This window comes from Oncorhynchus nerka, linkage group LG14 (assembly GCF_034236695.1).
Source record: "Oncorhynchus nerka isolate Pitt River linkage group LG14, Oner_Uvic_2.0, whole genome shotgun sequence".
NCBI lineage: Eukaryota > Metazoa > Chordata > Actinopteri > Salmoniformes > Salmonidae > Oncorhynchus > Oncorhynchus nerka.
The window spans coordinates 101,308,971-101,381,059 of NC_088409.1; positions in this window are offsets into that span (position 1 = coordinate 101,308,971).

The window sequence follows — 72,089 nt, forward strand, 5'->3', positions numbered from 1 at the left end:
ACAGAATAGGTTTACCCTCTGAGACTGGGACAGAATAGGTTTACCCTCTGAGACTGGGGTAGAATAGGTTTACCCTCAGAATAGAATAGGTTTACCCTCTGAGACTGGGACAGAATAGGTTTACCCTCTGAGACTGGGACAGAATAGGTTTACCCTCTGAGATTGGGACAGAATAGGTTTAGCCTCTGAGACTGGGACAGAATAGGTTTACCCTCTGAGACTGGGACAGAATAGGTTTACCCTCTGAGACTGGGACAGAATAGGTTTACCCTCTGAGACTGGGGTAGAATATGTTTACCCTCTGAGACTGGGACAGAATAGGTTTACCCTCTGAGGTAGAATAGTTTTACCCTCTGAGACTGGGACAGAATAGGTTTAGCCTCTGAGACTGGGACATAATAGGTTTACCCTCTGAGACTGGGGTAGAATAGGTTTACCCTCTGACTGGGACAGAATAGGTTTACCCTCAGACTGGGACGGAATAGGTTTACCCTCTGAGACTGGGACAGAATATGTTTACCCTCTGAGACTGGGACAGAATAGGTTTACCCTCTGAGACTGGGACAGAATAGGTTTACCCTCTGAGACTGGGACAGAATAGGACCCTCAGAATAGGTTTACCCTCTGAGACTGGGACAGAATAGGTTTACCCTCTGAGACTGGGACAGAATATGTTTACCCTCTGAGACTGGGACAGAATAGGTTTACCCTCTGAGACTGGGACAGAATAGGTTTACCCTCTGAGACTGGGACAGAATAGGTTTACCCTCTGAGACTGGGACAGAATAGGTTTACCCTCTGAGACTGGGGTAGAATAGGTTTACCCTCTGAGACTGGGACAGAATGGGTTTACCCTCTGAGACTGGGACAGAATAGGTTTATCCCTGAGACTGGGAGAGATTTACCCTCTGAGACTGGGACAGAATAGGTTTACCCTCTGAGACTGGGACAGAATGGGTTTACCTTCTGAGGTAGAATAGGTTTACCCTCTGAGACTGGGACAGAATAGGTTTACCCTCTGAGACTGGGGTAGAATAGGTTTACCCTCTGACTGGGACAGAATAGGTTTACCCTCAGACTGGGACAGAATAGGTTTACCCTCTGAGACTGGGACAGAATAGGTTTACCCTCTGAGACTGGGACAGAATAGGTTTACCCTCTGAGACTGGGACAAAATAGGTTTACCCTCTGAGACTGGGACAGAATAGGTTTACCCTCTGAGACTGGGACAGAATAGGTTTACCCTCTGAGACTGGGACAGAATAGGTTTACCCTCTGAGACTGGGACAGAATAGGTTTACCCTCTGAGACTGGGACAGAATAGGTTTACCCTCTGAGACTGGGACAGAATAGGTTTACCTCTGAGACTGGGACAGAATAGGTTTACCCTCTGAGAGAATAGGTTTACCCTCTGAGACTGGGACAGAATAGGTTTACCCTCTGAGACTGGGACAGAATAGGTTTACCCTCTGAGACTGGGACAGAATAGGTTTACCCTCTGAGACTGGGACAGAATAGGTTTACCCTCTGAGACTGGGACAGAATAGGTTTACCCTCTGAGACTGGGACAGAATAGGTTTATCCTCTGAGACTGGGACAGAATAGGTTTATCCCCTGAGACTGGGACAGAATAGGTTTACCCTCTGAGACTGGGGTAGAATAGGTTTACCCTCTGAGACTGGGACAGAATAGGTTTACCCTCAGACTGGGGTAGAATAGGTTTACCCTCTGAGACTGGGACAGAATAGGTTTACCCTCAGACTGGGGTAGAATAGGTTTATCCTCTGAGACTGGGACAGAATAGGTTTATCCTCTGAGACTGGGACAGAATAGGGTTACCCTCTGAGACTGGGGTAGAATAGGTTTACCCTCTGAGACTGGGACAGAATAGGTTTACCCTCTGAGACTGGGACAGAATAAGTTTACCCTCTGAGACTGGGACAGAATAGGTTTACCCTCTGAGACTGGGACAGAATAGGTTTACCCTCTGAGACTGGGACAGAATAGGTTTATCCTCTGAGACTGGGACAGAATAGGTTTACCCTCTGAGACTGGGACAGAATAGGTTTACCCTCTGAGACTGGGACAGAATAGGTTTACCCTCTGAGACTGGGACAGAATAGGTTTACCCTCTGAGGTAGAATAGGTTTACCCTCTGAGACTGGGACAGAATAGGTTTACCCTCTGAGACTGGGACAGAATAGGTTTACCATCTGAGACTGGGACATAATAGGTTTACCCTCTGAGACTGGGACAGAATAGGTTTACCCTCTGAGACTGGGGTAGAATAGGTTTACCCTCTGAGACTGGGACAGAATAGGTTTACCTTCTGAGGTAGAATAGGTTTACCCTCTGAGACTGGGACAGAATAGGTTTAGCCTCTGAGACTGGGACAGAATAGGTTTACCCTCTGAGACTGGGGTAGAATAGGTTTACCCTCTGAGACTGGGACAGAATAGGTTTACCCTCTGAGACTGGGACAGAATAGGTTTACCCTCAGACTGGTGTAGAATAGGTTTACCCTCTGAGACTGGGACAGAATAGGTTTACCCTCTGAGACTGGGACAGAATAGGTTTATCCTCTGAGACTGGGACAGAATAGGTTTACCCTCTGAGACTGGGACAGAATAGGTTTACCTTCTGAGGTAGAATAGGTTTACCCTCTGAGACTGGGACAGAATAGGTTTACCCTCTGAGACTGGGACAGAATAGGTTTATCCTCTGAGACTGGGACAGAATAGGTTTACCCTCTGAGACTGGGACAAAATAGGTTTACCCTCTGAGGTAGAATAGGTTTACCCTCTGAGACTGGGACAGAATAGGTTTACCCACTGAGACTGGGACATAATAGGTTTACCCTCTGAGACTGGGACAGAATAGGTTTACCCTCTGAGACTGGGGTAGAATAGGTTTACCCTCTGAGACTGGGACAGAATAGGTTTATCCTCTGAGACTGGGACAGAATAGGTTTACCCTCTGAGACTGGGACAGAATAGGTTTACCTTCTGAGGTAGAATAGGTTTACCCTCTGAGACTGGGACAGAATAGGTTTACCCTCTGAGACTGGGGTAGAATAGGTTTACCCTCTGACTGGGACAGAATAGGTTTACCCTCAGACTGGGACATAATAGGTTTACCCTCCGAGACTGGGACAGAATAGGTTTACCCTCTGAGACTGCGACAGAATAGATTTACCCTCTGAGACTGGGACAGAATAGGTTTACCCTCTGAGACAGAATAGGTTTACCCTCTGAGACTGGGACAGAATAGGTTTACCCTCTGAGACTGGGACAGAATAGGTTTACCCTCTGAGACTGGGACAGAATAGGTTTACCCTCTGAGGTAGAATAGATTTACCCTCTGAGACTGGGACAGAATAGGTTTACCCTCTGAGACTGGGACAGAATAGGTTTACCCTCTGAGACTGGGACAGAATAGGTTTACCCTCTGAGACTGGGGTAGAATAGGTTTACCCTCTGAGACTGGGACAGAATAGGTTTACCTTCTGAGGTAGAATAGGTTTACCCTCTGAGACTGGGACAGAATAGGTTTAGCCTCTGAGACAGGGACAGAATAGGTTTACCCTCTGAGACTGGGGTAGAATAGGTTTACCCTCTGACTGGGACAGAATAGGTTTACCCTCAGACTGGGACAGAATAGGTTTACCCTCTGAGACTGGGACAGAATAGGTTTACCCTCTGAGACTGGGACAGAATAGGTTTACCCTCTGAGACTGGGACATAATAGGTTTACCCTCTGAGACTGGGACAGAATAGGTTTACCCTCTGAGACTGGGGTAGAATAGGTTTACCCTCTGAGACTGGGACAGAATAGGTTTACCTTCTGAGGTAGAATAGGTTTACCCTCTGAGACTGGGACAGAATAGGTTTACCCTCTGACTGGGACAGAATAGGTTTACCCTCAGACTGGGACATAATAGGTTTACCCTCCGAGACTGGGACAGAATAGGTTTACCCTCTGAGACTGCGACAGAATAGATTTACCCTCTGAGACTGGGACAGAATAGGTTTACCCTCTGAGACAGAATAGGTTTACCCTCTGAGACTGGGACAGAATAGGTTTACCCTCTGAGACTGGGACAGAATAGGTTTACCCTCTGAGACTGGGACAGAATAGGTTTACCCTCTGAGGTAGAATAGATTTACCCTCTGAGACTGGGACAGAATAGGTTTACCCTCTGAGACTGGGACAGAATAGGTTTACCATCTGAGACTGGGACATAATAGGTTTACCCTCTGAGACTGGGACAGAATAGGTTTACCCTCTGAGACTGGGACAGAATAGGTTTACCTTCTGAGGTAGAATAGGTTTACCCTCTGAGACTGGGACAGAATAGGTTTACCCTCTGACTGGGACAGAATAGGTTTACCCTCAGACTGGGACATAATAGGTTTACCCTCCGAGACTGGGACAGAATAGGTTTACCCTCTGAGACTGCGACAGAATAGATTTACCCTCTGAGACTGGGACAGAATAGGTTTACCCTCTGAGACAGAATAGGTTTACCCTCTGAGACTGGGACAGAATAGGTTTACCCTCTGAGACTGGGACAGAATAGGTTTACCCTCTGAGACTGGGACAGAATAGGTTTACCCTCTGAGGTAGAATAGATTTACCCTCTGAGACTGGGACAGAATAGGTTTACCCTCTGAGACTGGGACAGAATAGGTTTACCATCTGAGACTGGGACATAATAGGTTTACCCTCTGAGACTGGGACAGAATAGGTTTACCCTCTGAGACTGGGGTAGAATAGGTTTACCCTCTGAGACTGGGACAGAATAGGTTTACCTTCTGAGGTAGAATAGGTTTACCCTCTGAGACTGGGACAGAATAGCTTTAGCCTCTGAGACAGGGACAGAATAGGTTTACCCTCTGAGACTGGGGTAGAATAGGTTTACCCTCTGACTGGGACAGAATAGGTTTACCCTCAGACTGGGACAGAATAGGTTTACCCTCTGAGACTGGGACAGAATAGGTTTACCCTCTGAGACTGGGACAGAATAGGTTTACCCTCTGAGACTGGGACATAATAGGTTTACCCTCTCAGACTGGGACAGAATAGGTTTACCCTCTGAGACTGGGGTAGAATAGGTTTACCCTCTGAGACTGGGACAGAATAGGTTTACCTTCTGAGGTAGAATAGGTTTACCCTCTGAGACTGGGACAGAATAGGTTTAGCCTCTGAGACAGGGACAGAATAGGTTTACCCTCTGAGACTGGGGTAGAATAGGTTTACCCTCTGACTGGGACAGAATAGGTTTACCCTCAGACTGGTGTAGAATAGGTTTACCCTCTGAGACTGGGACAGAATAGGTTTACCCTCTGAGACTGGGACAGAATAGGTTTATCCTCTGAGACTGGGACAGAATAGGTTTACCCTCTGAGACTGGGACAGAATAGGTTTACCTTCTGAGGTAGAATAGGTTTACCCTCTGAGACTGGGACAGAATAGGTTTACCCTCTGAGACTGGGACAGAATAGGTTTATCCTCTGAGACTGGGACAGAATAGGTTTACCCTCTGAGACTGGGACAAAATAGGTTTACCCTCTGAGGTAGAATAGGTTTACCCTCTGAGACTGGGACAGAATAGGTTTACCCACTGAGACTGGGACATAATAGGTTTACCCTCTGAGACTGGGACAGAATAGGTTTACCCTCTGAGACTGGGGTAGAATAGGTTTACCCTCTGAGACTGGGACAGAATAGGTTTACCTTCTGAGGTAGAATAGGTTTACCCTCTGAGACTGGGACAGAATAGGTTTACCCTCTGAGACTGGGACAGAATAGGTTTACCCTCTGAGACTGGGACAGAATAGGTTTACCCTCTGAGACTGGGACAGAATAGGTTTACCCTCTGAGACTGGGACAGAATAGGTTTACCCTCTGAGACTGGGACAGAATAGGTTTACCCTCTGAGACTGGGACAGAATAGGTTTACCCTCTGAGACTGGGACAGAATAGGTTTACCTTCTGAGGTAGAATAGGTTTACCCTCTGAGACTGGGACAGAATAGGTTTAGCCTCTGAGACTGGGACAGAATAGGTTTACCCTCTGAGACTGGGACAGAATAGGTTTACCCTCTGAGACTGGGACAGAATAGGTTTACCCTCAGACTGGTGTAGAATAGGTTTACCCTCTGAGACTGGGACAGAATAGGTTTACCCTCTGAGACTGGGACAGAATAGGTTTATCCTCTGAGACTGGGACAGAATAGGTTTACCCTCTGAGACTGGGACAGAATAGGTTTACCCTCTGAGGTAGAATAGGTTTACCCTCTGAGACTGGGACAGAATAGGTTTACCCTCTGAGACTGGGACAGAATAGGTTTACCCTCTGAGACTGGGACAGAATAGGTTTACCCTCTGAGACTGGGACAGAATAGGTTTACCCTCTGAGGTAGAATAGGTTTACCCTCTGAGACTGGGACAGAATAGGTTTACCCTCTGAGACTGGGACAGAATAGGTTTACCCTCTGAGACTGGGACAGAATAGGTTTACCCTCTGAGACTGGGGTAGAATAGGTTTACCCTCTGAGACTGGGACAGAATAGGTTTACCCTCAGACTGGGTAGAATAGGTTTACCCTCTGAGACTGGGACAGAATAGGTTTACCCTCTGAGACTGGGACAGAATAGGTTTACCCTCTGAGACTGGGGGACAGAATAGGTTTACCCTCTGAGACTGGGACAGAATAGGTTTACCCTCTGAGACTGGGACAGAATAGGTTTACCCTCTGAGGTAGAATATGTTTACCCTCTGAGACTGGGACAGGATAGGTTTACCCTCTGAGACTGGGACAGAATAGGTTTACCCTCTGAGGTAGAATAGGTTTACCCTCTGAGACTGGGACAGAATAGGTTTACCCTCTGAGACTGGGACAGAATAGGTTTACCCTCTGAGACTGGGACAGAATAGGTTTACCCTCTGAGACTGGGACAGAATAGGTTTACCCTCTGAGACTGGGACAGAATAGGTTTACCCTCTGAGACTGGGACAGAATAGGTTTACCCTCAGACTGGGACAGAATAGGTTTACCCTCTGAGACTGGGACAGAATAGGTTTACCCTCTGAGACTGGGACAGAATAGGTTTACCCTCAGACTGGGGTAGAATAGGTTTACCCTCTGAGACTGGGACAGAATAGGTTTACCCTCTGAGACTGGGACAGAATAGGTTTACCCTCTGAGACTGGGACAGAATAGGTTTACCCTCTGAGACTGGGACAGAATAGGTTTACCCTCTGAGACTGGGACAGAATGGGTTTACCTTCTGAGGTAGAATAGGTTTACCCTCTGAGACTGGGACAGAATAGGTTTACCCTCTGAGACTGGGGTAGAATAGGTTTACCCTCTGACTGGGACAGAATAGGTTTACCCTCAGACTGGGACAGAATAGGTTTACCCTCTGAGACTGGGACAGAATAGGTTTACCCTCTGAGACTGGGACAGAATAGGTTTACCCTCTGAGACTGGGGTAGAATAGGTTTACCCTCAGACTGGGAGAGAATAGGTTTACCCTCTGAGACTGGGACAGAATAGGTTTACCCTCTGAGACTGGGACAGAATAGGTTTACCCTCTGAGACTGGGACAGAATAGGTTTACCCTCTGAGACTGGGACAGAATAGGTTTACCCTCTGAGACTGGGACAGAATAGGTTTACCCTCTGAGACTGGGACAGAATAGGTTTACCCTCTGAGACTGGGGTAGAATAGGTTTACCCTCTGAGACTGGGACAGAATAGGTTTACCCTCTTAGTTTTACCCTCTGAGACTGGGACAGAATAGGTTTAGCCTCTGAGACTGGGACATAATAGGTTTACCCTCTGAGACTGGGGTAGAATAGGTTTACCCTCTGACTGGGACAGAATAGGTTTACCCTCAGACTGGGACAGAATAGGTTTACCCTCTGAGACTGGGACAGAATAGGTTTACCCTCTGAGACTGGGACAGAATAGGTTTACCCTCTGAGACTGGGACAGAATAGGTTTACCCTCTGAGACTGGGGTAGAATAGGTTTACCCTCTGAGACTGGGACAGAATAGGTTTACCCTCTGAGACAGAATAGTTTTACCCTCTGAGACTGGGACAGAATAGGTTTAGCCTCTGAGACTGGGACATAATAGGTTTACCCTCTGAGACTGGGACAGAATATGTTTACCCTCTGAGACTGGGACAAAATAGGTTTACCCTCTGAGACTGGGACAGAATAGGTTTACCCTCTGAGACTGGGACAGAATAGGTTTACCCTCTGAGACTGGGACAGAATAGGTTTACCCTCTGAGACTGGGTAGAATAGGTTTACCCTCTGAGACTGGGACAGAATGGGTTTACCTTCAGAATAGGTTTACCCTCTGAGACTGGGACAGAATAGGTTTACCCTCTGAGACTGGGACAGAATAGGTTTACCCTCTGAGACTGGGACAGAATAGGTTTACCCTCTGAGACTGGGACAGAATAGGTTTACCCTCTGAGACTGGGACAGAATAGGTTTACCCTCTGAGACTGGGACAGAATAGGTTTACCCTCTGAGACTGGGACAGAATAGGTTTACCCTCTGAGACTGGGACAGAATAGGTTTACCCTCTGAGACTGGGACAGAATAGGTTTACCCTCTGAGACTGGGACAGAATAGGTTTACCCTCTGAGACTGGGACAGAATAGGTTTACCCTCTGAGACTGGGACAGAATAGGTTTACCCTCTGAGACTGGGACAGAATAGGTTTACCCTCTGAGACTGGGACAGAATAGGTTTACCCTCTGAGACTGGGACAGAATAGGTTTACCCTCTGAGACTGGGGTAGAATAGGTTTACCCTCTGAGACTGGGACAGAATAGGTTTACCTTCTGGGACAGAATAGGTTTACCCTCTGAGACTGGGACAGAATAGGTTTACCCTCTGAGACTGGGACAGAATAGGTTTACCCTCTGAGACTGGGACAGAATAGGTTTACCTCTGAGACTGGGACAGAATAGGTTTACCCTCTGAGACTGGGACAGAATAGGTTTACCCTCTGAGACTGGGACAGAATAGGTTTACCCTCTGAGACTGGGACAGAATAGGTTTACCCTCTGAGACTGGGACAGAATAGGTTTACCCTCTGAGACTGGGACAGAATAGGTTTACCCTCTGAGACTGGGACAGAATAGGTTTACCCTCTGAGACTGGGGTAGAATAGGTTTACCCTCTGAGACTGGGACAGAATAGGTTTACCCTCTGAGGTAGAATAGGTTTACCCTCTGAGACTGGGACAGAATAGGTTTACCCTCTGAGACTGGGACAGAATAGGTTTACCCTCTGAGACTGGGACAGAATAGGTTAACCCTCTGACTGGGACAGAATAGGTTTACCCTCTGAGACTGGGACAGAATAGGTTTACCCTCTGAGACTGGGACAGAATAGGTTTACCCTCTGAGACTGGGACAGAATAGGTTTACCCTCAGACTGGGACAGAATAGGTTTACCCTCTGAGACTGGGACAGAATAGGTTTACCCTCTGAGACTGGGACAGAATAGGTTTACCCTCTGAGACTGGGACAGAATAGGTTTACCCTCTGAGACTGGGACAGAATAGGTTTACCCTCTGAGACTGGGACAGAATAGGTTTACCCTCTGAGACTGGGACAGAATAGGTTTACCCTCTGAGACTGGGACAGAATAGGTTTACCCTCTGAGACTGGGACAGAATAGGTTTACCCTCTGAAGACCCTCTGAGACTGGGACAGAATAGGTTTACCCTCTGAGACTGGGGTAGAATAGGTTTACCCTCTGACTGGGACAGAATAGGTTTACCCTCAGACTGGGACAGAATAGGTTTACCCTCTGAGACTGGGACAGAATAGGTTTACCCTCTGAGACTGGGACAGAATAGGTTTACCCTCTGAGACTGGGGTAGAATAGGTTTACCCTCAGACTGGGACAGAATAGGTTTACCCTCTGAGACTGGGACAGAATAGGTTTACCCTCTGAGACTGGGACAGAATAGGTTTACCCTCTGAGACTGGGACAGAATAGGTTTAGCCTCTGAGACTGGGACAGAATAGGTTTACCCTCTGAGACTGGGACAGAATAGGTTTACCCTCTGAGACTGGGACAGAATAGGTTTACCCTCTGAGACTGGGACAGAATAGGTTTACCCTCTGAGACTGGGACAGAATAGGTTTACCCTCTGAGGTAGAATAGGTTTACCCTCTGAGACTGGGACAGAATAGGTTTACCCTCTGAGACTGGGACAGAATAGGTTTACCCTCTGAGACTGGGGTAGAATAGGTTTACCCTCTGAGACTGGGACAGAATAGGTTTACCCTCAGACTGGGACAGAATAGGTTTACCCTCTGAGACTGGGACAGAATAGGTTTACCCTCTGAGACTGGGACAAAATAGGTTTACCCTCTGAGACTGGGACAGAATAGGTTTACCCTCTGAGACTGGGACAGAATAGGTTTACCCTCAGACTGGGACAGAATAGGTTTACCCTCTGAGACTGGGACAGAATAGGTTTACCCTCTGAGACTGGGACAGAATAGATTTACCCTCTGAGACTGGGACAGAATAGGTTTACCCTCTGAGACTGGGACAGAATAGGTTTACCCTCTGAGACTGGGACAGAATAGGTTTACCCTCTGAGACTGGGACAGAATAGGTTTACCCTCAGACTGGGGTAGAATAGGTTTACCCTCTGAGACTGGGACAGAATAGGTTTACCCTCTGAGACTGGGACAGAATAGGTTTATCCTCTGAGACTGGGACAGAATAGATTTACCCTCTGAGACTGGGACAGAATAGGTTTACCCTCTGAGACTGGGACAGAATGGGTTTACCTTCTGAGGTAGAATAGGTTTACCCTCTGAGACTGGGACAGAATAGGTTTACCCTCTGAGACTGGGGTAGAATAGGTTTACCCTCTGACTGGGACAGAATAGGTTTACCCTCAGACTGGGACAGAATAGGTTTACCCTCTGAGACTGGGACAGAATAGGTTTACCCTCTGAGACTGGGACAGAATAGGTTTACCCTCTGAGACTGGGGGGGTAAAGAATAGGTTTACCCTCAGACTGGGAGAGAACTGAGACAGCAGGACACAGAATCAGGTTTACCCTCTTGGGACCCTCTGAGACTGGGACAAAATAGGTTTACCCTCTGAGACTGGGACAGAATAGGTTTACCCTCTGAGACTGGGACAGAATAGGTTTACCCTCTAGAGATAGTTTTACCCTCTGAGACTGGGACAGAATAGGTTTAGCCTCTGAGACTGGGACATAATAGGTTTACCCTCTGAGACTGGGGTAGAATAGGTTTACCCTCTGAGACTGGGACAGAATAGGTTTACCCTCTGAGACTGGGACAGAATAGGTTTACCCTCTGAGACTGGGACAGAATAGGTTTACCCTCTGAGGTAGAATAGTTTTACCCTCTGAGACTGGGACAGAATAGGTTTAGCCTCTGAGACTGGGACATAATAGGTTTACCCTCTGAGACTGGGGTAGAATAGGTTTACCCTCTGACTGGGACAGAATAGGTTTACCCTCAGACTGGGACGGAATAGGTTTACCCTCTGAGACTGGGACAGAATATGTTTACCCTCTGAGACTGGGACAAAATAGGTTTACCCTCTGAGACTGGGACAGAATAGGTTTACCCTCTGAGACTGGGACAGAATAGGTTTACCCTCAGACTGGGAGAGAATAGGTTTACCCTCTGAGGCTGGGACAGAATAGGTTTACCCTCTGAGACTGGGACAGAATAGGTTTACCCTCTGAGACTGGGACAAAATAGGTTTACCCTCTGAGACTGGGACAGAATAGGTTTACCCTCTGAGACTGGGACAGAATAGGTTTACCCTCTGAGACTGGGACAGAATAGGTTTACCCTCAGACTGGGGTAGAATAGGTTTACCCTCTGAGACTGGGACAGAATAGGTTTACCCTCTGAGACTGGGACAGAATAGGTTTATCCTCTGAGACTGGGACAGAATAGATTTACCCTCTGAGACTGGGACAGAATAGGTTTACCCTCTGAGACTGGGACAGAATGGGTTTATTTCTGAGACAGTAGAATAGGTTTACCCTCTGAGACTGGGACAGAATAGGTTTACCCTCTGAGACTGGGACAGAATAGGTTTACCCTCTGAGACTGGGACAGAATAGTTTACCCTCAGACTGGGACAGAATAGGTTTACCCTCTGAGACTGGGACAGAATAGGTTTACCCTCTGAGACTGGGACAGAATAGGTTTTACCCTCTGAGACTGGCTTGACAGAATAGGTTTACCCTCTGAGACTGGGACAGAAGAGGTTTACCCTCTGAGACTGGGACAGAATAGGTTTACCCTCTGAGACTGGGACAGAATAGGTTTACCCTCTGAGACTGGGACAAAATAGGTTTACCCTCTGAGACTGGGACAGAATAGGTTTACCCTCTGAGACTGGGACAGAATAGGTTTACCCTCTGAGACTGGGACAGAATAGGTTTACCCTCAGACTGGGGTAGAATAGGTTTACCCTCTGAGACTGGGACAGAATAGGTTTACCCTCTGAGACTGGGACAGAATAGGTTTATCCTCTGAGACTGGGACAGAAAGATTTACCCTCTGAGACTGGGACAATAGGTTTACCCTCTGAGACTGGGACAGAATAGGTTTACCCTCTGAGACTGGGACAGAATAGGTTTACCCTCTGAGACTGGGACAGAAGGTTTAGGTTTACCCTCTGAGACTGGGACAGAATAGGTTTACCCTCTGAGACTGGGACAGAATAGGTTTACCCTCTGAGACTGGGACAGAATAGGTTTACCCTCTGAGACTGGGGTAGAATAGGTTTACCCTCTGAGACTGGGACAGAATAGGTTTACCCTTGAGACTGGGTAGAATAGGTTTACCCTCTGAGACTGGGACAGAATAGGTTTAGCCTCTGAGACTGGGGACAGAATAGGTTTACCCTCTGAGACTGGGACAGAATAGGTTTACCCTCTGAGACTGGGACAGAATAGGTTTACCCTCTGAGACTGGGACAGAATAGGTTTACCCTCTGAGACTGGGACAGAATAGGTTTACCCTCTGAGACTGGGACAGAATAGGTTTACCCTCTGAGACTGGGTTTTGCAGGTTTACCCTCTGAGACTGGGACAGAATAGGTTTACCCTCTGAGACTGGGACAAATAGGTTTTACCCTCTGAGACTGGGACAGAATAGGTTTACCCTCTGAGACTGGGACAGAATAGGTTTACCCTCTGAGACTAGAATAGGTTTACCCTCTGAGACTGGGACAGAATAGGTTTACCCTCTGAGACTGGGGTAAGAATAGGTTTACCCTGGGGTAGAATAGGTTTACCTCTGAGACTGGGACAGAATAGGTTTACCCTCAGACTGGGACAGAATAGGTTTACCCTCTGAGACTGGGACAGAATAGGTTTACCCTCTGAGACTGGGACAGAATAGGTTTACCCTCTGAGACTGGGACAGAATAGGTTTACCCTCAGACTGGGACAGAATAGGTTTACCCTCTGAGACTGGGACAGAATAGGTTTACCCTCTGAGACTGGGACAGAATAGGTTTACCCTCTGACAGACTGGGACACAATAGGTTTACCCTCTGAGACTGGGGTAGAGGTATTACCTTCTGAGTAGGTTTACCCTCTGAGACTGGGACAGAATATTTTTACCCTCAGACTGGGGTAGAATAGGTTTACCCTCTGAGACTGGGACAGAATCCAGGTTTACCCTCTGAGACTGGGACAGAATAGGTTTACCCTCTGAGACTGGGACAGAATAGTTTACCCTCTGAGACTGGGACAGAATAGGTTTACCCTCTGAGACTGGGACAGAATAGGTTTACCTTCTGAGACTGGGAGGTTTACCCTCTGAGACTGGGACAGAATAGGTTTACCCTCTGAGACTGGGGTAGAATAGGTTTACCCTCTGACTGGGACAGAATAGGTTTACCCTCAGACTGGGACAGAATAGGTTTACCCTCTGAGACTGGGACAGAATAGGTTTACCCTCTGAGACTGGGACAGAATAGGTTTACCCTCTGAGACTGGACAGAATAGGTTTACCCTCTGAGACTGGAGAATAGGTTTACCCTCTGAGACTGGGACAGAATAGGTTTACCCTCTGAGACTGGGACAGAATAGGTTTACCCTCTGAGACTGGGACAAAATAGGTTTACCCTCTGAGACTGGGACAGAATAGGTTTACCCTCTGAGACTGGGACAGAATAGGTTTACCCTCTGAGCTGGGACAGAATAGGTTTTCTGAGACCAGAATAGTTTACCCTCTGAGACTGGGGTAGAATAGGTTTACCCTCTGAGACTGGGACAGAATAGGTTTACCCTGAGACTGGGACAGTAATAGGTTTACCCTCTGAGACTGGGACAGAATAGGTTTACCCTCAGACTGGGTACAAATAGGTTTACCCTCTGAGACTGGGACAGAATGAGGTTTATCCTCTGAGACTGGGACAGAATAGGTTTACCCTCTGAGACTTTAGAATAGGTTTCCTCTGAGACTGGGACAGAATAGGTTTACCCTCTGAGACTGGGACAGAATAAGTTTACCCTCTGAGACTGGGACAGAATAGGTTTACCCTCTGAGACTGGGACAGAATAGGTTTACCCTCTGAGACTGGGACAGAATAGTTTATCCTCTGAGACTGGGACAGAATAGGTTTACCCTCTGAGACTGGGACAGAATAGGTTTACCCTCTGAGACTGGGACAGAATAGGTTTACCCTCTGAGACTGGGACAGAATAGGTTTACCCTCTGAATAGAAAGGTTTATCCTCTGAGACTGGGACAGAATAGGTTTACCCTCTGAGACTGGGACAGAATAGGTTTACCATCTGAGACTGGGACATAATGGTTTACCCTCTGAGACTGGGACAGAATAGGTTTACCCTCTGTGGGGTAGAATAGGTTTACCCTCTGAGACTGGGACAGAATAGGTTTACCTTCTGAGGTAGAAAAGGTTTACCCTCTGAGACTGGGACAGAATAGGTTTAGCCTCTGAGACTGGGACAGAATAGGTTTACCCTCTGAGACTGGGGTAGAATAGGTTTACCCTCTGAGACTGGGACAGAATAGGTTTACCCTCTGAGACTGGGACAGAATAGGTTTACCCTCAGACTGGTGATAGAATAGGTTTACCCTCTGAGACTGGGACAGAATAGGTTTACCCTCTGAGACTGGGACAGAATAGGTTTATCCTCTGAGACTGGGACAGAATAGGTTTACCCTCTGAGACTGGGACAGAATAGGTTTACCTTCTGAGGTAGAATAGGTTTACCCTCTGAGACTGGGACAGAATAGGTTTACCCTCTGAGACTGGGAAGAATAGGTTTATCCTCTGAGACTGGGACAGAATAGGTTTACCCTCTGAGACTGGGACAAAATAGGTTTACCCTCTGAGACTGGGAGAATAGGTTTACCCTCTGAGACTGGGACAGAATAGGTTTACCCTCTGAGACTGGGACAGAATAGGTTTACCCTCTGAGACTGGGACAGAATAGGTTTACCCTCTGAGACTGGGGACAGAATAGGTTTACCCTCTGAGAGACTGGGACAGAATAGGTTTACCCTCTGAGACTGGGACAGAATAGGTTTACCCTCTGAGACTGGGACAGAATAGGTTTACCTTCTGAGGTAGAATAGGTTTACCCTCTGAGACTGGGACAGAATAGGTTTACCCTCTGAGACTGGGACAGAATAGGTTTACCCTCTGAGACTGGGACAGAATAGGTTTACCCTCTGAGACTGGGACAGAATAGGTTTACCCTCTGAGACTGGGACAGAATAGGTTTACCCTCTGAGACTGGGACAGAATAGATTTACCCTCTGAGACTGGGACAGAATAGGTTTACCCCTGAGACTGGGACAGAATAGGTTTACCCTCTGAGACTGGGACAGAATAGGTTTACCCTCTGAGACTGGGACAGAATAGGTTTACCCTCTGAGACTGGGACAGAATAGGTTTACCCTCTGAGACTGGGACAGAATAGGTTTACCCTCTGAGACTGGGACAGAATAGGTTTACCCTCTGAGTTGGGACAGAATAGGTTTACCCTCTGAGACTGGGACAGAATAGGTTTACCCTCTGAGACTGGGACAGAATAGGTTTACCCTCTGAGACTGGGACAGAATAGGTTTACCCTTCTGGGACAGAATAGGTTTACCCTCTGAGACTGGGACAGAATAGGTTTACCCTCTGAGACTGGGGACAGAATAGGTTTACCCTCTGAGACTGGGACAGAATAGGTTTACCCTCTGAGACTGGGACAGAATAGGTTTACCCTGAGACTGGGACAGAATAGGTTTACCCTCTGAGACTGGGACAGAATAGGTTTACCCTCTGAGACTGGGACAGAATAGGTTTACCCTCTGAGACTGGGACAGAATAGGTTTACCCTCTGAGACTGGGACAGAATAGGTTTACCCTCTGAGACTGGGGTAGAATAGGTTTACCCTCTGAGACTGGGACAGAATAGGTTTACCTTCTGAGGTAGAATAGGTTTACCCTCTGAGACTGGGACAGAATAGGTTTACCCTCTGAGACTGGGACAGAATAGGTTTACCCTCTGAGACTGGGACAGAATAGGTTTACCCTCTGAGACTGGGACAGAATAGGTTTACCCTCTGAGACTGGGACAGAATAGGTTTACCCTCTGAGACTGGGACAGAATAGGTTTACCCTCTGAGACTGGGACAGAATAGGTTTACCCTCTGAGACTGGGACAGAATAGGTTTACCCTCTGAGACTGGGACAGAATAGGTTTACCCTCTGAGACTGGGACAGAATAGGTTTACCCTCTGAGACTGGGACAGAATAGGTTTACCCTCTGAGACTGGGACAGAATAGGTTTACCCTCTGAGACTGGGACAGAATAGGTTTACCCTCTGAGACTGGGACAGAATAGGTTTACCCTCTGAGACTGGGACAGAATAGGTTTACCCTCTGAGACTGGGACAGAATAGGTTTACCCTCTGAGACTGGGACAGAATAGGTTTACCCTCTGAGACTGGGACAGAATAGGTTTACCCTCAGACTGGGACAGAATAGGTTTACCCTCTGAGACTGGGACAGAATAGGTTTACCCTCTGAGACTGGGACAGAATAGGTTTACCCTCTGAGACTGGGACAGAATAGGTTTACCCTCTGAGACTGGGACAGAATAGGTTTACCCTCTGAGACTGGGACAGAATAGGTTTACCCTCTGAGACTGGGACAGAATAGGTTTACCCTCTGAGACTGGGACAGAATAGGTTTACCCTCTGAGACTGGGACAGAATAGGTTTACCCTCTGAGACTGGGACAGAATAGGTTTACCCTCTGAGACTGGGACAGAATAGGTTTACCCTCTGAGACTGGGACAGAATAGGTTTACCCTCTGAGACTGGGACAGAATAGGTTTACCCTCTGAGACTGGGACAGAATAGGTTTACCCTCAGACTGGGGTAGAATAGGTTTACCCTCTGAGACTGGGACATAATAGGTTTACCCTCTGAGACTGGGGTAGAATAGGTTTACCCTCTGAGACTGGGACAGAATAGGTTTAGCCTCTGAGACTGGGACAGAATAGGTTTACCCTCTGAGACTGGGGTAGAATAGGTTTACCCTCTGAGACTGGGACAGAATAGGTTTACCCTCAGACTGGGACAGAATAGGTTTACCCTCAGACTGGTGTAGAATAGGTTTACCCTCTGAGACTGGGACAGAATAGGTTTACCCTCTGAGACTGGGACAGAATAGGTTTACCCTCTGAGACTGGGACAGAATAGGTTTACCCTCTGAGACTGGGACAGAATAGGTTTACCCTCTGAGACTGGGACAGAATAGGTTTACCCTCTGGGTAGAATAGGTTTACCCTCTGAGACTGGGACCCTCTGAGACTGGGACAGAATAGGTTTACCCTCTGAGACTGGGACAGAATAGGTTTACCCTCTGAGACTGGGACAGAATAGGTTTACCCTCAGACTGGGGTAGAATAGGTTTACCCTCTGAGACTGGGACAGAATAGGTTTACCCTCTGAGACTGGGACAGAATAGGTTTACCCTCTGAGACTGGGACAGAATAGGTTTACCCTCTGAGACTGGGACAGAATAGGTTTACCCTCTGAGACTGGGTAGAATAGGTTTACCCTCTGAGACTGGGACAGAATAGGTTTACCCTCTGAGACTGGGACAGAATAGGTTTACCCTCTGAGACTGGGACAGAATAGGTTTACCCTCTGAGACTGGGACAGAATAGGTTTACCCTCTGAGACTGGGACAGAATAGGTTTACCCTCTGAGACTGGGACAGAATAGGTTTACCCTCTGAGACTGGGACAGAATAGGTTTACCCTCTGAGACTGGGACAGAATAGGTTTACCCTCTGAGACTGGAACAGAGTAGGTTTACCCTCTGAGACTGGGACAGAATAGGTTTACCCTCTGAGGTAGAATAGGTTTACCCTCTGAGACTGGGACAGAATAGGTTTACCCTCTGAGACTGGGACAGAATAGGTTTACCCTCTGAGACTGGGACAGAATAGGTTTACCCTCTGAGACTGGGACAGAATAGGTTTACCCTCTGAGACTGGGGTAGAATAGGTTTACCCTCTGAGACTGGGACAGAATAGGTTTACCCTCTGAGACTGGGACAGAATAGGTTTACCCTCTGAGACTGGGACAGAATAGGTTTACCCTCTGAGACTGGGACAGAATAGGTTTACCCTCTGAGACTGGGGTAGAATAGGTTTACCCTCTGAGACTGGGACAGAATAGGTTTACCCTCTGAGACTGGGACAGAATAGGTTTACCCTCTGAGACTGGGACAGAATAGATTTACCCTCTGAGACTGGGAAAGAATAGGTTTACCCTCTGAGACAGAATAGGTTTACCCTCTGAGACTGGGACAGAATAGGTTTACCATCTGAGACTGGGACATAATATGTTTACCCTCTGAGACTGGGACAGAATAGGTTTACCCTCTGAGACTGGGGTAGAATAGGTTTACCCTCTGAGACTGGGACATAATAGGTTAACCCTCTGAGACTGGGGTAGAATAGGTTTACCCTCTGAGACTGGGACAGAATAGGTTTACCCTCTGAGACTGGGACAGAATAGGTTTACCCTCTGAGACTGGGGTAGAATAGGTTTACCCTCTGAGACTGGGACAGAATAGGTTTACCCTCTGAGACTGGGACAGAATAGGTTTACCCTCTGAGACTGGGACAGAATAGGTTTACCCTCTGAGACTGGGACAGAATAGGTTTACCCTCTGAGACTGGGACAGAATAGGTTTACCCTCTGAGACTGGGACAGAATAGGTTTACCCTCTGAGACTGGGACAGAATAGGTTTACCCTCTGAGACTGGGACAGAATAGGTTTACCCTCTGAGACTGGGACAGAATAGGTTTACCCTCTGAGGTAGAATAGGTTTACCCTCTGAGACTGGGACAGAATAGGTTTACCCTCTGAGACTGGGACAGAATAGGTTTACCATCTGAGACTGGGAGAATAGGTTTACCCTCTGAGACTGGGACAGAATAGGTTTACCCTCTGAGACTGGGGTAGAATAGGTTTACCCTCTGAGACTGGGACAGAATAGGTTTACCTTCTGAGGTAGAATAGGTTTACCCTCTGAGACTGGGACAGAATAGGTTTAGCCTCTGAGACTGGGACAGAATAGGTTTACCCTCTGAGACTGGGACAGAATAGGTTTACCCTCTGAGACTGGGACAGAATAGGTTTACCCTCAGACTGGGACAGAATAGGTTTACCCTCTGAGACTGGGACAGAATAGGTTTACCCTCTGAGACTGGGACAGAATAGGTTTACCCTCTGAGACTGGGACAGAATAGGTTTACCCTCTGAGACTGGGACAGAATAGGTTTACCCTCTGAGACTGGGACAGAATAGGTTTACCCTCTGAGACTGGGACTGGGGTAGAATAGGTTTACCCTCTGAGACTGGGACAGAATAGGTTTAGCCTCTGAGACTGGGACAGAATAGGTTTACCCTCTGAGACTGGGGTAGAATAGGTTTACCCTCTGACTGGGACAGAATAGGTTTACCCTCTGAGACTGGGACAGAATAGGTTTACCCTCTGAGACTGGGACAGAATAGGTTTACCCTCTGAGACTGGGACAGAATAGGTTTACCCTCTGAGACTGGGACAGAATAGGTTTACCCTCTGAGACTGGGACAGAATAGGTTTACCCTCTGAGACTGGGGTAGAATAGGTTTACCCTCTGAGACTGGGACAGAATAGGTTTACCCTCTGAGACTGGGACAGAATAGGTTTACCCTCTGAGACTGGGACAGAATAGCTTTACCCTCTGAGACTGGGACAGAATAGGTTTACCCTCTGAGACTGGGACAGAATAGGTTTATCCTCTGAGACTGGGACAGAATAGGTTTACCCTCTGAGACTGGGACAGAATAGGTTTACCCTCTGAGACTGGGACAGAATAGGTTTACCCTCTGAGACTGGGACAGAATAGGTTTACCCTCTGAGACTGGGACAGAATAGGTTTACCCTCTGAGACTGGGACAGAATAGGTTTACCCTCTGAGACTGGGACAGAATAGGTTTACCCTCTGAGACTGGGACAGAATAGGTTTACCCTCTGAGACTGGGACAGAATAGGTTTACCCTCTGAGACTGGGACAGAATAGGTTTACCCTCTGAGACTGGGACAGAATAGGTTTACCCTCTGAGGTAGAATAGGTTTACCCTCTGAGACTGGGACAGAATAGGTTTACCCTCTGAGACTGGGACAGAATAGGTTTACCCTCTGAGACTGGGACAGAATAGGTTTACCCTCTGAGACTGGGACAGAATAGGTTTACCCTCTGAGACTGGGTAGAATAGGTTTACCCTCTGAGACTGGGACAGAATAGGTTTACCCTCTGAGACTGGGACAGAATAGGTTTACCCTCTGAGACTGGGACAGAATAGGTTTACCCTCTGAGACTGGGACAGAATAGGTTTACCCTCTGAGACTGGGACAGAATAGGTTTACCCTCTGAGACTGGGGTAGAATAGGTTTACCCTCTGAGACTGGGACAGAATAGGTTTACCCTCTGAGACTGGGACAGAATAGGTTTACCCTCTGAGACTGGGACAGAATAGGTTTACCCTCTGAGACTGGGACAGAATAGGTTTACCCTCTGAGACTGGGACAGTTTACCCTCTGAGACTGGGACAGAATAGGTTTACCCTCTGAGACTGGGACAGAATAGGTTTACCCTCTGAGACTGGGACAGAATAGGTTTACCCTCTGAGACTGGGACAGAATAGGTTTACCCTCTGAGACTGGGACAGAATAGGTTTACCCTCTGAGACTGGGACAGAATAGGTTTACCCTCTGAGACTGGGACATAATAGGTTTACCCTCTGAGACTGGGACAGAATAGGTTTACCCTCTGAGACTGGGACAGAATAGGTTTACCCTCTGAGACTGGGGTAGAATAGGTTTACCTTCTGAGGTAGAATAGGTTTACCCTCTGAGACTGGGACAGAATAGGTTTATCCTCTGAGACTGGGACAGAATAGGTTTACCCTCTGAGACTGGGACAGAATAGGTTTACCCTCTGAGACTGGGACAGAATAGGTTTACCCTCTGAGACTGGGACAGAATAGGTTTACCCTCTGAGACTGGGACAGAATAGGTTTACCCTCTGAGACTGGGACAGAATAGGTTTACCCTCTGAGACTGGGACAGAATAGGTTTACCCTCTGAGACTGGGACAGAATAGGTTTACCCTCTGAGACTGGGACAGAATAGGTTTACCCTCTGAGACTGGGACAGAATAGGTTTACCCTCTGAGACTGGGACAGAATAGGTTTACCCTCTGAGACTGTAGAATAGGTTTACCCTCTGAGACTGGGACAGAATAGGTTTACCCTCTGAGACTGGGACAGAATAGGTTTACCCTCTGAGACTGGGACAGAATAGGTTTACCCTCTGAGACTGGGACAGAATAGGTTTACCCTCTGAGACTGGGACAGAATAGGTTTACCCTCTGAGACTGGGACAGAATAGGTTTACCCTCTGAGACTGGGACAGAATAGGTTTACCCTCTGAGAGACAGAATAGGTTTACCCTCTGAGACTGGGACAGAATAGGTTTACCCTCTGAGACTGGGACAGAATAGGTTTACCCTCTGAGACTGGGACAGAATAGGTTTACCCTCTGAGAGGTAGAATAGGTTTACCCTCTGAGACTGGGACAGAATAGGTTTACCTTCTGAGGTAGAATAGGTTTACCCTCTGAGACTGGGACAGAATAGGTTTAGCCTCTGAGACTGTGACAGAATAGGTTTACCCTCTGAGACTGGGACAGAATAGATTTACCCTCTGAGACTGGGACAAAATAGGTTTACCCTCTGAGACTGGGACAGAATAGGTTTACCCTCTGAGACTGGGACAGAATAGATTTACCCTCTGAGACTGGGACAGTATAGTTTTACCCTCTGAGACTGGGACAGAATAGGTTTACCCTCAGACTGGGACAGAATAGGTTTACCCTCTGAGACGGGGACAAAATAGGTTTACCCTCTGAGACTGGGACAGAATAGGTTTACCCTCTGAGACTGGGACAGAATAGGTTTACCTGAGGGAGGAAGAGCGAGATGGAGGAAGGACGAGATGAGGGAGGAAGAGTGAGATGGAGGAAGGGCGAGATGAGGGAGAAAGAGCGAGATGGAGGAAGAGTGAGATGGAGGAAGGGCGAGATGAGGGAGAAAGAGCGAGATGGAGGAAGAGCGAGATGAGGGAGGAAGAGTGAGATGGAGGAAGGGCGAGATGAGGGAGAAAGAGCGAGATAAGGGAGGAAGAGTGAGATGGAGGAAGGGCGAGATGAGGGAGGAAGAGCGAGATGGAGAAAGAGTGAGATGGAGGAAGGGCGAGATGAGGGAGGAAGAGCGAGATGGAGAAAGAGTGAGATGGAGGAAGGGCGAGATGAAGGAGGAAGAGTGAGATGGAGGAAGGGCGAGATGAGGGAGGAAGAGCGAGATAAGGGAGGAAGAGTGAGATGGAGGAAGAGTGAGATGGAGGAAGGGCGAGATGAGGGAGGAAGAGTAAGATGGAGGAAGACTAAGATGGAGGAAGAGCGAGATGAGGGAGGAAGAGCGAGATGGAGGAAGGGCGAGATGAGGGAGGAAGAGCGAGATAAGGGAGGAAGAGTGAGATGGAGGAAGAGTGAGATGGAGGAAGGGCGAGATGAAGGAGGAAGAGTGAGATGGAGGAAGGGCGAGATGAGGGAGGAAGAGCGAGATAAGGGAGGAAGAGTGAGATGGAGGAAGAGTGAGATGGAGGAAGGGCGAGATGAGGGAGGAAGAGTAAGATGGAGGAAGACTAAGATGGAGGAAGAGCGAGATGAGGGAGGAAGAGCGAGATGGAGGAAGGGCGAGATGAGGGAGGAAGAGCGAGATGGAGGAAGAGCGATATGGAGGAAGGTAGAGATTAGGGAGGAAGAGTGAGATGGAGGAAGAGCGAGATAAGGGAGGAAGAGTGAGATGGAGGAAGAGTGAGATGGAGGAAGGGCGAGATGAGGGAGAAAGAGCGAGAGGAGGGAGGAAGAGTGAGATGGAGGAAGAGTGAGTTGGAGGAAGGGCGATATGGAGGGTGGTGGACTGGGGAGGGGAGGGTGGTGGACTGGGGAGGGGAGGGTGGTGGGCTGGGGAGGGGAGGGTGGTGGACTGGGGAGGGGAGGGTGGTGGGCTGGGGAGGGAGGGTGGTGGACTGGGGAGGGGAGGGTGGTGGGCTGGGGAGGGAGGGTGGTGGGCTGGGGAGTGGAGGGTGGTGGACTGGGGAGGGGAGGGTGGTGGGCTGGGGAGGGGAGGGTGGTGGGCTGGGGAGGGGAGGGTGGTGGACTGGGGAGGGGAGGGTGGTGGGCTGGGGAGGGGAGGGTGGTGGGCTGGGGAGGGGGCAGCTATGGTGGACTGGGGAGGGGGCAGCTATGGTGGACTGGGGAGGGAGCAGCTATGGTGGACTGGGGAGGGGAGCAGCTATGGTGGACTGGGGAGGGGGCAGCTATGGTGGACTGGGGAGGGGGCAGCTATGGTGGACTGGGGAGGGGAGCAGCTATGGTGGACTGGGGAGGGGAGCAGCTATGGTGGACTGGGGAGGGGGCAGCTATGGTGGACTGGGGAGGGGGCAGCTATGGTGGACTGGGGAGGGGAGCAGCTATGGTGGACTGGGGAGGGGGGCAGCTATGGTGGACTGGGGAGGGGGCAGCTGTGGTGGACTGGGGAGGGGGCAGCTATGGTGGACTGGGGAGGGGGCAGCTATGGTGGACTGGGGAGGGGGCAGCTATGGTGGACTGGGGAGGGAGGGTGGTGGGCTGGGGAGGGGAGGGTGGTGGACTGGGGAGGGAGGGTGGTGGGCTGGGGAGGGGAGGGTGGTGGGCTGGGGAGGGGAGGGTGGTGGACTGGGGAGGGGAGGGTGGTGGGCTGGGGAGGGGAGGGTGGTGGGCTGGGGAGGGAGGGTGGTGGACTGGGGAGGGGAGGGTGGTGGGCTGGGGAGGGGAGGGTGGTGGGCTGGGGAGGGGGCAGCTATGGTGGACTGGGGAGGGGGCAGCTATGGTGGACTGGGGAGGGGAGCAGCTATGGTGGACTGGGGAGGGGAGCAGCTATGGTGGACTGGGGAGGGGGCAGCTATGGTGGACTGGGGAGGGGCAGCTATGGTGGACTGGGGAGGGGAGCAGCTATGGTGGACTGGGGAGGGGAGCAGCTATGGTGGACTGGGGAGGGGGCAGCTATGGTGGACTGGGGAGGGGGCAGCTATGGTGGACTGGGGAGGGAGCAGCTATGGTGGACTGGGGAGGGGGCAGCTATGGTGGACTGGGGAGGGGGCAGCTGTGGTGGACTGGGGAGGGGGCAGCTATGGTGGACTGGGGAGGGGGCAGCTATGGTGGACTGGGGAGGGGGCAGCTATGGTGGACTGGGGAGGGAGCAGCTATGGTGGACTGGGGAGGGGAGGGTGGTGGGCTGGGGGGTGTGGTGGACTGGGGAGGGGAGGGTGGTGGGCTGTATGGGGTGTGTGGTGGACTGGGGAGGGAGGGTGGTGGGCTGGGGGGGTGTGTGGTGGGCTGGGGAGGGGAGGGTGTGGTGGGCTGGGGAGGGAGGGGTGTGGTGGGCTGGGGGAGGTGTGTGGTGGGCTGGGGGGAGGTGTGTGGTGGGCTGGGGAGGGGAGGCTGGTGGGCTGGGGGGGTGTGTGGTGGGCTGGGGAGGGGAGGGTGTGTGGTGGGCTGGGGAGGGAGGCTGGTGGGCTGGGGGTGTGTGGTGGGCTGGGGAGGGAGGGTGTGTGGTGGGCTGGGGTGTGTGGTGGGCTGGGGAGGGGAGGGGTGTGGTGGGCTGGGGAGGGTGTGTGGTGGACTGGGGAGGGGAGGGTGTGGTGGGCTGGGGAGGGGGGGTGTGTGGTGGGCTGGGGGTGTGTGGTGGACTGGGGGGTGTGGTGGACTGGGGGGTGTGGTGGACTGAGGAGGGGAGGGTGTGTGGTGGGCTGGGAACGGTGTGTGGTGGACTGGGGAGGGAGGGTGTGGTGGGCTGGAGAGGGTGTGTGGTGGACTGAGGAGGGAGGGTGTGTGGTGGACTGGGGAGGGTGTGTGGTGGACTGAGGAGGGAGGGTGTGTGGTGGGCTGGAGAGGGTGTGTGGGTGGACTGGGGAGGGTGTGTGGTGGGCTGGGGAGGGGAGGGTGTGTGGTGGGCTGGAGAGGGTGTGTGGTGGACTGGGGAGGGAGGGGTGTGGTGGACTGGGGAGGAGGGTGTGTGGTGGGCTGGAGAGGGTGTGTGGTGGACTGAGGAGGGAGGTGTGTGGTGGACTGGGAGGGGGGGGTGGACTGGGGAGGGGAGGGTGTGTGGTGGGCTGGGAACGGTGTGTGTTGGGCTGGGGGAGGGGAGGGGTGTGGTGGGCTGGAGGGTGTGTGGTGGACTGGGGAGGGAGGGTGTGTGGTGGACTGGGGAGGGGAGGTGTGTGGTGGACTGTGGAGGGAGGGTGTGTGGTGGACTGGGGGGTGTGGTGGACTGGGGAGGGTGTGTGGTGGACTGGGGGGTGTGGTGGACTAGGGGAGGGGAGGGTGTGTGGTGGGCTGGGGAGGAGGGTGTGGTGGAACTGGAGGAGGGTGTGTGGTGGGCTGGGGGGAGGGTGTGTGGTGGGCTGGGGAGGGGAGGGTGTGTGGTGGACTGGGGAGGGTGTGTGGTGGGATGAGGAGGGTGTGGTGGGATGAGGAGGGTGTGTGGGAGGGTGTGGGAGGGGTGGGATGAGGAGGGTGTGTGGGAGGGTGTGTGGGAGGGTGTGTGGTGGGCTGGGGAGGGTGTGGGAGGGTGTGTGGGAGGGTGTGGTGGGCTGGGGAGGGTGTGTGGGAGGGTGTGTGGGAGGGTGTGGTGGGATGAGGAGGGTGTGGGAGGGTGTGTGGGAGGGTGTGTGGTGGGCTGGGAGGGTGTGTGGGAGGGTGTGGTGGGATGAGGAGGGGTGTGGGAGGTGTGTGGGAGGGTGTGTGGTGGGATGAGGAGGGGTGGGAGGGGTGTGGGAGGGTGTGGTGGGCTGGGGAGGGTGTGGGAGGGTGTGTGGTGGGATGAGGAGGGTGTGTGGGAGGGTGTGTGGTGGGATGGGGTGGGTGTGGCTCGAGTGTTTGTTTGTCTCTTACCAGTTTGATTAAGCTCGTTAGTCGTTAGTCGTTAGTCGTTAGTCGTTAGTCGTTAGTCGTTAGTTGTTAGTCGTTTGTTGTTAGTTGTTATTGCAGAGACACCCTTCCCCACTTCCATGTTTTGTTAAATAACTAACTAGCTAAGCAATGGGAGCATAACAAAACAACACTCAGTACGTGTCCAAAATCGAACTCTACATAGTGTCCCAAATCGAACCCTACATAGTGTCCCAAATCGAACCCTACATAGTGTCCCAAATCGAACCCTACATAGTGTCCCAAATCGAACCCTACAAAGTGTCCCAAATCGAACCCTACACAGTGTCCCAAATCGAACCCTATCCCTACATAGTGCTCTACTTCTGACCAGAGCCCTGTGGACCAGGTACAAAGCAGTGACCTACATCGGGAATTGGGGCGCAAGAGCCTAACTACCTCTCAGCAATGAGTCATTGAGATTAGATAGACAGGCTAACTACCTCTCAGCCATGAGTCATTGAGATTAGATAGACAGGCTAACTACCTCTCAGCCATGAGTCATTGAGATTAGATAGACAGGCTAACTACCTCTCAGCCATGAGTCATTGAGATTAGATAGACAGGCTAACTACCTCTCAGCCATGAGTCATTGAGATTAGATAGACAGGCTAACTACCTCTCAGCCATGAGTCATTGAGATTAGATAGACAGGCTAACTACCTCTCAGCCATGAGTCATTGAGATTAGATAGACAGGCTAACTACCTCTCAGCAATTTTCTATTTGAGTCTAAAGTATGTTCCTATCAACTACTAAACTAAAGTCATTTTTTTACCTTTATTTTACTAGGCAAGTCAGTTAAGAACAAATTCTTATTTTCAATGACGGCCTACGAACAATGAGTTAACTGCCTGTTCAGGGACAGATTTGTACCTTGTCAGCTCGGGGGTTTGAAATTGCAACCTTTTGGTGACTAGTCCAAGGCTCTAAACACTAGGCTACCCTGCCGCCCCATTACAGCAATGGCTAGTTAATCTGGTGCACCCAACCAGTACTAACTAAATCAGTGGTAGCAGTTGAGCCTGGTGACCAGGTTAATGGTTAGTATATTGTAGGGCAGGCTATACTACTAAAATTATATCCCAAAGGGCACCCTATTTCTTTCATAGTGCACTACTGTTGACCAGGACCAATAGGGTCGGAAGGAGAGAGGGGATGAGGTGGAGAGAGGGGATGAGGTGGAGAGAGGTGACAGGGAGGAGAGAGGGGACAGGGAGGAGAGAGGGGACAGGGAGGAGAGAGGTGATGGGGAGGAGAGAGGTGAGAGGGGAGGAGAGAGGTGAAGGGGAGGGAGAGGTGACAGGGAGGGGATGATGGGGAGGAGAGGTGACAGGGAGGAGAGAGTGACAGGGAGAGAGAGAGGAGGAGATGAGGGGAGGAGAGAGGTGATGGGGAGAGAGAGAGGTGATGAGGGAGGAGAGAGGTGACAGGGGAGGAGAGAGGTGATGGGGAGGAGAGAGGTGACGGGGAGGAGAGAGGTGACAGGGAGGAGAGAGGTGATGGGGAGAGAGGTGACAGGGAGGAGAGAGGGATGGGGAGGGAGAGAGGTGACAGGGAGGAGAGAGGTGGGGAGAGAGGGACAGGGAGGAGAGAGGTGACAGGGAGGAGGGGAGAGGTGGAGAGAGTGTGGGGGACAGAGGAGGAGAGAGGTGACAGGGAGGAGAGAGGTGACAGGGAGGAGAGAGGTGATGGGGAGGAGAGAGGTGACAGGGAGGAGAGAGGTGACATGGGGGGAGGAGAGAGGTGATGGGGAGAGAGAGGTGACAGGGAGGAGAGATGGGGAGGAGAGAGGTGACAGGGAGGAGAGAGGTGACAGGTGGGAGAGAGGGACAGGGAGGAGAGAGGGATGAGGTGGAGAGAGGTGATGGGGAGAGAGGTGACAGGGAGGAGAGAGGTGATGGGGAGGAGAGAGGGAGGAGAGGTGATGGGGAGGAGAGAGGTGACAAGGGAGGAGAGGGATGGGGAGAGAGGTGACAGGGAGGGAGAGAGGTGAGGGAGGAGAGAGGTGACAGGGAGGAGAGAGGTGATGGGGAGGAGAGAGGGAGAGGTGGATGGGAGGAGAGAGGTGACAGGGAGGAGAGGGGACAGGGAGGAGAGAGGTGATGGGGAGGAGAGAGGTGACAGGGAGGGAGGAGGAGAGAGGGGATGGGGGTGGAGAGAGGTGATGGGGAGGAGAGAGGGGGAGGTGAGGAGGAGAGAGGTGATGGGGGAGAGAGAGATGGGGATGAGGTGGAGAGAGGTGATGAGGGAGGAGAGAGGTGACAGGGAGGAGAGAGGTGATGGGGAGGAGAGAGGTGACAGGGAGGAGAGAGGTGGAGAGATGGGGGGAGAGAGGTGACAGGGAGGAGAGAGGGAGGAGGAGAGAGGTGACAGGGAGGAGAGAGGTGACAGGGAGGAGAGAGATGACAGGGAGGAGAGAGGTGATGAGGTGGAGAGAGGGGATGAGGTGGAGAGAGGTGATGGGGAGGAGAGAGGTGACAGGGAGGAGAGAGGGGATGAGGTGGAGAGAGGGGGATGAGGTGGAGAGAGGTGACAGGGAGGAGAGAGGTGACAGGGAGGAGAGAGGTGATGGGGAGGAGAGAGGTGACAGGGAGGAGAGAGGTGATGGGGAGGAGAGAGGTGATGGGGAGGAGAGAGGTGACAGGGAGGAGAGAGGTGACAGGGAGGAGAGAGGTGACAGGGAGGAGAGAGGTGACAGGGAGGAGAGAGGTGATGGGGAGGAGAGAGGGAGGGAGGAGAGAGACAGGGAGGAGAGGGGAGGGAGAGAGAGGTGACAGGGAGGAGAGAGGGGATGGGGAGGAGAGAGGTGACAGGGAGGAGAGAGGTGACAGGGAGGAGAGAGGTGAGGAGAGGAGAGAGGTGACAGGGAGGAGAGAGGTGATGGGGAGGAGAGAGGTGACAGGGAGGAGAGAGGTGACAGGGAGGAGAGAGGTGATGGGGAGGAGAGAGGTGACAGGGAGGAGAGAGGTGACAGGGAGGAGAGAGGTGACAGGGAGGAGAGAGGTGACAGGGAGGAGAGAGGTGATGGGGAGGAGAGAGGTGACAGGGAGGAGAGAGGTGACAGGGAGGAGAGAGAGGTGATGGGGAGGAGAGAGGTGACAGGGAGGAGAGAGGGGATGAGGAGGAGAGAGGTGACAGGGAGGAGAGAGGTGACAGGGAGGAGAGAGGTGACAGGGAGGAGAGAGGTGACAGGGAGGAGAGAGGTGATGGGGAGGAGAGAGGTGACAGGGAGGAGAGAGGTGACAGGGAGGAGAGAGGTGATGGGGAGGAGAGAGGTGACAGGGAGGAGAGAGGGGATGAGGAGGAGAGAGGTGACATGGAGGAGAGAGGTGACAGGGAGGAGAGAGGTGACATGGGGGAGGAGAGAGGTGACAGGGAGGAGAGAGGGGATGAGGTGGAGAGAGGGGATGAGGTGGAGAGAGGTGATGGGGAGGAGAGAGGGGATGAGGTGGAGAGAGGTGACGGGGAGGAGAGAGGTGACAGGGAGGAGAGAGGTGATGGGGAGGAGAGAGGTGACAGGGAGGAGAGAGGTGATGGGGAGGAGAGAGGTGACAAGGAGGAGAGAGGTGACAGGGAGGAGGAGTGACAGGGAGGAGACAGGTGACAGGGAGGAGAGGGAGGAGAGAGGTGACAGGAGGAGAGAGGTGACAGGGAGGAGAGAGGTGACAGGGAGGGGAGGAGAGAGGTGACAGGGAGGAGAGAGGTGACAGGGAGGAGAGAGGTGATGGGGAGGAGAGAGGTGACAGGGAGGAGAGAGGGGATGAGGAGGAGAGAGGTGACAGGGAGGAGAGAGGTGACAGGGAGGAGAGAGGTGACAGGGAGGAGAGAGGTGACATGGAGGAGAGAGATGACAGGGAGGAGAGAGGTGACAGGGAGGAGAGAGGTGAGGAGAGAGGGAGGAGAGAGAGGTGACAGGGAGGGGGGGAGAGAGGTGACATGGGGAGGAGAGAGGTGACAGGGAGGAGAGAGGGGATGGGGAGGAGAGAGGGTGACAGAGGGGAGGAGAGAGGTGACAGGGGAGGCGAGAGGTGATGGGGAGGAGAGAGGTGACAGGGAGGAGAGAGGGGATGAGGAGGAGAGAGGTGACATGGAGGAGAGAGGTGACAGGGAGGAGAGAGGTGACAGGGAGGAGAGAGGTGACAGGGAGGAGAGAGGGGATGAGGTGGAGAGAGGGGATGAGGTGGAGAGAGGTGATGGGGAGGAGAGAGGGGATGAGGTGGAGAGAGAGGTGGGGGAGTGAGAGAGAGGTGACAGGGGAGGATGGGGAGAGAGGTGACAGGGAGGAGAGGTGATGGGGAGGAGAGAGGTGACAGGGAGGAGAGAGGTGATGGGGAGGAGAGAGGTGGAGGAGGAGAGAGAGGTGATGGGGAGGAGAGAGAGAGGAGAGTGACAGGGAGGAGAGAGGTGACAGGGAGGAGAGAGGGATGGGGAGGAGAGAGGGGATGAGAGAGGGAGAGAGAGAGAGGACAGGTGAGAGAGAGGTGGGGGAGGAGAGAGGTGACAGGGGGGAGAGAGGGTGATGGGGAGGAGAGAGGGATGGGGAGGAGAGAGGTGACAGGGAGGGAGAGAGGTGACAGGGAGGAGAGAGGTGACAGGGAGGAGAGAGGTGGGAGGAGAGAGGGGACAGGGAGAGAGGTGACAGGGAGGAGAGAGGAGATGACAGGGAGGAGAGAGGATGAGAGGGAGGGGAGAGAGGTGTGACAGGGGGAGAGAGGTGACAGGGAGGAGAGAGGTGGAGGAGAGAGGAGAGAGGTGACAGGGAGAGAGAGAGGGGGGATGAGGTGGGAGAGAGGGAGGGAGGGAGAGAGGTGATGGAGGAGGAGGACAGGGAGGAGAGAGGTGATGGGGAGGAGAGAGGTGACAGGGAGGGAGGAGAGGGATGGGGAGGAGAGAGGTGACAAGGGGAGGGGAGAGAGGACAGGGAGGGATGGGGAGAGAGGGTGAGAGAGGTGACAGGGAGAGAGTGACAGGGAGGAGAGAGGTGATGGGGAGGAGAGAGGTGACAGGGAGGAGAGAGGTGACAGGGAGGAGAGAGGTGATGGGGAGGAGAGAGGTGACAGGGAGGAGAGAGGTGACAGGGAGGAGAGAGGTGACAGGGAGGAGAGAGGTGACAGGGAGGAGAGAGGTGACAGGGAGGAGAGAGGACATGGGGAGAGAGAGAGGGATGAGGAGAGAGAGAGGTGACAGGGAGGAGAGAGGTGACAGGGAGAGAGAGGATGGCAGGGGAGGAGAGAGGTGACATGGAGGAGAGAGGTGATGGGGAGGAGAGAGGTGACAGGGAGGGAGAGGAGAGAGGTGATGGGGAGGAGAGAGGTGACAGGGAGGAGAGAGGGGATGAGGAGGAGAGAGGGAGGAGAGAGGTGACAGGGAGGAGAGAGAGGTGATGGGGAGGAGAGAGGTGACAGGGAGGAGAGAGGGAGGTGATGGGAGAGAGAGGTGATGGGGAGGAGAGAGGGGATGGGGAGGAGGGAGGAGAGAGGTGACAGGGAGGAGAGAGATGTGGGGAGGGATGAGGGAGGGAGAGAGAGGTGATGGGGAGGAGAGAGGTGACAAGGGAGGAGAGAGGTGACAGGGAGGAGAGAGGTGAGGGAGGGAGGTGATGGGGAGGAGAGAGGTGACAGGGAGGAGGAGAGAGAGATGACAGGGAGGAGAGAGGTGAGGTGATGGGGAGGAGAGAGGTGACAGGGAGGAGAGAGGTGACAGGGAGGAGAGAGATGGGGAGGTGAGAGAGGTGGGGAGGAGAGAGGTGACAGGGAGGAGAGAGGTGATGGGGAGGAGAGAGGTGACAGGGAGGAGAGAGGTGACAGGGAGGAGAGAGGTGACAGGGAGGAGAGAGGTGACAGGGAGGAGAGAGGTGACAGGGAGTGACAGGGAGAGAGAGGTGATGGGGAGGAGAGAGGTGACAGGGAGGAGAGAGGGAGGAGAGAGAGGTGACAGGAGGAGTGAGGAGAGGAGAGAGGTGACAGGGAGGAGAGAGGTGACAGGGGGAGGAGAGAGGTGATGGGGAGGAGAGAGGTGACAGGGAGGAGAGAGGAGGGGATGAGGGAGGAGAGAGGGACGGGGAGGAGAGAGGTGAGGGAGGAGAGAGGTGACAGGGAGGAGAGAGGTGACAGGGAGGAGAGAGGGGATGGGGGGGAGAGAGGTGGGAGGAGAGAGGTGGGAGGAGAGAGGTGACAGGGAGGAGAGAGGTGATGGGGAGGGAGAGAGGTGACAGGGAGGAGAGAGGTGACAGGGGAGGAGAGAGGTGACAGGGAGGAGAGAGGTGACAGGGAGGAGAGAGGTGATGGGGAGGAGAGGAGGACAGGGGAGGAGAGAGGTGACAGGGAGGAGAGAGGTGATGGGGAGGAGAGAGGTGACAGGGAGGAGAGAGGGATGAGGAGGAGAGAGGTGACAGGGAGGAGAGAGGTGAGATGAGGGGAGAGAGAGTGACAGGGAGGAGAGAGGTGACATGGAGGAGAGAGAGGTGATGGGGAGGAGAGAGGTGACAGGTGGAGGAGATGAGAGAGGTGACAGGGGGAGGGACAGGGAGGAGAGAGGTGATGGGGAGGAGAGAGGTGACAGGGAGGGAGGATGGGGAGAGGGGATGAGGGAGGAGGAGAGAGGTGACATGGAGGAGAGAGAGGTGACAGGGAGGAGAGAGGGATGACATGGAGGAGAGAGGTGACAGGGAGGAGGTGGGAGAGGGGATGAGGTGGAGAGAGGTGATGGGGAGGAGAGAGGTGACATGGGGAGGAGAGAGGGGATGGAAGAGGAGGAGAGAGGTGACAGGGAGGAGGGGAGGAGAGAGAGTGACAGGGAGGGAGGTGAGAGAGGGATGGGGGAGGAGAGAGGTGACAGGGAGGAGAGAGGTGACAGGGAGGAGAGAGGTGACAGGGAGGAGAGAGGTGACAGGGAGGAGAGAGGTGATGGGGAGGAGAGAGAGGTGACAGGGAGGAGAGAGGTGACAGGGAGGAGAGGGGAGGAGGAGAGGTGATGGGGAGGAGAGAGGTGACAGGGAGGGAGGTGATGGAGAGGAGAGAGGGAGAGAGGGGGAGGAGAGAGGTGACAGGGAGGAGAGAGGTGACAGGGGGAGAGAGGTGATGACAGGGAGGAGAGAGGTGACATGGAGAGAGGTGGAGAGGGAGGAGGTGGAGAGGTGACAGGGAGGAGAGAGGACAGGGATGAGGAGAGAGGTGAGGGGAGGAGAGAGGTGACAGGGAGGAGAGAGATGAGGAGAGATGAGGGGAGGAGGGGAGGTGACAGGGAGGAGGGGGAGGGGGGAGAGGATGACAGGGAGGGGAGAGGAGAGAGGTGATGACAGGGAGGAGAGGGGAGGAGAGAGGGATGGAGAGAGGGGATGAGGGAGGAGGTGATGGAGGAGATGGGGAGGAGAGAGGATGACAGGGAGGAGGAGGGGAGTGACAGGGGAGAGAGGGATGAGGGAGAGAGAGGTGATGGGGAGGGGAGAGAGGTGACAGGGAGGAGAGAGGTGAGGGAGAGAGAGGTGATGGGGAGGAGAGAGGTGACAGGTGAGGAGAGAGAGGTGACAGGGGAGAGAGAGAGGGAGGAGGAGAGGTGACAGGGAGGAGAGAGGTGATGGGGAGGAGAGAGGTGACAGGGAGGAGAGAGGGGTGACAGGGAGGAGAGAGGTGATGGGGGAGGGAGGAGGTGACAGAGAGAGGTGACAGGGGAGGAGGAGGAGAGAGGTGATGGGGAGGAGAGGGAGGAGAGAGGTGATGGGGAGGAGAGAGGTGACAGGGAGAGGGGAGAGAGGTGACAGGGAGAGAGGTGATGGGGAGGAGAGAGGTGACAGGTGATGGGGAGGAGAGAGGTGATGGGGGAGAGAGAGGTGACAGGGAGGAGAGAGGTGATGGGGAGGAGAGTGACAAGGGAGAGATGAGGACAGGAGAGAGAGGTGATGGGGAGGAGAGAGAGGTGGGGAGGAGAGAGGTGACAGGGAGGAGAGAGGTGACAGGGGAGGAGAGAGGGATGAGGAGGGAGAGAGGTGATGGGGAGAGGTGACAGGGAGGGAGTGAGGAGAGAGGTGACAGGAGGAGAGAGATGGAGGAGAGAGGTGACAGGGAGGAGAGAGGTGATGGGGAGGGAGAGGTGACAGAGGGGAGGAGAGAGGGATGGGAGGAGAGAGGTGACAGGGAGGAGGATGAGGTGGAGACAGGGAGGGAGAGAGGTGATGGGGAGGAGAGAGGTGACAGGGGGAGGAGAGAGGAGGATGAGGGAAGAGAATGACAGGGGATGAGGGAGGGAGAGAGGTGACAGGGAGGAGAGAGGTGATGGGGAGAGAGAGGTGATGGGAGAGAGGTGACAGAGGTGACAGGGAGAGGAGAGAGGTGACAGGGGAGAGAGGGATGGGGAGGAGAGAGGTGAGAGAGGATGTTTGAGGTGGGGAGAGAGGGATGAGGGGATGAGGTGGAGAGAGGTGATGAGGAGGGAGAGGTGACAGGGGAGGAGAGAGGTGACAGGGAGAGGGGATGGGGTGGAGAGGAGAGAGAGGTGACAGGGAGGGAGAGGGAGAGGAGGGATGAGGTGATGGGGAGAGAGGTGACAGGGAGAGAGAGGGGATGAGGAGGAGAGAGGTGACAAGGAGGAGAGAGAGTGACAGGGAGGAGAGAGGGGATCATGGAGGAGAGAGGTGACAGGGAGGAGTGAGATGAGGGAGAGAGGGGAAGTCCAGGTGGAGAGAATGGGGAGAGGATAAGGGGATGAGGTGGGAGAGAGGAGAGAGGTGACAGGGAGGAGGGGATGAGGGGAGAGAGATGACGGGGAGGAGAGAGGTGACAGGGAGGAGAGAGGGGATGAGGAGAGAGGGATGAGGGGAGAGTGAGAGGGGATGAGGTGGAGAGAGGTGGGGGAGAGAGAGGGGATGAGAAGAGGTGACGGGGATGGAGAGAGTGACAGGGGAGGAGAGGGGATGATGAGGAGAGATGATGAGAGAGAGGTGACAGGAGGAGAGAGGGGGATGAGGGGAGAGGTGATGAGGGGATGAGAAGGGAGAGGGGAGAGGTGAGAGGGGAGGAGAGAGGGGATGAGAAGAGAGGGAGAGAAGGAAGGGGATGAGGAGGGAGAGAGGGATGGAAGGAGAGAAGGGATGAGGAGGAAGAGGGGACAGGAGAGGGGATTGGGAGGGAGAGAAGAGAAGAGAGAGAGGGAATCCATCCCCACCTCCCCATCCCCATCCCCCATCCTCTCTCTCCCCATCCCCATCCCCCATCCTCCCTCCCTCCTCATCCCCTCTCCTCCCTCATCCCCCTCTCCTCCCCATCCCCCATCCCCTCCTCCCCATCCCCCATCCACTCTCCTCCCTCCTCCCCCATCCCCTCTCCTCCCCATCCCATCTCCTCCGCATCCCCATCCCTCCATCCTCCCTCATCCCCTCTCCTCCCATCCATGTCCTCTCCTCCCCTTCCCCATGTTCTCTCCTCCCCATCCCCCATCCCCTCTCCTCCCCATCCCCCATCCCCTCTCCTCCCCTTCCCCCATCCCCTCTCCCCTTCCCCCATCCACTCTCCTCCCCATCCCCCCCATCCCCTCTCCTCCCCATCCCCATCCATTTCTCCTCCCTTCCCCCATCCCCTCTCCTCCCCATCCCCATCCCATCCCCCTCCTCCCCATCCCCATCCCCCTCTCCTCCCCTTCCCCATCCCCTCCCCTCCCCATCCCCCATCCCATCCCCTCTTCTCCCCATCCCCATCCTCTCTCCTCCCCATCCCCCCATCCCCCATCTCCCTCCTCATCCCTCTCCTCCCATCCCCCATCCCCTCTCTCCTCCTCATCCCCCCTCCTCCCCATCCCCCATCCCATCCCCTCTCCTCCCCATCCCCCATCCCCTCTCCTCCCCATCCCCCATCCCCTCTCCCTCCCCATCCCCATCCCCTCTCTCCTCCTCATCCCCTCTCCTCCCCATCCCCATCCCTCTCTCCTCCTCATCCCTCTCCTCCCATCCCCCATCCCCTCTCTCCTCCTCATCCCTCTCTCCCCATCCCCCATCCCTCTCTCCTCCTCATCCCCTCTCCTCCCCATCCCCCATCCCCCTCTCTCCTCCCCATCCCCTCTCCTCCCCATCCCCCATCCCATCCCCCTCTCCCCATCCCCCATCCCCTCTCCTCCCCATCCCCATCCCATCCCCTCTCATCCCATCCCCATCCCCTCCTCCCCATCCCCATCCCCTCTCCTCCCCATCCCATCCCCTCTCTCCTCCTCAACCCCTTTCCTCCCCATCCCCCATCCCTCTCCTCCTCATCCCCTCTCCTCCCCATCCCCTCTCCTCCCCTTCCCCTCTCCTCCCCTTCCCCCATCCACTCTCCTCCCCATCCCCATCCCCTCTCCTCCCCATCCCTCTCCTCCCCTTCCCCATCCCTCTCCTCCCTTCCCCATCCACTCTCCTCCCCATCCCCTCTCCTCCCCATCCCCATCCCCTCTCCTCCCCATCCCTCTCCTCCCCATCCCCATCCCCTCTCCTCCCCATCCCCCATCCCCTCTCCTCCCCATCCCATTCCTCTCCTCCCCATCCCCCATCCTCTCGCCTCCCCATCCACTCTCCTCCCCATCCCCATCCTCTCTCCTCCCCATCCTCTCTCCTCCTCATCCCTCTCCTCCCCATCCCATTCCCTCTCCTCCCCATCCCCCATCCTCTCTCCTCCCCATCCCATCCTCTCTCCTCCCCATCCCCCATCCTCTCTCCTCCCCATCCCTCTCTCCTCCTCATCCCCTCCTCCCATCCCCTCTCTCCTCCTCATCCCCTCTCCTCCCCATCCCCCATCCCCTCTCCTCCCCATCCCCATCCCCTCTCTCCTCCTCATCCCTCTCCTCCCCATCCCCTCTCTCCTCCTCATCCCCTCTCCTCCCCATCCCCATCCCTCTCCTCCCCATCCCCTCTCCTCCCCATCCCCATCTCCTCTCCTCCCCATCCCCATCCCCTCTCTCCTCCCCATCCCCATCCCCTCTCCTCCTCCTCCCTCTCCTCCCCATCCCCATCCCCTCTCCTCCCCATCCCTCTCCTCCCCATCCCCATCCTCTCTCCTCCCCATCCCCCATCCTCTCTCCTCCCCATCCCCTCTCCTCCCCATCCCCCATCTCCTCTCCTCCCCATCCCCTCTCCTCCCCATCCCCCATCCCCTCTCTCCTCCTCATCCCCTCTCCTCCCCATCCCCCATCTCCTCTCCTCCCCATCCCCTCTCCTCCCCATCCCCCATCCCCTCTCTCCTCCTCATCCTCTCTCCTCCCCATCCCCCATCCTCTCTCCTCCCCATCCCCTCTCCTCCCCATCCCCCATCTCCTCTCCTCCTCATCCCTCTCCTCCCCATCCCCCATCCCCTCTCTCCTCCTCATCCCCTCTCCTCCCCATCCCCCATCTCCTCTCCTCCCCATCCCCTCTCCCCCATCCCCCATCTCCTCCTCCCCATCCCCTCTCCTCCCCATCCCCATCCCTCTCTCTCTCCCCATCCCTCTCCTCCCCATCCCCATCCCCTCTCCTCCCCATCCCCCATCCCTCCTCCCCATCCCCCATCTCCTCTCCTCCCCATCCCCATCTCCTCTCTCCACCCCATCCCCTCATCCTCCCCATCCCCATCTCCTCTCCCCATCCCCATCCCCTCCTCTCCCCATCCCCTATCCTCCCCATCCCCCATCCACTCTCCTCCCCATCCCTCTCCTCCCCATCCCTCTCCTCCCCATCCCCCATCCCTCTCCTCCCCATCCCCCATCTCCTCTCCTCCCCATCCCTCTCCTCCCCATCCCCATCCTCTCTCCTCCCCATCCCCATCCCCTCTCTCCTCCTCATCCCCTCTCCTCCCCATCCCCTCTCCTCCTCATCCCTCTCCTCCCCATCCCCATCCCTCTCCTCCCCATCCCTCTCCTCCCCATCCCCATCTCCCTCCTCCCCATCCCCATCCCCTCTCCTCCCCATCCCCTCTCCTCCCCATCCCCCATCCCCTCTCCCCATCCCCCATCTCCCTCTCCTCCCCATCCCCTCTCCTCCCCATCCCCATCCTCTCCTCCCCATCCCCATCCCCATCCCCTCTCCTCCTCATCCCTCCTCCCTCCCCATCCCCTCTCTCCTCCTCATCCCTCCTCCCATCCCCATCCCCATCCCCTCTCCTCCCCATCCCCTCTCCTCCCCATCCCCCATCCCCATCTCTCCTCCCCATCCCCCATCTCCTCTCCTCCCCATCCCCATCCCCTCTCCTCCCCATCCCATCCCCTCTCTCCTCCCCATCCCCCATCCCCTCTCCCCTCCCTCATCCCCATCCCCTCTCCTCCCCATCCCCATCCCCTCTCTCTCCCCATCCCCCCCTCTCCCTCCCCATCCCCATCTCCTCCCCATCCCCCATCTCCTCTCCTCCCCATCCCCTCTCCTCCCCATCCCCATCCCCTCCCCTCCCCATCCCCATCCCCTCTCCTCCCCATCCCCATCCCCTCTCCTCCCCTTCCCCATCCCCTCTCCTCCTCATCCCCCTCCTCCCCATCCCCCATCTCCTCTCCTCCTCCCCATCCCCTCTCCTCCCCATCCCCATCCCTCTCTCCTCCCCATCCCTCTCCATCCCCATCCCCATCCCCCTCCCCATCCTCATCCCCTCTCCTCCCCATCCCCCCCCCTCTCTCCTCCTCATCCCTCTCCTCCCCATCCCCCATCCCCTCTCTCCTCCTCATCCCCTCTCCTCCCCATCCCCCATCCCCTCTCTCCTCCTCATCCCCTCTCCTCCCCATCCCCACCCCTCTCTCCTCCTCATCCCCTCTCCTCCCCATCCCCCATCCCCTCTCTCCTCCTCATCCCCTCTCCTCCCCATCCCCCATCCCTCTCTCCTCCTCATCCCCTCTCCTCCCCATCCACTCTCTCCTCCTCATCCCTCCTCTCCATCCCCCATCCCCTCTCTCCTCCTCATCCCCTCTCCTCCCCATCCCCCATCCCTCTCTCCTCCTCATCCCCTCTCCTCCCCATCCCCATCCCTCTCTCCTCCTCCTCATCCTCTCCTCCCCATCCACTCTCTCCTCCTCATCCCCTCTCCTCCCCATCCCCATCCCCTCTCTCCTCCTCATCCCCTCCTCCCCATCCCCATCCCTCTCTCCTCCTCATCCCCTCTCCTCCCCATCCCCCATCCCCTCCTCCTCATCCCTCTCCTCCCCATCCCCATCCCTCTCTCCTCCTCATCCCCTCTCCTCCCCATCCCCATCCCCTCTCTCCTCCTCATCCCTCTCCTCCCCATCCCCATCCCCTCTCTCCTCCTCATCCCTCTCCTCCCCATCCCCATCTCTCCTCCTCATCCCCTCTCTCCCCATCCCCATCCCCTCTCCTCCTCATCCCCTCTCCTCCCCATCCCTCTCTCCTCCTCATCCCCTCTCCTCCCCATCCCCATCCCCTCTCCTCCTCATCCCCTCTCCTCCCCATCCCCCATCCCCTCCTCCTCATCCCCTCCTCATCCCTCTCTCCCCATCATCCCCATCCCCATCCCTCTCTCCTCCTCATCCCCTCTCCTCCCCATCCCCATCTCTCTCTCCTCCTCATCCCCATCCTCTCCTCCCCATCCCCATCATCCCTCTCTCCTCCTCATCCCCTCTCCTCCCCATCCCCCATCCCCTCTCTCTCCTCCTCATCCCCTCTCCTCCCCATCCCCATCCCCTCTCTCTCCTCCCCATCCCCCTCTCCTCCCCATCCCCTCTCTCCTCCTCATCCCCTCTCCTCCCCATCCCCATCCCTCTCTCCTCCTCATCCCTCTCCTCCCCATCCCCCATCCCCTCTCTCCTCCTCATCCCCTCTCCTCCCATCCCATCTCTCCTCCTCATCCCCTCTCCTCCCATCCCCCTCTCCTCCCCATCCCCCTCTCCTCCCCATCCCCTCTCCTCCTCCCATCCCTCTCCTCCCCATCCCCTCTCCCTCCCCATCCCTCCCCATCCCTCTCTCCTCCTCATCCCCTCTCCTCCCCATCCACTCTCTCCTCCTCATCCCCATCTCCTCCCCATCCCTCTCTCCTCCTCATCCTCTCTCCTCTCCATCCCCCATCCCCTCTCTCCTCCTCATCCTCTCTCCCTCTCCATCCCCCATCCCCTCCTCCTCCTCATCCTCTCCTCTCCATCCCCCATCCCCATCTCTCCTCCTCATCCTCTCCTCTCCATCCCCCATCCCTCTCTCCTCCTCATCCTCTCTCCTCTCCATCCTCTCTCCTCTCTCATCCCTCCCCATCCCTCTCTCTCCTCCCCATCCTCTCTCCTCCCATCCCCTCTCTCCATCCCTCATCCCCTCTCCTCCTCATCCTCTCCTCTCCATCCCCCATCCCCTCTCTCCTCCTCATCCCCTCTCCTCTCCATCCCCCATCCTCCTCATCCCTCTCTCATCTCCTCATCCATCCCCATCCCCTCTCTCCCCTCATCCCCTCTCCATCCCCATCTCTCTCTCCTCATCCCCTCTCCTCCCCATCCTCTCCTCCTCATCCCTCTCCTCCATCCCCTCTCTCCTCCTCATCCCTCCCCCATCCTCTCTCCTCCTCATCCTCTCCATCCCCCATCCCCTCCATCCTCCCATCCCTCCCATCCCCATCCCCTCTCTCCTCCTCTCCTCTCCATCCCCCATCCCTCTCTCCTCCTCATCCCCTCTCCTCCCCATCCACTCTCTCTCCTCCTCATCCCCTCTCCTCCCCATCCCCTCTCCTCCTCATCCCCTCTCCTCCCCATCCCCTCTCTCCTCCTCATCCCCTCTCCTCTCCCCATCCCCTCTCTCCTCCTCATCCCCTCTCCTCCCCATCCCCTCTCTCCTCCTCATCCCCTCTCCTCCCCATCCACTCTCTCCTCCTCATCCCCTCTCCCCATCCACTCTCTCCTCCTCATCCCCTCTCCTCCCCATCCCCATCCTCTCTCCTCCTCATCCCCCATCCCTCTCTCCTCCTCATCCCCTCTCCTCCCCATCCCCCATCCCCTCTCTCCTCCTCATCCCTCTCCTCCCCATCCCCTCTCTCCTCCTCATCCCCTCTCCTCCCATCCCCCATCCCCTCTCTCCTCCTCATCCCCTCTCCTCCCCATCCCCCATCCCTCTCCTCCTCATCCCCTCTCCTCCCCATCCCCATCCCCTCCTCCTCCTCATCCCCTCTCCTCCCCATCCCCTCTCTCCTCCTCATCCCCTCTCCTCCCCATCCACTCTCTCCTCCTCATCCCCTCTCCTCCCCATCCCCATCCCTCTCTCCTCCTCATCCCCTCTCCTCCCCATCCCTCTCTCCTCCTCATCCCTCTCCTCCCCATCCCCCTCTCTCCTCCTCATCCCCTCTCCTCCCCATCCCCTCTCTCCTCCTCATCCCCTCTCCTCCCCATCCCCTCCTCCTCCTCATCCCCTCTCCTCCCATCCACTCTCTCCTCCTCATCCCCTCTCCTCCCCATCCACTCTCTCCTCCTCATCCTCTCTCCTCTCCATCCCCCATCCCCTCTCTCCTCCTCATCCTCTCTCCTCTCCATCCCCCATCCCCCTCTCCTCCTCATCCCTCTCCTCTCCATCCCCCATCCCCTCTCTCCTCCTCATCCTCTCTCCTCTCCATCCCCTCTCTCCTCCTCATCCTCTCTCCTCCTCATCCTCTCTCCTCTCCATCCCCATCCCCTCTCTCCTCCTCATCCTCTCTCCTCTCCATCCCCTCTCTCCTCCTCATCCTCTCTCCTCCTCATCCTCTCTCCTCTCCATCCCCCATCCCCTCTCTCCTCCTCATCCTCTCCTCTCCATCCCCCATCCCCTCTCTCCTCCTCATCCCCTCTCCATCCCCCATCCCTCTCTCCTCCTCATCCCCTCTCCTCCCCATCCACTCTCTCCTCCTCATCCCCTCTCCTCCCCATCCCCTCTCCTCCTCATCCCCTCTCCTCTCCATCCCCTCTCTCCTCCTCATCCCCTCTCCTCCCCATCCACTCTCTCCTCCTCATCCTCTCTCCTCTCCATCCCCCCTTCTTTCTTCTCTTCTCCAAGTGTTTTAACTAGCTGTTGGAATCCCATCATTAGATGATTTTAGACTCCACTACAGACTCTCTGGATGGAATGTGTGTTGCCTAGCAACTAATGGTTGTTTCCGTGGTGACAACAATACCCCCAGCCCATTGTTTCTGTAATGGAGTAGTCGGCTCAACACACTGTGTGGTCCACAAACACCATGGTCTCACACACACACACACACACACACACACACACACACACACACACACACACACACACACACACACACACACACACACACACACACACACACACACACACACACACACACACACACACACACACACACACACACACAAAGTATCCTAACCACAGTCATATGTGAAAGGATCCTGGTATGGATAAGATAGATATGCAGATAGATATGCAGATAGATATGCAGGTATGCTTACAAGCATAATATGTATCTGTAATATCTACAATTGTACATCATACATATATAATTCATCCATCTACTCTCCTATCACTCAGTTACTGTTTATCTACTATATATACAACAGTTACTGTTTATCTACTATATATACTACAGATACTGTTTATCTACTATATATATTACATATACTACATATATACTACACACTACAGATACAGACACTACAGATACAGACACTACAGATACAGACACTACAGATACAGATATAGACACTACAGATACAGACACTACAGATACAGATACAGATACAGATACTACAGATACAGATACAGACACTACAGATACAGATACTACAGATACAGATACAGATACAGACACTACAGATACAGACACTACAGATACAGATACAGATACAGACACTACAGATACAGATACTACAGATACAGATACAGATACTACAGATACAGATACTACAGATACAGACACTACAGATACAGACACTACAGATACAGATACAGATACAGATACTACAGATACAGATACAGACACTACAGATACAGATACTACAGATACAGATACAGATACAGACACTACAGATACAGACACTACAGATACAGATACAGATACAGACACTACAGATACAGATACTACAGATACAGATACAGATACTACAGATACAGACACTACAGATACAGATACTACAGATACAGACACTACAGATACAGACACTACAGATACAGACACTACAGATACAGACACTACAGATACAGACACTACAGATACAGACACTACAGATACAGATACTACAGATACAGATACAGATACTACAGATACAGATACTACAGATACAGACACTACAGATACAGACACTACAGATACAGACACTACAGATACAGATACAGATACAGACACTACAGATACAGATACTACAGATACAGACACTACAGATACAGACACTACAGATACAGACACTACAGATACAGATACAGATACAGACACTACAGATACAGATACAGACACTACAGATATAGATACAGACACTACAGATACAGACACTACAGATACAGATACAGACACTACAGATACAGACACTACAGATACAGACACTACAGATACAGACAATACAGATACAGATACAGACACTACAGATACAGATACAGATACAGATACAGATACTACAGATACAGATACTACAGATACAGACACTACAGATACAGACACTACAGATACAGATACAGATACTACAGATACAGACACTACAGATACAGACACTACAGATACAGACATACAGATACAGATACAGATACTACAGATACAGACACTACAGATACAGACACTACAGATACAGACACTACAGATACAGATACAGATACTACAGATACAGATACTACAGATACAGATACTACAGATACAGATACAGATACTACAGATACAGACACTACAGATACAGATACAGATACTACAGATACAGATACAGACACTACAGATACAGATACAGATACTACAGATACAGATACAGACACTACAGATACAGATACTACAGATACAGATACTACAGATACAGACACTACAGATACAGATACAGATACTACAGATACAGACACTACAGATACAGACACTACAGATACAGATACAGATACTACAGATACATACACTACAGATACAGATACAGATACTACAGATACAGACACTACAGATACAGACACTACAGATACAGACACTACAGATACAGACACTACAGATACAGACACTACAGATACAGACACTACAGATACAGACACTACAGATACAGATACAGATACTACAGATACAGATACTACAGATACAGACACTACAGATACAGACACTACAGATACAGACACTACAGATACAGATACAGATACAGACACTACAGATACAGATACTACAGATACAGACACTACAGATACAGAAACTACAGATACAGATACAGATACAGACACTACAGATACAGATACAGACACTACAGATATAGATACAGACACTACAGATACAGACACTACAGATACAGATACAGACACTACAGATACAGACACTACAGATACAGACACTACAGATACAGACACTACAGATACAGATACAGACACTACAGATACAGATACAGATACATATACAGACACTACAGATACAGATACAGACACTACAGATACAGACACTACAGATACAGATACAGACACTACAGATACAGATACAGATACAGATACAGACACTACAGATACAGACACTACAGATACAGATACTACAGATACAGATACAGACACTACAGATACAGACACTACAGATACAGACACTACAGATACTACAGATACAGACACTACAGATACAGATACAGACACTACAGATACAGATACAGACACTACAGATACAGACACTACAGATACAGATACAGACACTACAGATACAGACACTACAGATACAGACACTACAGATACAGATACAGATACAGACACTACAGATACAGACACTACAGATACAGATACAGATACAGACACTACAGATACAGATACTACAGATACAGACACTACAGATACAGATACAGATACAGACACTACAGATACAGATACTACAGATACAGACACTACAGATACAGACACTACAGATACAGACACTACAGATACAGATACAGATACTACAGATACAGATACTACAGATACAGACACTACAGATACAGACACTACAGATACAGACACTACAGATACAGATACAGATACAGACACTACAGATACAGATACAGATACAGACACTACAGATACAGACACTACAGATACAGACACTACAGATACAGACACTACAGATACAGATACAGACACTACAGATACAGATACAGACACTACAGATACAGATACAGACACTACAGATACAGACACTACAGATACAGATACAGACACTACAGATACAGACACTACAGATACAGACACTACAGATACAGACACTACAGATACAGACACTACAGATACAGACACTACAGATACAGATACAGACACTACAGATACAGATACAGATACAGACACTACAGATACAGATACAGACACTACAGATACAGACACTACAGATACAGATACAGACACTACAGATACAGATACAGATACAGATACAGACACTACAGATACAGACACTACAGATACAGATACTACAGATACAGATACAGACACTACAGATACAGACACTACAGATACAGATACAGATACTACAGATACAGACACTACAGATACAGATACAGACACTACAGATACAGATACAGACACTACAGATACAGACACTACAGATACAGATACAGACACTACAGATACAGACACTACAGATACAGACACTACAGATACAGATACAGATACAGACACTACAGATACAGACACTACAGATACAGATACAGATACAGACACTACAGATACAGATACTACAGATACAGATACAGATACTACAGATACAGATACTACAGATACAGACACTACAGATACAGACACTACAGATACAGATACAGACACTACAGATACAGACACTACAGACATACAGATACAGACACTACAGATACAGACAGACAGATACAGACACTACAGATACAGACACTACAGATACAGATACAGATACAGACACTACAGATACAGATACAGACACTACAGATATAGATACAGACACTACAGATACAGACACTACAGATACAGATACAGACACTACAGATACAGACACTACAGATACAGACACTACAGATACAGACACTACAGATACAGACACTACAGATACAGATACAGACACTACAGATACAGACACTACAGATACAGATACAGACACTACAGATACAGATACAGATACAGACACTACAGATACAGACACTACAGATACAGATACTACAGATACAGATACAGACACTACAGATACAGACACTACAGATACAGACACTACAGATACTACAGATACAGACACTACAGATACAGATACAGACACTACAGATACAGACACTACAGATACAGATACAGACACTACAGATACAGACACTACAGATACAGACACTACAGATACAGATACAGATACAGACACTACAGATACAGACACTACAGATACAGATACAGATACAGACACTACAGATACAGATACTACAGATACAGATACAGATACTACAGATACAGATACTACAGATACAGACACTACAGATACAAACACTACAGATACAGATACAGATACAGACACTACAGATACAGATACTACAGATACAGATACAGATACTACAGATACAGATACTACAGATACAGACACTACAGATACAGACACTACAGATACAGACACTACAGATACAGATACTACAGATACAGACACTACAGATACAGATACAGATACTACAGATACAGACACTACAGATACAGATACTACAGATACAGACACTACAGATACAGACACTACAGATACAGATACTACAGATACAGACACTACAGATACAGACACTACAGATACAGATACAGATACAGACACTACAGATACAGATACTACAGATACAGATACTACAGATACAGATACAGACTACAGATACAGACACTACAGACACTACAGATACAGACACTACAGATACAGACACTACAGATACAGACACTACAGATACAGATACAGATACAGACACTACAGATACAGATACAGACACTACAGATATAGATACAGACACTACAGATACAGACACTACAGATACAGATACAGACACTACAGATACAGACACTACAGATACAGACACTACAGATACAGACACTACAGATACAGACACTACAGATACAGATACAGACACTACAGATACAGATACAGATACAGATACAGACACTACAGATACAGATACAGACACTACAGATACAGACACTACAGATACAGATACAGACACTACAGATACAGATACAGACAGATACAGACACTACAGATACAGACACTACAGATACAGATACTACAGATACAGATACAGACACTACAGATACAGACACTACAGATACAGACATACAGACAGATACAGACACTACAGATACAGATACAGACACTACAGATACAGATACAGACACTACAGATACAGACACTACAGATACAGATACAGACACTACAGATACAGACACTACAGATACAGACACTACAGATACAGATACAGACACTACAGATACAGACACTACAGATACAGACACTACAGATACAGATACAGATACAGACACTACAGATACAGACACTACAGATACAGATACTACAGATACAGATACAGACACTACAGATACAGACACTACAGATACAGACACTACAGATACAGACACTACAGATACAGACACTACAGATACAGACACTACAGATACAGATACTACAGATACAGATACAGACACTACAGATACAGACACTACAGATACAGACACTACAGATACAGACACTACAGATACAGACACTACAGATACAGATACAGACACTACAGATACAGACACTACAGATACAGACACTACAGATACAGATACTACAGATACAGACACTACAGATACAGACACTACAGATACAGATACAGACACTACAGATACAGATACAGATACAGATACAGACACTACAGATACAGACACTACAGATACAGACACTACAGATACAGATACAGACATACAGATACAGATACAGATACAGACACTACAGAGATACAGACACTACAGATACAGATACAGACACTACAGATACAGACACTACAGATACAGATACAGACACAGATACAGATACAGATACAGACATACTACAGATACAGACACTACAGATACAGATACAGACACTACAGATACAGATACAGACACTACAGATACAGATACAGACACTACAGATACAGACACTACAGATACAGACACTACAGATACAGACACTACAGATACAGACACTACAGATACAGACACTACAGATACAGATACAGACACTACAGATACAGATACAGATACAGATACAGATACAGACACTACAGATACAGATACTACAGATACAGATGCAACAGATACTACAGATACAGATACAGACACTACAGATACAGACACTACAGATACAGATACAGACACTACAGATACAGATACAGATACAGACACTACAGATACAGACATACAGATACAGACACAGATACAGATACAGACACTACAGATACAGATACAGACACAGATACAGATACAGACACTACAGATACAGACACTACAGATACAGACACTACAGATACAGACATACAGATACAGATACAGATACAGATACAGACACTACAGATACAGACATACAGATACAGACACTACAGATACAGATACAGACACTACAGATACAGATACAGACACTACAGATACAGACACTACAGATACAGACTACAGATACAGACACTACAGATACAGACACTACAGATACAGATACAGATACTACAGATACAGACACTACAGATACAGATATATATACTACAGATACAGATACAGACACTACAGATACAGATACAGACTACAGATACAGATACAGACACTACAGATACAGACACTACAGATACAGATACAGACACTACAGATACAGACACTACAGATACAGACACTACAGATACAGATACAGATACAGATACAGATACAGATACAGACACTACAGATACAGATACAGACACTACAGATACAGATACAGATACAGATACAGATACAGACACTACAGATACAGATACAGACTACAGATACAGATACAGACACTACAGATACAGACACTACAGATACAGATACAGATACAGACACTACAGATACAGACACTACAGATACAGACACTACAGATACAGACACTACAGATACAGACACTACAGATACAGATACAGACACTACAGATACAGACATACAGATACAGATACAGACTACAGATACAGACACTACAGATACAGATACAGACACTACAGATACAGATACAGACACTACAGATACAGACACTACAGATACAGATACAGACACATACAGACAGATACAGATACAGACACTACAGATACAGATACAGATACTACAGATACAGACACTACAGATACAGATACAGACACTACAGATACAGATACAGACACTACAGATACAGATATACAGACACTACAGATACAGACACTACAGATACAGATACAGACACTACAGATACAGATACAGATACAGATACAGATACAGATACAGACACTACAGATACAGACACTACAGATACAGATACAGATACAGATACAGACACTACAGATACAGACACTACAGATACAGATACTACAGATACAGATACACTACAGATACAGACACTACAGATACAGACACTACAGATACAGATACAGACACTACAGATACAGACACTACAGATACAGACACTACAGATACAGACACTACAGATACAGACATACAGATACAGATACAGATACAGACAGATACAGATACAGATACAGACACTACAGATACAGACACTACAGATACAGATACTACAGATACAGATACAGACACTACAGATACAGACACTACAGATACAGACACTACAGATACAGATACAGACACTACAGATACAGACACTACAGACACTACAGATACAGACACTACAGATACAGACACTACAGATACAGACACTACAGATACAGACACTACAGATACAGACACTACAGATACAGATACAGACACTACAGATACAGATACAGACACTACAGATACAGACAGACAGATACAGATACAGACACTACAGACAGATACAGACACTACAGATACAGACACTACAGATACATACAGACATACAGATACAGACACTACAGATACAGACACTACAGATACAGACACTACAGATACAGACTACAGATACAGACTACAGATACAGACACTACAGATACAGACACTACAGATACAGATACAGACTACAGATACAGACACTACAGATACAGACACTACAGATACAGATACAGATACAGACACTACAGACACTACAGATACAGACACTACAGATACAGACACTACAGATACAGACACTACAGACACTACAGATACAGACACTACAGATACAGATACAGACACTACAGATACAGATACAGACACTACAGATACAGATACAGACACTACAGATACAGATACAGACACTACAGACAATACAGATACAGACACTACAGATACAGACACTACAGATACAGACACTACAGATACAGATACAGACACTACAGATACAGATACAGATACAGACACTACAGATACAGACACTACAGATACAGATACAGATACTACAGATACAGACACTACAGATACAGACAGATACAGATACAGACACTACAGATACAGACACTACAGATACAGACACTACAGATACAGACATACAGATACAGACACTACAGATACAGATACAGACACTACAGATACAGACACTACAGATACAGATACAGACACTACAGATACAGATACAGACACTACAGATACAGACACTACAGATACAGACACTACAGATACAGACATACAGATACAGATACTACAGATACAGATACAGACACTACAGACACTACAGATACAGATACAGATACAGATACAGACACTACAGATACAGATACAGACATACAGATACAGACACAGACTACAGATACAGACACTACAGATACAGACACTACAGATACAGATACTACAGATACAGATACAGACACTACAGATACAGATACAGACACTACAGATACAGATACAGACACTACAGATACAGACACTACAGATACAGACACTACAGATACAGATACAGACACTACAGATACAGACACAGATACAGATACAGATACTACAGATACAGACTACAGATACAGATACAGATACTACAGATACAGATACAGACACTACAGATACAGATACAGACATACAGATACAGACACTACAGATACAGACACTACAGATACAGATACAGACACTACAGATACAGACACTACAGATACAGACACTACAGATACAGACACTACAGATACAGACACTACAGATACAGATACAGACACTACAGATACAGATACAGACACTACAGATACAGACACTACAGATACAGATACAGACACTACAGATACAGACACTACAGATACAGACACTACAGATACAGACACTACAGATACAGACACTACAGATACAGACACTACAGATACAGATACAGACACTACAGATACAGACACTACAGATACAGACACTACAGATACAGACACTACAGATACAGACACTACAGATACAGATACAGACACTACAGATACAGATACAGACACTACAGATACAGACACGACAGATACAGATACAGACACTACAGATACAGACACTACAGATACAGACACTACAGATACAGATACTACAGATACAGACACTACAGATACAGACACTACAGATACAGATACAGACACTACAGATACAGACACTACAGATACAGATACAGACACTACAGATACAGATACTACAGATACAGATACAGACACTACAGATACAGACACTACAGATACAGATACAGACACTACAGATACAGATACAGACACTACAGATACAGACACTACAGATACAGACACTACAGATACAGATACAGACACTACAGATACAGACACTACAGATACAGACACTACAGATACAGATACAGATACTACAGATACAGACACTACAGATACAGATACAGACACTACAGATACAGACACTACAGATACAGATACAGATACTACAGATACAGACACTACAGATACAGACACTACAGATACAGACACTACAGATACAGATACTACAGATACAGATACTACAGATACAGATACAGACACTACAGATAGATACAGACACTACAGATACAGATATACAGATACAGATACAGATACAGACAGATACAGATACAGACACTACAGATACAGATACAGACACAGATACAGATACAGACTACTACAGATACAGATACAGATACACTACAGATACAGACACTACAGATACAGATACAGACACTACAGATACAGATACTACAGATACAGATACAGATACAGATACAGATACAGACACTACAGATACAGATACAGACACTACAGATACAGACACTACAGATACAGACACTACAGATACAGATACAGACACTACAGATACAGATACTACAGATACAGATACAGATACTACAGATACAGATACAGACACTACAGATACAGACACTACAGATACAGATACAGACACTACAGATACAGACACTACAGATACAGACACTACAGATACAGACACTACAGATACAGACACTACAGATACAGATACAGACACTACAGATACAGACACTACAGATACAGACAGATACAGACACTACAGATACAGACATACAGATACAGACACTACAGATACAGACACTACAGATACAGATACAGACACTACAGATACAGATACAGACACTACAGATACAGACACTACAGATACAGACACTACAGATACAGACACTACAGATACAGATACAGACACTACAGATACAGACACAGATACAGACAGATACAGACACTACAGATACAGACACTACAGATACAGACACTACAGATACAGACACTACAGATACAGACACTACAGATACAGATACAGACACTACAGATACAGACACTACAGATACAGACATACAGACACTACAGATACAGACTACAGATACAGACACTACAGATACAGACACTACAGATACAGATACAGACACTACAGATACAGATACAGACACTACAGATACAGATACTACAGATACAGACACTACAGATACAGACACTACAGATACAGATACAGACACTACAGATACAGACACTACAGATACAGATACAGACACTACAGATACAGACACTACAGATACAGATACAGACAGATACAGATACAGACACTACAGATACAGACACTAGAGATACAGATACAGACACTACAGATACAGACACTACAGATACAGATACAGACACTACAGATACAGATACAGACACTACAGATACAGATACAGATACTACAGATACAGATACTACAGATACAGATACAGACAGATACAGATACAGACACTACAGATACAGATACAGATATACAGATACAGACACTACAGATACAGATACAGATACAGATACAGGTACAGATACAGACACTACAGATACAGATACTACAGATACAGACACTACAGATACAGACACTACAGATACAGATACAGACACTACAGATACAGATACTACAGATACAGATACAGACACTACAGATACAGACACTACAGATACAGATACTACAGATACAGATACAGACACTACAGATACAGACACTACAGATACAGACACTACAGATACAGATACTACAGATACAGATACAGACACTACAGATACAGACACTACAGACACTACAGATACAGATACAGATACAGATACAGATACTACAGATACAGATACTACAGATACAGATACAGACACTACAGATACAGATACAGATACTACAGATACAGACACTACAGATACAGATACAGACACAGATACAGATACTACAGATACAGATACAGATACAGATACAGATACTACAGATACAGACACTACAGATACAGATACTACAGATACAGACACTACAGATACAGATACAGATACTACAGATACAGATACTACAGATACAGACACTACAGATACAGATACTACAGACACAGACACTACAGATACAGATACTACAGATACATACACTACAGATACAGATACAGATACAGATACTACAGATACAGACACTACAGATACAGACACTACAGATACAGACACTACAGATACAGATACAGATACTACAGATACAGACACTACAGATACAGATACAGATACTACAGATACAGACACTACAGATACAGATACAGACACTACAGATACAGATACAGATACTACAGATACAGACACTACAGATACAGACACAGATACTACAGATACAGACACTACAGATACAGATACAGACACTACAGATACAGACACTACAGATACAGACACTACAGATACAGATACTACAGACACAGATACTACAGATACAGACACTACAGATACAGATACAGATACAGATACAGACACTACAGATACAGACACTACAGATACAGACACTACAGATACAGATACTACAGACACAGACACTACAGATACAGATACAGATACAGATACAGATACTACATATACAGATACTACAGATACAGATACAGATACTACAGATACAGATACAGACACTACAGATACAGATACAGACACTACAGATACAGATACAGACACTACAGATACAGACACTACAGATACAGATACAGATACTACATATATAGACACTACAGATACAGATACTACAGATACAGACACTACAGATACAGATACAGATACTACATATACAGATACTACAGATACAGACACTACAGATACAGATACAGATACTACAGATACAGACACTACAGATACAGACACTGCAGATACAGACACTACAGATACAGATACAGATACTACAGATACAGACACTACAGATACAGATACAGACACTACAGATACAGATACAGACACTACAGATACAGACACTACAGATACAGATACAGATACTACAGATACAGACACTACAGATACAGATACAGACACTACAGATACAGACACTACAGATACAGATACAGATACTACAGATACAGACACTACAGATACAGACACTACAGATACAGACACTACAGATACAGACACTACAGATACAGATACAGACACTACAGATACAGACACTACAGATACAGATACAGATACTACAGATACAGACACTACAGATACAGACACTACAGATACAGACACTACAGATACAGACACTACAGACACTACAGATACAGACACTACAGATACAGACACTACAGACACAGACACTACAGATACAGATACTACAGATACAGACACTACAGACACAGACACTACAGATACAGACACTACAGATACAGACACTACAGACACAGACACTACAGACACAGATACTACAGATACAGACACTACAGATACAGATACAGATACTACAGATACAGACACTACAGATACAGATACAGACACTACAGATACAGACACTACAGACACAGACACTACAGATACAGACACTACAGACACAGACACTACAGATACAGACACAGACACTACAGATACAGATACAGACACTACAGATACAGATACAGACACTACAGATACAGATACAGACACTACAGATACAGATACAGATACAGACACTACAGATACAGATACAGATACAGACACTACAGATACAGACACTACAGATACTACAGATACAGATACAGACACTACAGATGCAGACACTACAGATACAGATACAGATATAGATACTACAGATACAGACACTACAGATACAGATACAGACACTACAGATAAAGATACAGACACTACAGATACAGACACTACAGATACAGACACTACAGATAAAGATACAGACACTACAGATAAAGATACAGACACTACAGATACAGGTACAGATACAGGTACAGGTACAGATACAGGTACAGGTACATGTACAGGTACAGATACAGATACAGATACAGATACAGATACAGGTACAGGTACAGATACAGGTACAGGTACAGATACAGGTACAGATACAGATACAGGTACAGATACAGGTACAGGTACAGGTACAGATACAGATACAGGTACAGGTACAGGTACAGATACAGATACAGGTACAGGTACAGGTACAGGTACAGATACAGGTACAGGTACAGATACAGATACAGGTACAGATACAGGTACAGATACAGATACAGGTACAGGTACAGATACAGATACAGGTACAGGTACAGATACAGGTACAGGTACAGGTACAGATACAGGTACAGGTACAGGTACAGATACAGGTACAGGTACAGATACAGACACTACAGATACAGATACAGATACAGATACAGGTACAGATACAGACACTACAGATAGAGACACTACAGATACAGGTACAGATACAGATACAGATACAGATACAGATACAGATATAGACACTACAGATACAGGTACAGATACAGATACAGATATAGACACTACAGGTACAGATACAGATACAGGTACAGATATAGATACAGATACAGATACAGATACAGGTACAGGTACAGATACAGATACAGATACAGATATAGACACTACAGATACAGATACAGATATAGACACTACAGATACAGATACAGATACAGATATAGACACTACAGATACAGATACAGATACAGGTACAGGTACAGATATAGACACTACAGATACAGATACAGACACTACAGATACAGATACAGATACAGGTACAGATACAGATACAGATACAGATACAGATACAGATATAGACACTACAGATACAGGTACAGATACAGATACAGATATAGACACTACAGGTACAGATACAGATACAGGTACAGATATAGATACAGATACAGATACAGATACAGATACAGATACAGGTACAGATACAGATACAGATACAGGTACAGGTACAGATACAGATACAGATACAGATATAGACACTACAGATACAGATACAGATATAGACACTACAGATACAGATACAGATACAGATATAGACACTACAGATACAGATACAGATACAGATACAGGTACAGGTACAGATATAGACACTACAGATACAGATACAGACACTACAGATACAGATACAGACACTACAGATATAGACACTACAGATACAGATACAGATACAGGTACAGGTACAGATACAGATATAGATACAGATACAGATACAGATACAGATACAGGTACAGGTACAGATACAGATACAGATACAGACACTACAGATACAGATATAGATACAGATACAGATACAGATACAGATACAGATACAGATACAGATACAGATACAGACACTACAGATACAGATACAGATACAGGTACAGGTACAGATATAGATATAGATACAGATACAGACACTACAGATACAGATACAGACACTACAGATACAGATACAGACACTACAGATACAGATACAGATACAGGTACAGGTACAGATACAGATACAGATACAGATACAGACACTACAGATACAGACACTACATATACAGACACTACAGATACAGATACAGATACAGATACAGATACAGACACTACAGATACAGACACTACAGATACAGATACAGACACTACAGATACAGATACAGATACAGACACTACAGATACAGATACAGACACTACAGATACAGATACAGATACAGACACTACAGATACAGACACTACAGATACAGATACAGATACAGATACAGATACAGACACTACAGATACAGATACAGATACAGATACAGATACAGACACTACAGATACAGACACTACAGATACAGATACAGACACTACAGACACAGATACAGACACTACAGACACAGATACAGATACAGACACTACAGATACAGACACTACAGATACAGACACAGACACTACAGATACAGATACAGATACAGACACTACAGATACAGATACAGACACTACAGATACAGATACAGATACAGACACTACAGATACAGATACAGATACAGATACAGATACAGGTACAGGTACAGATACAGATACAGATACAGATACAGGTACAGATATAGATACAGATATAGATACAGATATAGATACAGATACAGATACAGGTACAGGTACAGGTACAGGTACAGATACAGATACAGATACAGACACTACAGATACAGGTACAGATACAGATACAGGTACAGGTACAGGTACAGATACAGATACAGATACAGATACAGACACTACAGATACAGATACAGGTACAGATATAGATACAGATACAGATACAGATACAGATACAGATACAGGTACAGATACAGATACAGGTACAGGTACAGGTACAGATACAGATACAGATACAGATACAGACACTACAGATACAGATACAGGTACAGATATAGATACAGATACAGATACAGATACAGACTAGAGCCCTATTCCCTATATATAGTGCACTACTTTAGACTAGAGCCCTATTCCCTATATAGTGCGCTACTTTTGAACAGGGCCCCTAAGGCTCTATTTGGGATGCAAGAATTTTGTGTAATAATTTAATTTGAAAAAAAGTTTTGAATCCGGCGTCGTTTTGCGTATCAGTTCATAAAACACGTGCCATGGAATCGGTACGTCAAAAAATATCTTCCCGAATTGATTTATTGCGTACACGTGCACTTCACAGAGAAGGCGTTCCCTAATTGGAAATATGCAAATACATGCATAAAACGCGCCAATAGGATCTCGCTAGCTCAGGCTTGGCTCCGCCTGCTTCCCTTCTTGTTCTGCCCACTAGGAATGCATTTGCTCCCATTGAAAACGGCGCAGATGAACTATCTTCGGATAGTTATAAATATATTTTGTTTGCGGCCTCTGTTGTCATAGCTACCAGAAAGCTACAGCGACGTTATGACGCAGGAGTTTTATTTAGTCGCTGTCGCGCTTGACAGCCACGAGAAATGTTCAGTAATTGGCTTTGCCGATACCTTTGTAAATAATGATCTTGAAGTGAGTGTATTCCTCTAATAATGAATAAAAATTAACTAAAGTGAAGACCTTGTTGTTGGGTTTTATTGGTGTTAAAAAACAGCAGTGATGATGTCATGTAGAGACTGTCTGGAGCAGGCTGATGATGTCATGTAGAGACTGTCTGGAGCACCAGAATGATGATGTCATGTAGCGACTGTCTGGAGCACCAGGCTGATGATGTCATGTAGCGACTGTCTGGAGCACCAGGCTGATGATGTCATGTAGAGACTGTCTGGAGCACCAGAATGATGATGTCATGTAGAGACTGTCTAGAGCACCAGAATGATGATGTCATGTAGCGACTGTCTGGAGCACCAGGCTGATGATGTCATGTAGAGACTGTCTGGAGCACCAGGCTGATGATGTCATGTAGCGACTGTCTGGAGCACCAGGCTGATGATGTCATGTAGAGACTGTCTGGAGCACCAGAATGATGATGTCATGTAGCGACTGTCTGGAGCACCAGGCTGAGGATGTCATGTAGTGACTGTCTGGAGCACCAGGCTGATGATGTCATGTAGAGACTGTCTGGAGCACCAGAATGATGATGTCATGTAGCGACTGTCTGGAGCACCAGGCTGATGATGTCATGTAGCGACTGTCTGGAGCACCAGGCTGATGATGTCATGTAGAGACTGTCTGGAGCAGGCTGATGATGTCATGTAGAGACTGTCTGGAGCAGGCTGATGATGTCATGTAGAGACTGTCTGGAGCAGGCTGATGATGTCATGTAGAGACTGTCTGGAGCACCAGGCTGATGATGTCATGTAGAGACACACACAGGCCAAGACAATACACAGAGTGTACAAAACATTAGGAACACCTGCTCTTTCCATGACAGTTCTGAAAAACAGACCCAAACAGACCTGTTCTGACAGTCAGACGGTTCTGAAAAACAGACCCAAACAGACCTGTTCTGACAGTCAGACGGTTCTGAAAAACAGACCCAAACAGACCTGTTCTGACAGTCAGACGGTTCTGAAAAACAGACCCAAACAGACCTGTTCTGACAGTCAGACGGTTCTGAAAAACAGACCCAAACAGACCTGTTCTGACAGTCAGACGGTTCTGAAAAACAGACCCAAACAGACCTGTTCTGACAGTCAGACGGTTCTGAAAAAAATGAAAAGTAATATGCTAATATATCTTGATTAGATAAGTGTTCAACCCCCTGAGTCAATACATGTTAAAATAAGCTTTGGCAGCGATTACAACTGTGAGTCTTTCTGGGTAAGTGTCTAACATAACGCTATGTATTCAGGACATAAAATGCATTTCATTGTCACATGTTATTCAGTGTTACTTTAGTGCTTTGTTGCAAAACAGGATGCACATTTTGGAATATATTTTATTCAGCACATGCTTCATTCTTTTCACTCTGTCATTCAGGTCTCCTTTTTTTCACTCTGTCATTCAGGTCTCCTTTTTTCACTCTGTCATTCAGGTCTCCTTTTTTCACTCTGTCATTCAGGTCTCCTTTTTTCACTCTGTCATTCAGGTCTCCTTTTTTCACTCTGTCATTCAGGTCTCCTTTTTTCACTCTGTCATTCAGGTCTCCTTTTTTCACTCTGTCATTCAGGTCTCTTTTTTTCACTCTGTCATTCAGGTCTCCTTTTTCACTCTGTCATTCAGGTCTCCTTTTTCACTCTGTCATTCAGGTCTCTTTTTTCACTCTGTCATTCAGGTCTCCTTTTTTCACTCTGTCATTCAGGTCTCCTTTTTTCACTCTGTCATTCAGGTCTCTTTTTTTCACTCTGTCATTCAGGTCTCCTTTTTTCACTCTGTCATTCAGGTCTCATTTTTTCACTCTGTCAACTAGTTTAGTGTTGTGGAGTAACTACAATGTTGTTGATCCATCCTCAGTTTTCTCCTATCACAGCCATTAAACTCTGTAACTGTTTTAAAGTCACAATTGGCCTCATGGTGAAATCCCGGAGCAGTTTCCTTCCTCTCCGGCAACTGAGTTAGGAAGGACGCCTGTATATTTGTAGTGACTGGGTGTATTGATACACCATCCAACATGTAGTGAATAACTTCCCCGTACTCAAAGGGATATTCAATGTCTGCTTTTTTACATTTTACACAGAGGACAGTCCCCTTCTCCTCACAGAGGACAGTCCCCTTCTCCCCACAGAGGACAGTCCCCTTCTCCCCACAGAGGACAGTCCCCTTCTCAGTCCCCTTCTCCCCACAGAGGACAGTCCCCTTCTCCCCACAGAGGACAGTCCCCTTCTCCCCACAGAGGACAGTCCCCTTCTCCTCACAGAGGGCAGTCCCCTTCTCCCCACAGAGGACCACCTCCTTCTCCCCACAGAGGACAGTCCCCTTCTCCCCACAGAGGACAGTCCCCTTCTCCTCACAGAGGGCAGTCCCCTTCTCCCCACAGAGGACCACCTCCTTCTCCTCACAGAGGACAGTCCCCTTCTCCCCACAGAGGACAGTCTCCTTCTCCCCACAGAGGACAGTCCCCTTCTCCCCACAGGGGACAGTCCCCTTCTCCCCACAGAGGACAGTCCCCTTCTCCCCACAGAGGACAGTCCCATTCTCGGCTTACTCTTTCTACTGTAACTTACATTCTACTTCAATGAAAAAGACCTTCATCTTCGCAATCAGCCTAGACTCCTCTCTCTCTCTCCTCAGCAACAGGCGCAAGAGAGAGGTGTGCGGCTGGAACCAGTTTCATCTGGACCTGGCCAGCCTAAGCTATACGTTTTTAAAGTTGCAATTGGCTAACGCCGATAACAAGCTTGCACGGTTTTCTCATCAACTCACAAATTAAATTAACAGAGGACAGGTCCTGTCGGTAAATATGTTTTAATTGCACATACCATTGTATCATCCCACTCTGAATTTTATTTCATGAACACCTCTTATTGAAAGAGTTAAACCCCCATATTACCTTATCCTCCTCCTCCATGTCATTACTGACCCCCTCCTTAAAACTACCCCCCCATCTCCATCCTCATCCCCTCCATCCCCTCCTCATAGGAGCCAGAGTGGGTCGTCCATTTGCCGAGCCAGGGGGGACGAGACAATAGGGGGAGTGCTGAAATGGTACAGCCTGATAGATAGAGCGAAAGAGGGAGTGTGTGAGAGGAATAGGATAGAGAGCCCTGGAGACGATGGAGGGAGAGAGAGGAGGAGGGAGAGAGAGAGAGAGGAGACGATGGAGGGAGAGAGAGGAGGAGGGAGAGAGAGGGAGGAGACGATGGAGGGAGAGAGAGGAGGAGGGAGAGAGAGGGAGGAGACGATGGAGGGAGAGAGATGGAGGAGACGATGGAGGGAGAGAGAGAGAGAGGAGACGATGGAGGGAGAGAGAGGAGGAGGGAGAGAGAGAGAGGAGACGATGGAGGGAGAGAGATGGAGGAGACGATGGAGGGAGAGAGAGAGAGAGGAGACGATGGAGGGAGAGAGAGGAGGAGGGAGAGAGAGAGAGGAGACGATGGAGGGAGAGAGAGGAGGAGGGAGAGAGAGGGAGGAGATGATGGAGAGAGAGAGAGAGGAGACGATGGAGGGAGAAAGAAAGGGAAGGAGGAGGAGAGGAGACGATGTAGGGAGAGAGAGAGGAGGAGTAGAGGAGCGGAAGAGGGAGTACGGTCGAGCGGAGGCACAGAGCCAGAAAATTGCATTGCGTGCTCAGTGATTAGTTTACCTCCTGGGCTTGGCTTGTTCTATCTCTCTCTCTCTCTCTCTGTCTCTCTCTCTCTCTCTTTCTCTCTCTCTCCTCTCTCTCTCTCCCCTCTCTCTCATCCTCTCTCTGTCTCTCTGTCTCTCCCCTCACTCATCTCTCTCGCTCCCTCTCTCCCCCACCCTCTCTCTCTCTCTGTCTCTCTCCTTTCTCTCTCTCTCTCCTCTCTCATCTCTCTCTGCCTCTCTCTCTCCCCTCTCTCTCATCCTCTCTCTGTCTCTCTCTCACCCACCCTCTCTCTCTCTCCCCTCTATCTCACCTCTCTCTCCCCTCTCTTTGCACTCTGTCTCCCTCTGTCTCCCCTCTCTCTCACCTCTCTCTCCACTCTGTCTCACCTCTCTCTCACATCTCTCTCCCCTCTGTCTCCCCTCTCTCTCCCCTCTCTCTCCCCTCTCTCTCACCTCTCTCTCCCCCTCTCTAGCTCTCTATTTCCTCATGTCAGTTCTGGATTGTAAGCCCACAATCCAGAAAACCACTGTACATAGAAATGGGATATTTCACTGGTAAAGAGAAAAGCTCTCCACACAGAGTTTCAGTTTCAGTCCAGGCTTTGATTATCTGGTTTCTTACAGGGAGAGAAGAAAAAAAAAGAAAAAATGAAATATCATAAACCTTGTTTGCTAATTATAGTCTTAAAGCGAGATAAACTCCAGCTTCAAGTGCTTCCCACCGAATGGTACAGTATGGCACAAGTGCTGTGTGTGTGTGTGTGTGTGTGTGTGTGTGTGTGTGTGTGTGTGTGTGTGTGTGTGTGTGTGTGTGTGTGTGTGTGTGTGTGTGTGTGTGTGTGTGTGTGTGTGTGTGTGTGTGTGTGTGTGTGTGTGTGTGTGTGTGTGTGTGTGCGTGCGTATGTGTGTGTGTGTGTGCTTGCGTGTCTGCACCCCTATGGGTTGGTGCTCTTTGAAAAGGAACTAGGTCAAGTCTTGTTATTTAATATAATCTGCTTCCAAAACACACCAGCTGGGTCAAGAAATCTTGCCTTTTTTAAATCCAACATAATCTCGACCCCCTGCCTCCAAAAACACCAGAGTAGAGAGGGGCTGTAAAACGCTTTGGTCCTGGTAAAATGTAGTGCACTGTGTAGGGAATAGGCTGCCCTTTTAGGTTCCTATGAGGCTACTATGAGGCTCCTATGAGGCCACTATGAGGCTCCTATGAGGAAATAGATAGTAGTATCCTGTCACTGCCTTGCATGCTATCTTGTTCCCCTCACAGCTGTCCTCAGCTTAACTACAATGTGATTAGGTTTTTGGGAAGAGCCACATGAAAAAAAAATGGGAAAAAAACTACAGTTTACTATAGAATACTATAGTACTTACTAATTCAACAGTATTCTGTAGTAAACTGTAGTATACTGTAGAGTACTACACTACACACTGTAGCATCTCTCTATTGTGTAGTACTTACTATATAATGTTGTAGTATACTGTAGAATACCATACTACACACTGTAGCATCTCTCTATTGTGTAGTACTTACTATATAATGTTGTAGTATACTGTAGAGTACTACACTACACACTGTAGCATCTCTCTATTGTGTAGTACTTACTATATAATGTTGTAGTATACTGTAGAGTACCACACTACACACTGTAGCATCTCTCTATTGTGTAGTACTTACTATATAATGTTGTAGTATACTGTAGAATACCATACTACACATGGCTATGCTAATGATATGCTAATGTTAATTATTCATACGTCCTGCCCATTCTCCTCCCCCATTGGCCAATATGTGACACCCATGACCCGAATAACCTACACGCCAAGTATACACTATACTATGTGCACATTACTGAACAGAGCAGAAATAATCCATGTCCTTTTATACAAACAGGAACTGTGGGAGGTAAAATTGTTTGAATAAAACGATTTAATTTGTCCACTATCTTTGGACAGACACCTCGTTTACGTCTTTAGTTGATTAGCTGCAACACCCACTGTAAAGGGGAAAGTGCTCAACCAATCTCCTGCTGCCACACTACACCAAAGACGATCTGTTATATTGACAAGATAGCCGAGTGACCGCTCTAAACAGTGGAAATACGTGTGCTCAATGATTGAAGGTAGACAAGATCAGGTTGGGACCATTCTAGCCAATGAGAGGGCAGATGTGTGGAACAGAAGGTTTCGCGGTGCTTGAGGTAAATCACAGCAGATACTGACTGGTTTTCTGATCCACTGCTTCTTTATGAAGATATCTATGACCAACAGATACAAGTCGTATGAAAAAGTTTGGGCAATTTCCATGATTTCCATTTATAAATTATTGGGTGTTTGGATCTGTCACGCCTTGGTCATTGTATTTTGTGTTTTCGTTATATGTTTGGGTAGGCCAGGGTGTGACATGGGTTTATATGTTGTGGTTCGTATTGGGGTTTTTGTATTATTGGGATCGCGGCTGATTAGGGGTGTTGTATAGGCTTGGCTGCCTGAGGCGGTTCTCAATCAGAGTCAGGTGATTCACGTTGTCTCGGATTGGGAACCGTATTTAGGTAGCCTGAGTTCGCTGTGTATTTCGTGGGTGATTGTTCCTGTCTCTGTGTAGTTTCACCAGATAGGCTGTAATAAGTTTCACGTTCCGTTTGTTGTTTTTGTATTTGTATAGTATTTTCATGTGTCACTTTCTTCATTAAAGTCATGAGTAACCACTACGCTGCATTTCGGTCCGACTCTCTTTTGACAAACGAAGAACGCCGTTACAAGATCAGCAATTTCATTTTGAAATTACATAACTGATGGACACAGTCATAGTTCAGCAGTGAAATGAGTTTCATTGGATTAACAGAAAATGTGGGCAATAGAATCCCAATAGAAAAATCACATCAATATTGAGTAGAGCCTCCTTTTCCTAAAATAACAGCCTCTAGATGCTTCCCATAAGCCGCTAATGGGTGTCTGGATTCTGGATGAAGGTATTTTCTCACCATTCCTCCTTACAAAACATCTCCAGTTGAGTTAGGTTTGATGGTTGCCGAGCATGGACAGCCCGCTTCAAATCATCCCACAGATTCTCAATGATATTCAGGTCTGGGGACTGGGATGGCCATTCCAGAATCATCCCACAGATTCTTAATGATATTCAGGTCTGGGGACTGGGATGGCCATTCCAGAATCATCCCACAGATTCTCAATGATATTCAGGTCTGGGGACTGGGATGGCCATTCCAGAATCATCCCACAGATTCTCAATGATATTCAGGTCTGGGGACTGGGATGGCCATTCCAGAATCATCCCACAGATTCTCAATGATATTCAGGTCTGGGGACTGGGATGGCCATTCCAGAATCATCCCACAGATTCTCAATGATATTCAGGTCTGGGGATACCAGAACATTCCAGAACATTGTACGTGTTCCTCTGTATAAATGCCCGGGTAGATTTTGAGCAGTGTTTTGGGTCGTTGTCTTGTTGAAATATCCAGCCCCGGTGTATCTTCAACTTTGTGACTGATTCTTCAACATTATTCCCAAGAATCTGCTGATATTGAGTGGAATCCATGCAACCCTCAACTTTAGCAAGATTCCCAGTACCGGCACTGGCCACACAGCCTCACAGCATGATGGAACCCCCATTGTACTGTGGGTAGCAAGTGTTTTTCTTGGAACGCTGTGTTCTTTTGCCGCCATGCATAACGTCCCTTGTTATGACCAAATAACTCACTCTTTGTTTCATCAGTCCACAGCACCTTATTCCAGAATGAAGCTGGCTTGTCCAAATGTGCGTTTGCATACCTCAAGCGACTCTGTTTGTGGCGTGTGTGCAGAAAAGGCTTCTTCCGCATCACTCTCCCATACAGCTTCTCCTTGTGCAAAGTGCTCTGAATGGTTGAACGATGCACAGTGACACCATCTGCAGCAAGATGTTGTAGGTCTTTGGAGATGGTCTGTGGACTGTTTTTGACCGTTCTCACCATCCTTCGCCTCTCCGATATTTTACTTGGCCTGCCACTTCTGGCTTTAACAAGAACTGTGCCTGTGGTCTTCCATTTCCTCACTATGTTCCTCACAGTGGACACTGACAGCTTAAATCTCTGCGATAGCTTTTTGTAGCCTTCCTTTAAACCATAATGTTGAGCAATCTTTGTTTTCAGGTCACTTGAGAGTTGTTTTGAGGCCCCCATGTTGCCACTCTTCAGAGGAGAGTCAAAGAGAACAACTTGCAATTGGCCACCTTAAATACCTTTTCTCATGATTGGATGCACTTGTCTATGAAGTTCCAGGCTTAATGAGCTCACCAACCAATTGTGTGTTCCAATTAATCAGTGCTAAGTAGTTACAGGTATTCAAATCAACAGAATGCCAAGGGTGCCCACATTTTTGCATAGCCTATTTTTCACATCTGATTTAATTTCATACAACTTAATATTGCTACACAAAAAAATCTTTGTCTGGACAATACACCCCAGTACTCAGCTTTTATTAGAAAATGAATGGCATGCCACTGTGATCATTTTCTGTGACGACAGAGTAAATTATTACGCAGCCTCAGAGGGGTGCCCAAACTTCTTCATACGATTGTATAGATCTATATTCATGTAATATCCATAGAATAGGGCCTAATACATGTATTTCAATTGACTGATTTCCTGATATGGACTGTAACTCAGTAAAAAAAAACTATTGTTGCATGTTACGTTTGTTGTTTGTTTGTTTGTTTGTTTGTTTGTTGTTTTTACAGAGATGCCAACATAGTGAAATGAAGTGACCGCTCTAAACAATGGAATTACATGTCCTCAATGAATTGAAGGCAGGCGAGATCAGGTGGGACCATTCTAGCCAATGAGAGGGCAGATAACGGGTGTGAAAAAAAAAACCAGGCACAACCAAGTTGAGGGAATGCCAGGTGCATCCACTTATATCAGTACCAGCCTAAACATATATGACGCTTCTATTCCATCCAATAAGACGTAATCCAACACTTTTTCATAGACCTCCATACAAAAAAAAAAAAGAGTTTTCCCACACAGACTGATTTTGTTTCGAGTAAATCCTATCGCTGTGCCTCTTGCTCTCTGACCACTCTTCTCCCCCCATGAACCATCGGCCGACTGAAGATGGGCCATTCCATGGCCACCCTTCCCCCAAGGGGCGATAAGAGCCAATCAGGAGGCACGGTATCGGTGGCAGGCAGAGGGGCTGTGGCTGACAGAACCTTGCCTGCAGCTGTTTCTTCCCCACTCAATCACAACAAACAAAGAGTTGAATATGAATCCTTGTCATATGAAGAGAAATTATAGATAAAACAGAATCGTTGCTCATCGGCCATAAACATTACGCAACAAGTTGGAAATCGCAAATTCAAAAAAATGAGTGGTTTGGAAGGAAATCAATGGCTAACTGCAAGAGTTGCAAAGCAATCATTAGCCTGCTATTCATTGTCAAGCATCCGCTCGGCAGATATGGTAGTGAGAGGAAGCCCACTGGGGGGCTTTTGGGAGAAGATGGAACGAGATGGATTTTGGCTGACATTTTGCACATTTTCCTCATCGATGAAACATTTGATCTCAATACAGTTTTCTGTTCCCAAAAATCAAATTTGTTACGAACCAAACTTTAGCCTTTGCAAAAATTTTTTAAATGTTTTAATTGCGTTGTTTAGAAGGAGAATTTAGTTATTGCACACGCCCACTTTACAGAGGAGGCGTTCCCTAACGGAAATATGCAGATGATGATAAGAAACGCCAATAGGATCTCGCTAGCTCGTGCTTGGCTCTGCCCCCCTCCTTGCTTGTTCTGTCCACTCTGACTCATTTGTTCCCATTGGAAATGACAGGCTGTGGTCTATCTTGGTTTAGTTATAAGAATCTTTGGTAATACGGTATGTTGTGTAGTAAGCAGTTTGTATCGCATGTACCTCACCCTAATAATTACTGGTGCAGACCTGGGGACCGACAAACTCCAACCCCCTGTTTCTCATACTTAGGGTCCTTCAGAATGTGAACCATGGTTGGCTATGAATCCTTCTGGAAACACGCATTGTTGAACTGGAGCCAGAGGTCAATCAGTATTGGGCTGGTCAATCAGTATTGGGCTTTTCAGTCTCAAACGGCCATGATCCTTTGAACATGTTTTTGGGGGTGATGAAACAACAGAGCCTCATTCAATGAAGGGAAGTGGGTGGAGCAAAAGGGGGCAGGAATTGCTGACATAATTGATGACATAATTGATGACATAATTGTTGACATAATTGTTGACATAATTGTTGACATAATTGTTGACATAATTGATGACATAATTGTTGACATAATTGTTGACATAATTGTTGACATAATTGTTGACATAATTGTTGACATAATTGATGACATAATTGTTGACATAATTGTTGACATAATTGATGACATAATTGTTGACATAATTGATGACATAATTGTTGACATAATTGATGACATAATTGTTGACATAATTGATGACATAATTGATGACATAATTGATGACATAATTGTAAAACCAATTTACTTGTTGTGACACAGTCAGGTTCCCAAACTCTGTTTTCAGATGAGACTGACTTTATGACCAAAATCTTCCTATTTACACTTTGTGGTCAATTTTGACAGTAGAATACACGTTTCTGACTCATATCAAAGTCGATTTCAAAGAGATACGTTTTTTTTTAGGGGCAGTCGCGAGTCTTTAGTCAGTCAATTAGAGGGTGGCCACACCCTCGATAAAGGCAATCTGAAGTTTCTACATCAATATTTGGACTTGTAAAAAAGAATGATGTGTATCCATGGATTCTTGAAGAATTTAACTTAGAAATAGCTTATGAGCATACTGTCATACCCCATCAGACCCAAATTCTTCAACTTGTTTTTACTCCAATGTTTGTAAACAAAGTAAATATATACACACACTGTATGGCCTCAACAACAAACAAAAAAATGTATATCATGGATGGCCAGTCCTTGCATCCATAAGCTTTATCTATGCATTTGAGAGTGGTTACATTCCTCCAGCCCCACAATCCCTCAGCTTTTTTACTGAAACAGTGGCGAGGAGTTGCGTTGTTATTGTTTTGGATGGATTGCTGATTGCAGGGAGGGGATACGCCACCATACAAGTCCAAACTGGACTTTCATCCACACAGATCCATCAATTATATTTCTGCTTTAAGGGAACAATGCTCAGCTGGAGCGTATTCCCCCCGAGCGTATTCCCCCCGAGCGTATTCCCCCGAGCGTATTCCCCCGAGCGTATTCCCCCGAGCGTATTCCCCCGAGCGTATTCCCCCCGAGCGTATTCCCCCGAGCGTATTCCCCAGAGCGTATCCCCGAGCGTATTCCCCGAGCATATTCCCCGAGCGTATTCCCCGAGCGTATTCCCGAGCTGCTGGTTTGGCCAGGAGATTACAACCGTTAGGCCTCACCATGGAAGCAGGCGGAGGCAGCAAGGGAAGGACAGCTACGCCGCCAGGGTTCGCGGCCACAACGTAAGCACAAAAGACAGCCTGAAAATGTTTGGGTGGGGTCACACGGAGTGGACAGCGACGCTGAGGAGTGAGTCAGAGACCGAGGAGGAATATTGGGACAGATTGAGCGAAGAGTGGGCAGCAAAAATTGAGGGGAGTGAACCAGAGACTGTCAGTGAGTTGAGGGAGAATGTGGAGGAGAGAGAAATGAGAGTTATTGAATTGGTGGAGGATGCACGACATTTGCCCGAAGGAGCATATTATCGATTTAAAGCCACCTGAGTCAGCTCTTCGTACTCGTCCTGAGAAGTGTGTTAAAGTTCCGGTACACTTGATGCCGGCACCAAGCTTCCGGCGACAGTTCACGGTCCGGAACCTCCAAAGACGGTCCACAGTCCTGGAACCTCCAATGACGTTCCACAGTCCAGAACCTCCTACGACGGTCCACAGTCTGGAACCTCCTGAGACGGTCCACGGTCCAGGGCCTCCTGAGACGGTTCACGGTCCAGAGCCTCCAGCGGTGGTTTCCAGTCCAGAGCCTCCTTCGAGGGTTCCCGGTCCGGAGCCTCCGGCGATGATCCACGGTCCGGTTCCTCCGGCTACGATACCCGCACCAGAGCCGCCATGGCGTATCTGCGAGCGGAGTGGGTACTTTGCCCCACACCGGAGCCCCCCCCGACGCTGGATGCCCACCCGGATTCTCCCCTACTGAGTCAGGTTTTGCGGTCGGAGTCCGCACCTTTGGGGGGGTACTGTCACGCCCTGACCATAGAGAGCTTTTTATTATCTCTGTTGGTTAGGTCGGGGTGTGACTAGGGTGGGTTATCTAGGTGATTTATACATCTATGTTGGCCTGGTATGGTTCCCAATCAGAGGCAGCTGTTTATCGTTGTCTTTGATTGGGCATCGTATTTAGGCAGTCATTTCCCCCATTGTGCTTTGTGGGATCTTGACTATGTATAGTTGCCTGCGAGCACTTTAGCAGCTTCACGTTTCGTTTTGCGATTTATTGTTTTGTTTTTTGCTGAGTTTCACCTCGTAATAAAAGATGTGGAACCCAGACCTTTTGAAACAGCTGTGAAAACCAACCTGACAATAATTAGGATTTCAATACAGAAACTTTGATTTTATTTTCGCTGATTATTTTTTTGTACTCTCACATGGCAATCATAGACTAAAATACCCCCTAGGTCCTGGAGAACAGGTAACGGAGGACCACAGGTGGGTCTGGGTGTTGGGCAGAACCCCCTAGGTCCTGGAGAACAGGTAACGGAGGACCGCAGGTGGGTCTGGGTGTTGGTCAGAACCCCCTAGGTCCTGGAGAACAGGTAACGGAGGACCGCAGGTGGGTCTGGGTGTTGGGCAGAACCCCCTAGGTCCTGGAGAACAGGTAACGGAGGACCGCAGGTGGGTCTGGGTGTTGGGCAGAACCCCCTAGGTCCTGGAGAACAGGAGCACAGTTAAAGGGAACAGGAGAGGAGACAGAGACGTAAAACAAGCGAACACACAGGTCACACAGTGGCACAATGTGATGGATTAGTGC